General features: G+C 43.9%; 1 long non-coding RNA gene and 1 other non-coding gene across 2 annotated transcripts; both read right to left on the bottom strand.

Annotated features, from left to right (window-relative positions):
* Positions 1-36,207: 36,207 nt before the first annotated feature.
* LOC125910043 (uncharacterized) lies at positions 36,208-61,122 on the bottom strand. Its single transcript, XR_007453831.1, has 2 exons — positions 60,708-61,122; positions 36,208-40,214 (listed from the first exon to the last, which is right to left on the bottom strand). It is a non-coding gene; the product is annotated as an uncharacterized LOC125910043 (long non-coding RNA).
* A 1,898-nt stretch (positions 61,123-63,020) lies between these two features.
* LOC125910465 (U6 spliceosomal RNA) lies at positions 63,021-63,127 on the bottom strand. Its single transcript, XR_007453975.1, has one exon. It is a non-coding gene; the product is annotated as a U6 spliceosomal RNA (small nuclear RNA).
* Positions 63,128-72,089: the final 8,962 nt, after the last annotated feature.

The following is a 72,089-nucleotide window of genomic DNA, read 5'->3' as shown; positions in this document are numbered from 1 at the left end:
AATGGGGATAATATCAGTAAACCTCACAGGGCCATTGTAAATATTATATTAAATGTGGTATATTAAGTAAAATGCTGAGCATCCATACCTGGCAGGTAATTTCTCTTCTTTCTAATTTAAATAACTATAATTTAATTATAATTGTATTTTAAGTTGATAACATTTATGGTGCTATATTATTTAAATATAATGATTTAGGTGTGTGCTTTACTCCCTTCACAGACTGTGAGCCCCTTGAGGGAAGGGGCTATATCTCCTTCATCTCTGAATACAAAAGGCAGAGTAAATAACTAGTAAATGTCTGAGGGGCTTCTGGTAATGGGAGGAAGTAGGGGACTGGGCCCTACCCTGCAGGCACTCCAGTAGGGAAAGCAAACAACATGGGGAAAGGAGCCCAAAGGGCATTAGGGGAGGGAGAGGGCATGTGCCTGGCCTGGCTTGGGAAGTGTTGCCAACAAGGACAGCTATCACTGGGTGAGGGGAAAAGATGGGCGGAGGACCTTCAGGCACCTGCCTTCTGTAAGACTCTCTACACAACAAGGATTGGATAGCCATGCATTTCTGTTTGCTTTAATTAATTTACTCAGTTGATTCTCATTTTTGAAGCCTTGACTCTAGATGGTTCTTTTAGTCAAACCTCCACTTGCTGCTTGGCCCACCCCTAGATCACTGTGACATGTGTGTGGCACTCAGATTGTCACCTCCCTATGATTGTGACAGAGATAGCTAATGGACCACAGCATTTTTCCACACCGAGCCTGGGGTCATCTCACAGTCCTCCCCATGGCAGTCATCCCTGAAGGGAAGGAATTGCTCCCTGAGCTGAAAGCTACTTACCACCATCTTTGGCCTAAACTGGGTATGGCCTGATGCCTCTATACATTTCATAAGCTTGCAATTTTCCCCACAAAATGCTACTAGGCTTCAATTCTTCCCACCTTTCTTTAAGGAAGCCCATTTCTTACTCATTACTGGACAGAGTAGAAAAGCGTTAGGTGTTGTTAGGAGGATGAAAGGCAGACAGACAAAAGGACAGGTCTCCTCCTTTGTCTACTCCTTTTTGGCAGGTGTTTGGAAATATCCTAAGTTTTGACTTTGGATAATGGGTTAAGTGTGATTCTTTCTGTGTTTTTGTTTTAAAAAATTTTGTGTTAAGCAAATATTACTTTCTTAATAGAAAAAAAAAGAATTTTATAATAATGCATTTTAGTTTAAAAGTTTATAAAACCTATTCAGAACTTAAACCACTTTGTATCCTTTTGTACCTTTTGAACAATGGGCCATGTGAATATGCTACCTTGTAAAAAAAATAAAGTCAATAAATTAAATGGTGGTCTTTGTACATGTGACTACCTTCTTTTATGAGCAAATTTCCCGTTTACGAAGTCTTTTGAAATTCAAAGAATATATTTTGTGAAGATAATGACATAGTGGAAAGTCATCTGGCACTGTGAAGGATGCACACCTGGAGGTGATCATTAAAAAAAAAAAATCCAGAACACTTTAAGAGAATTTAGGTAGAGGGGAAAGTACTCTGCAGCAAGTGGAATTTGAACTTAAGCCTTGGTGTGCAAGGCCCCTTTTGAAATTTCATGCCTAATTTTGTATTTGTCATTTTATATTCTTTTTCTTTTCTTTTCTTTTAATGTTTATTTTTGAGAGAGAGAGAGAGAGAGAGAGAGGGAGAGAAGAATGAAGGGGGTATGGGGAGGAACAAAGAGAGAGGGAAACAGAGAATCCAAAGCAGACTTCATGTTGTCAGTGCAAAGCCCAAAGTGGGGTTCGAACTCACGAACTGTCAGATCAGGACCTAAGCTACAACCAAGAGTCGAATGCTTAACCAACTGAGCCACCCAGGTGCCCCTGTATTCTTTTTCTTAAAGTGAGCCTCCCCTTCCTATTCCAACCTATATGGGGCTTTAAGCCCCATAAGACCAGGCTATGCCCATGTACAGGGGGAAGTCCTTTTTGGTCTGCACATGATTCAATATCTATCAACCCTACTCTGTTGGGCAAGTGGGAGGGAGCACCTGCCTTAATCTGTATTCTTTTCTTGGTTCTTCCCCAGGAGCCTTATCTGTTAATAACTGGAATCCACAGGCCACATTTTTACTAGAGGGCACGGTCACCTCTATGGATGGAGTCCAGCAAAAGCTAAGGTCTTCCTCTGCTCTACACTGTAAACAGTGGCCAGGCCTTCCTGGGGTAAGGCAGCCCCAAGATTCTCAGCTTCCTTATGTGAGCCACTGGACAAGTTGAGGTGGATTTTTTTTGGAGGCTGCTGATCTTCACTTCAGAGGGTCTGCAGAACAAGTCCTCACTATGACCTCTGTGGAGCCCAAGCCAGATCCTCCTGTCCTTTGTGAGGGTGAGAAAGGCTGACACTGTCTTCTTTCTTAGGTGCTCAGTAGTCTGTGTGTGATTCTGACCCTGGAGGGCCAGGGAGTGATGTTAGGATCCTTAATACTCCAATGTGCTCATAAAACTATTTGTCCCTATTCCTTCTAAGTTAGAAGAAAAATAAGAATTATAGTAAGTCAATGTTGAATGCTTATCATATCCTGTCACTACCTTTAGATCAAGCAGGTAACTCTGGGTGTGGACAGGGCAGTGAAGCTGAGGCAAATATCTCTGTACAAATGCTGGCAGCTGTGCAAATAAGTGGGCATGAGGTGGAAGGCTTGACCTGGCAGGGGACCCAATGTGTACAGGAAGGAAAGAAACAATACACTGAAAGTAGATTGTAAAGCACACAAACGTTAATGAGATAAACATATTCCCAGATTAGAAGGGTTCTGAAGGGTGTGCACAGGGTAGTTTGAAGTTCTTGGCTTCTCATTCCAGGCTGTCTTTATGACTGAATGCTAAGTGGTCTGGGGTGGGCCTTTGCATATTTGAAAAGTTCCCGGGGCGCCTGGGTGGCTCAGTCGGTTAAGCGTCCGACTTCGGCTCAGGTCATGATCTCACAGTCCATGAGTTCGAGCCCCGTGTCAGGCTCTGTGTTGACAGCTCAGAGCCTGGAGCCTGCTTCTGTGTCTCCCTTTCTCTCTGCCTCTCCCCTGCTCATGATCTGTCTCTCTCTGTCTCAAAAATAAATAAAAACATTAAAAAAAATTAAAAAAAAAAAAAAGAAAAGTTCCCTAGATGATTCTAATGTGCATCCAGGGGTAAGGACCACTCCGCAAATGGTATCATTAGGTATCCTTCGCAAAGAGGGTAAGGTCACAGGGCTGGAAGGGTTAACTCATGTTGGGGATCACACCAGGATTTGTGGGGATCACTCCATTTCAGGTGTTAGATCAAGAGATAAATTATTATTCCCTAGAGGCGTAGCTCTCAAACTTGAGCTTACATCACAGTCTTGGGCCTCTGATTCATTAGGCCTGGGACTCAAAAGGAGACATGTCTGACAAGTTCCCAGGTAATGCTGATGCTATGAGTCTGGGGACCACACTTTGGGAACTACTGTTGTAGAGGATGCAGGTTTTGGCTTTGAGAGGCATTGCTGGGGATGTGGATAGAATGTGAGTCTGGGGGTCCAGTGCACACCATAGCTCATGCATCTGCTGTGTGGCGTAGGGTGAGCCTATGAGCCTTCTGTGTTCATTCATAACCTGGGGGTAAGATGAGATGCTTTGCCTATTTCCAAAGGCTGAGTGGGATAATCAGTAATAACTCTCACTGAGCCCTTATCAGGTACTGATCATTCTCCATGCATTATTTTAATTTATTCTCAACATTTCTATGAAGTAGGTCCTATAATTCTTATTTTATAGGTTCAGAAACTGAAGTTTAGGAAGCTTCATTATCTTGTCAAGGGCACTGCGTCAGAAGCAATTCCAGCTGACCCAAGAGCCCAAGCTCTCGATCGCTGAGTCAACCCTGACCCTTGGTAGGAAGCCCTGTGAACACTGAGATTTGCCAATCTTTAGCTGTGGTTTTTCTAAGTGGGGAGCAGGATTTGATGTAAGGGATACCTAGTGGGAGAATCAGTCTAAATCACAGTGAGCAAACCCCAATTAAATCAAGTCTGGGCAGATAGGGAGGGTTCCAAAAGAAAAAACAACAAAACACATCAATCACTTGGTTGCTATGTTTGAGAACAGGCCACTCAGATAAGACGAAGGCATTAATTAGGAGGAGAAAGGAGCAGAGCAAACAGCCAGCAGGAAGACCAGAGGGCTCTTTAAAAAGCCTGATGGAAGCCCAGGAAAGCTGCCTCCCAGAAAACCTGGCAGCAGATCACAAGCATTGCAGCTGATTCATTAAGTCAAAGCGGCCATCTTGGGAAAAGGGCAGCTCTGAAAAGCAACAACAACAAAAAATCCTCACAACAGGGGACCAGGAAAAGCCACCAAGTGGGACCCAATAGTACAAATTAGAAATTGTGAGCTCAGGAGCAACTCAGCGGAGCTCACAGAGATAAGGAGCCCATAATCAAAGGTTCTGTACCTCAAAATAGGGAGCCCCAGAGGTGAGTACCTTTCCGTCACTGGAAACGAGAGCCCATATTCAGGGGTGGGTGGGATAGATGGTCACTGAAAGCCACCTCGGTTCTCAGTTCCTATGATCCTCTGTGAGTTGGGTTCCTGCTTCATCGGTCTTCCAGATTTCTTTCCCTAGGTAAGCAAGTCTTTGGGGAATAGTACAATGATTGAAAACCATTTTAACAATCAGAAAAAAAAATGATGAAATGTCATGCCAAAGTTTATCAGGGAAAGAAGTTGTTATAACTATTGCTCATATGTAGGGATGTTGTATAACAAATAACTCTTATTTAAAAAATGGGAGGGACGCCTGGGTGGCTCAGTCAGTTAAGCATCCAACTTCAGCTCAGGTCATGATATCGGGGTTTGTGAGTTCAAACCCCACATTGAACTTGGTGCTGACAGCTCAGAGCCTGCTTCTGATCCTCTGTCACTCTCTTTCTCTGCCCCTCCCCTGCTAGTGCACTCTCTCTCTCAAAAATAAATAAAGAAACTTTAAAAAATGGAATTGTTGTGAGGGGTCAGGTAAGTCAGTGGATGTCTGAAAAATGCTTTGAAAAGTGAAATTGTTATTCATTAGAATAAAGGCATCATAAAAATTGGGATAATTTTCTGAATGAAGAGATGTGAAAAGTGATGTTACTTAATAATTGCAATAACATGTAAAAGTTTTATATGATATGGAAAGAAAAGAAAGAATCCAGATGCATCCCAGGAGGTAAAGCGCTCAGCTGATGGTAATGATGACATAGGGGGCCGCATGAATGGGCAAAAAAGTAGATGATCGTAGACAAGGTCATGATACGTTCAGCTACAAGTAACACAACAGCATATAAAGTGGTTGGCTCTGACCTAATGGGTATAAAGAAGAATTTCCACTTTTGGAGCTTGTTTCTCACCTGTAATGCTAGTTTGGTCAAGATAACCAACAAAGTATTTAAAAGAACCCGAGATCCTTAGAACTTAAAGAAGCTGTGGAAATAATGTAGTCTGTTGATTAATTTTGTAGGTGAGAAAACAGGCCCGTAGAGCTAAGTAGCTTGTCCAAGGCCCTCTAACTGATTAGGGAATGCATTGTATACAAGATGGAAAACATTAATCTACCTTTCATGAAACCAAGGTATCTGATAAGGCCATCTTGAAGTGTATGGGGAATTTCTAAAACCTTTTTAGATTGATGAGGTGGAAGATTGACCAAATACTCCTTTAAAATGCCCCACTGCACTGCTGTAAAAGACAAAGCCACTGAGATGGATAGATAGATCCTTCATGACTAGTAAGATTTTCCAAATAATCTTATATAAGTGATTCCTATTAATCACACAGACGGAGCTTCACAGTGAAATCACAAATGAGTTTAGAACAAGCAAAATGATGACAGCCCAAACATCTGTTGGTTTTGGTACTAAGTCTTCCGATTTTAGAACTGGCATTTAATCATCAGAAATGAGGCTTGATAGGACTTCAGAGGATTTTTAGATATCCACCAGAAGATGTAACTCCTCTGCCCCCATGTTAATTAAGAAGTGACAGACATCAGGAGCTATGATGCTCTCTCTACTTTCAGTGGACCTATACTAAGACTGACCACACATTTCAGAGGGAGAGAAGATGACAGAGGACAGGGACTGCTCTTCAGATGTCTTATTTGTGATGACTGTACTCTCATACTCTAATCTCCCTGTCCCTGGACCCCCAGGACTTGTCTGAGCCTTCCTTGTGACAGCTGATTTCCTAGGAGTGAGAATGCCTCATCCAAGTTCTTCACTCCCTCCCTCTGGCTTATTGTATTATTTTTTAACACCCCCCGTCACATATCGCCTCGCTTCTAGTTGGACACTTGGTCTTTGTCTCCTCTGTCCAGTCCTGCACGTCGGTCATTTCCTGTAATCCTTATTTAATTGGTCACTTTAATTTCCCATTTAAAACTGTTTCCATTGTTCAGATGGAGTTTCATCGCATTCTCTCTAAATGTGATTTTTTAAGTCTTAAGTCTTCATTAAACTATGTAAGGGCACAGTCTATGTCAGAGCCAAGTGTAAAAACTGCTGGAATTTGTAAGTACCAATTTTAAGTAAATATCAATCAATCAATATACACATCCTGCTCCAAAAGGCAAAGAGCTGAGGGTAGAGAGACAGTAAGCAACCTCTTCTGATTGGAAGGATGGGAGTGACACCAGCAAATGTAGGGCATATTTGACAGAGAATCTTTTTCTTTCTCTGATCCCTGGAGGGGTAAGATACAGAAACTCCAAATGTCCAGAGAAGTGATAGGGCTGCAATAATGGGCTTTTCTTTATGCCACTGCAAACCAGTAGTAGTCATATTCTTTTTTTTTTTTAATGTTTATTTTTTTTTTGAGAGAGAGAGCAAGCAGGGCAGGAGCAGAGAGAGGGAGACACAGAATCTGAAGCAGGGTCCAGGCTCTGGGCTGTTAGCACAGAGCCGGACACGGGGCTTGAACTTATGGACCCAGAGATTATGACCTGAGCTGAAGTTGAACACTTAACCGACTGAGCCACCCAGGTGCCCCAGTAGTCATATTCTTTTCTTTGGACTTTAAAGATAAAGTAGAAGAAGGACAGTACCTGTTTTGATGAAGTCACTGAAAGTTCTAGAAAAGTTCTAGAAAGTTCTAGAAAAACAAGAAACCTGGGAAGGACTGATCTAATATTTGTAGGTCTTTAAATCTTGCTCGAAATAAAACACTGTACTAGTTGTTGGTTATGCTCGCTTTGGTGGCACATGTACTAGTCCTTGGTTGTTGTGTGTTCTTTTAGTGAAAATCCCTGTTGAACTCCAGTTATGTGGGAAACAGGCTGGTAGCTGGCTGGGCTAACTCTGTGGCTGGGGAGCTGGGCTGTCTCCCTAGAGGCGGCAGTGCCCACCTGCAGTGTCCGTGACATTGACATTACTGGCTTCACCAGCCTACGAAACAGTCACAACAAAGGCCATGGTCCTTACTGATGGAAGGTGGCATGTTTATGGGGGGATGAAAACTGAAGTGGATGGCGAGTGTGTGCTTCTTGCATTATGATCTCTTTAATGCAAACTAGTGCTTTTGGCAATTTTTCCCCCAAAAGTGAAAGCTTTGGATTTCAAATGGGGTTATTTGCCTTTCATCTGTGCTTTCTCTACTGTTCTATTTTCTGACCCATTACTTTCATCTCTGAAACCTGTCATTGTGACTCTTGTATCAATGGAACGATCACTCAAAAAGCTTTTTACTCTTTGGGTCAGATGCGTTTAATATCAGGCAATTTAAATGATTTTATTTGTATTGACCTCATATTTGAGAGTCATGCAAGATATACTGGGATATCAAATGTTCACAGATAATGAGTGCCTTGATGTGATGTTTGTTCCCAGATGAGCAGAGCAGCTGAAGGTCCCTGAGGGAGTGATGGCAAGCTGGAGAAGCCGGTTGGTACCCAGTGCTGGGTCCCTGAGGGAAAGGGCAGGACAGGGGTGAAGAAGATGAATGAGAGTCCATCTCAAGGTGGAGAGGAGGCTCTTTCCTGGGGAGAGGAGGAGAGTGGCTGAGCTGGCTGGTTGCAGGGGCTCTGATGGGGTTAAGGTGGTGGGTGCTGTAGTTTGAAGGTGAGCTGTGGGTAGAAAGTTGGAGTCTGTGTGGGTTGTTGCCTTGTGGATACCCTGCAGCAAGAGAGGGGGGAGGGAAAGAGCAGAATGTATTCCAAAAGTTTGATTTGGTCTGGGGCATAGACTCCTGTAGTGGTAAAAGCATTTTTAGTGACACTCCCATTTGAAGACTTCAATCAGCCGGTTATAATATTTATGGCACTTCCCCTGGAGTGGCTCTCCAGGTTGTAGGAAGGCAGGAGACAAACCTCAGCCTCCCCTCAAAGGTGTTGACCTCCTAGTTTGCACAGACAGCTGCCTTTAAGACAGGACAAGGTGCTAGACCAGTATTAGAGTAACTGCGGGCTGACCAAGAAAGTGGAATGGGCTGTACGGGGATGTCTCCTTGACCCCTTCCACAGACGAAGGGTTAGAAACAGAGCTGGAAGCTCAGAGCTAGGACTTCCCCAAGGTGGTCAGTGCCACAGAGCCAATTCAAACTCACATCTGTGGAATGGAAAGCCAGTCTTTGCACATCATCACTCTGGCTGTGAGTCAGGCCCTTGGGTGTGTGTGACACTGAGTAGGTTGTGCAAACTCTTTGAACCTTAGTTTCCTCATCTGATGAACAAGGGTCCTGGGGTCATTGAGGAGAGGAAAGACAATGGCTCTCGCATGGGGTTAGCATGCAGCTTGGCACCATAAGTGCTCATTACAGGTTGGCTGCACGTAGCACAGTGTCCAGAGAAGAGGGGAGATCAGAAGCCTCCTTGGGGAGGTGAGGCCTGGGTCAGATCTTAGGAAACAGATGGAGCCTGATAGAAGGAAGCTCACAGGAGTGAAGAGGGGGTGTCCATCATTTGAAGCAAGTGTTGTGAAGGAGTAAGAGAAGGAGGGATGGAAAGATGAATAATAAGGCAGACAAAGGTTGGTGTCGGTTGGTTCGTTGGTTGAACTCATCCTCAGGTCAAATAGTGTAATGAGGCTGGGGGTGGGGGTGGGGAATCTGACTGTCCCTCCCCTCCAAAGACACCAGGCCAGGCCATTGCAGTCGCTGAGGCAAAATGGCCTCTAGGCAACCTGAGAGAAAAGGTAAAGAACTTTGGAACAGAGGTCAGGCCGCCTGGATGTTGCCTCTGTGTGCGTGTGTGCGTGTGTGCGTGTGTGTGCGTGTGTGTGCGTGTGTGTGTGTGTGTGTGTGTGTGTGTGATTGTAATAGCAAAGATGTACAGGGGTGTGGTGTGGCTGAGGGGCTGATGTTTCTGGGCTAGTTCCTACCATGCTTTCACTGGGCTAGAAGCTGATAACCAGTTTTCCTTACTCTTCTCTTGTCTCAGACACACAAGACAGACTGGCACAGGGCCTGACCAGACATTAAAAAGACAAGGAGTCTCAGTGGGCTGAGCTTCAATGATCTACAGCTCCCCCCCCCCCGCCCCACCCAACATCCGGCTCTGTTTGTTTTGCTTGTGAGGAGGTGCTACCCCAAGACACTTGGTTCCTCTTCTTTCCTAACCTTGGTCCCCCAAACCTCTGTCTTGAATGACCCAGTGGTGGCACTTGCTCAGGCCCCAGGGCCCAGGGGAAATCGCAGCTTGGGAATCTGTCCTTTGCTCTCTGTCTTCCATGGTTAAAGCAACTTTCTGGGACCAGCTCTTTGGAGCTGTCTTGACAATCAGCTGTGGGGGGTCAGGGTCTTAGGTTCTTCTCTCCAAACTATCTGCTGAAGTGTAGTGAGAGCACAGAGAGTTTTCTGTGGCCCACAGAGTCAGACTGACATGACTATTTATTTATATTTATTTTTAAATGTTTATTTTTTTATTTTGAGAGAGAGAGAGAGGGAAAAGGGGAGAGAGAATCTCAAACAGGCTCTGTGCTGTCATTGCAGAGCCTGATGGGGGTCTTGAACTCACAATTGTGAGATCATGACGTGAGCCCAAATCAAGAGTTCAACGCTTAACTGACTGAGCCACCCAGGCACCCCTGACATGCTTCTTTATTCTTCAGAGTCCACTCAGATATGTGATCACAGTTCTCTCCTTTAAGGAGGGAGGACAGTTACTAGAGATAAGTGTTACAGCGCTGAGCCCTTCCTGAGTTCACACAGTGCACTGAAACTGAAATCGGAACCCAGAATGCAGATTTCAGCAGCACTCTACTCTGAGTGGTTATCAGGACACTGGAGCATGTGACACATGACTTCCTTCCCACCCCAGTGGTCCACAAAAGACACAAATAAGGCAGTCAGGCACGGAGGCCCCTGAAACAGTGTGTCATCTATCACTGGGGGCCTGGCCCCTGGCTTCCACTCTCTACAGCAGTGCTGCTCCAGTGGGTCCGGGCTGGGGGGTGGAGAGAGTTGGGATCTACTTCTTGGATTGTCCTATGACTTCAAAAGCAAGGATGAGTCTGCAGCATTCTGGGGACCACGTAGTGATACAGGAATAATTCCAGAAGTTGTGCAAGTGCTAATGAGGACCAAGAATAATTCCACTGACCTGTCTTGGCAGGCAGAGCCCAGCAGGGGAGCAGAGCTGGGGTGGCCTCGAAGGGGTTCTGCGGCTTGCTCCCTCTGCCTGAGCCGGCAGAGGCCAGGGTTCAGCTCACAGATTCCCTTCAGTACTTCCTGGGAGGGGAGAATGATCTGGAGTCACCTCTGAACCAGGGCTGTGCCCCTCCCACAATGCAGAAGGAAGCCAAGGGCTGCCAGCAGATGAGAAAACCAAAGTGGCAATTACCCCACCCCACCGAGCCTTACTTCTGAGGTGCTGGCTTCAGTTCAGCTAGCCCATCTCCTGCCCTGCCCAGGGAGGGTCTCTTCTCGTGCTTAGAACTAATTTGTCTGCATGGGAACAGAGCAGGGAAGGGGTGTTTGTTTCTTTGGCTTTGGTGGGTGGTCCATTCAGGGAAGAAGTGTGTGTGTGTGTGTGTGTGTGTGTGTGCATGTGTGCACGTGTGCCCACACATTCATGTGTATGAGAGTGTGTGTGTCTAAACCAATGATTACAGACAAGGCAGAAAGGGGACCACTGACACCAACTTTTCAAGGAGCATGTAGAAAGCCTTTATGATAAATACTAAATGTGATCCTGTTTGGTGGGGTAGGCTGGGGTCAGAGCCAGAAGGACCCCTCTCCTGGACCCAGATGTCAACTAATTAATTACTTAAGCCAGTCAAGCAGCCAATCAGTCAATCATGTAAATTCGCTCATCAACATTTATCTAGCACCCACGATATGCCATGCACTATGCACAGGTTGGACTAAAGCCCAGACAAAAAAATAGAACGAATACAGTGTGATATATGCCAGAAGCAGGAAGAGATGATAGAAGCATAGAAGAGAGGGGGCGCTTAACTCTGAGGACAGAGGGATGACCCTCAACGTGCAGCTTGGATGGTGAGGTGTGGAACCTGGATGGGTAGGCGAGGGGACAAGGGAGCAGAACCCACTGCAGTCCTGCGCTGCAGGAAAAACAGTGGGAGGTAGGTGTAGATGGGTGGAAATTTCAAGGAGGAGCTGAAATCTGGAATTTGAAGGGAATTTTAACCAAGGAGGGGAGGAGGCATACCAAGAAAGTCAATGTGGATGGAAGGCAGAGGCCCCAAGCAGAATGGTGTTGTCCTCTCCTTCAGCATACAGCCAGAAGGCAAGTATCACATGGGGACGCAAGACACAGTCTCTGTGCGGAGACTGCCTGAGTTCAGATCCCAGCCCTGCTGCTATGAGGATTAGCAGTTGAGTGTTTATGGGACAACAGGCATAACCCTCAGTAAATGTTAGCTCTTGTTATTACTGTTATTATTCCAGTTCATCTCCAAATATTCTTAATCTTTCCTTTGAAGTGTTTCTTGCATCTTGCCTTGACTCTCTTGCAGCAGTGACCACTCAGACCACTGCCCCTGACCATTGCCCTACTCACCTCACATCTGCATTTCTGCACAGCTATGAAGCTGGCCTTGCTAGCTTGCTTTCTGCCCCTGCAACTAGCCTGTGGATCAGCCCCAAACCGAGCCCCTTTAGTGTCACGGTCTAGTCAGTTTTTTGCTCAAAGGCCTTGATGTGCCCTGTTTGGGGGAAGTACCAGTGAGGCCATTGCCCCCTTATAGATGAGAGCCATGGGCCAAAGAGGCTAAATGAGTAGGCCACACTCCAAAGTTGACTGGTGCAGGATCTTGGATCTTCCAATTCTTGCCTCTGGGTCCTCCCCCTCTAACAGGCTGCCTTGTTGTCCCCAGTTCCCTACTCTGGTGTCCTATGACTTCCCAGTTCTGGAGCTTCTCCACACCCCTTCTGGGATGTGGGAATGTCCCAGAGCTTCTCCACATCCTCCCCATGGCGTGATGGGAAATGGACCTGCACAAATCATGGCAGCAGTCACACTGAGCGTGCAGCCGGCCCAGCCCCCCACTAGTTGAGTGCCCTTGAACAAGTAAGGTAACCATCCAGAGCCCATGTTCCCTAGGCATTGAAAGAGATGTTAGAAGACCTCCCTACAAGGTGGGAACCAGGGTGACATTTAGGATTCTAACCTCAGTGAAGGATTGGTAGGGTGTCTGGCACACAGTATGAGGCTTTGGAATGTTGAAGCTCTTTTTGTCCAGTTGGGTGGGTGGTCTCTGGCCCCAAGTGCCTGCCATGACTCTTAGCACATGCTGCCCCCTATCTGGGCCTTCCTTCCCTTTCCATTTTACATGCCCCTGTCACTCTGATAGCTCAACACCAGCCCCTGCCCCATAAGCTGTTCTCCACTCCCGACATCCCCAAGGCCCCTACCTCACCACTTCACGTACAGAGTTAGAACTCCAGGAAAAGGGCTGAATCACATTTCAAAGCTATGCTTGAAATGTCCTTATAGACGGAAGCCAGACTGGTCAGAGGCCAAGGCTCCAGGAGCTGAGGGTCTTCAGGTATTCTGGCACGGTGCTCATGAGGAGTAGAAAGGACATCCAGAGCATACCCCTACAGGGCCATACTCAGACATCCACTGGCAGGCTTGGAGGCAGGGAGGCCCAGACCTTTGCTGCCCTGCCTTTAAGATGAATCCTGAGAGTGGCTCTCCCTTCTTAGGAAAGTGGAAGGGGCCAGATCTTGTCAAGTGCAGCCAGCTGTACCCACATGTCACTGTTGCTCTGATATCTGAGGAACCCAGGGTCCTTGCCCAGGGCGATCCAGGGCATTCGTGCCAAGGAGGAAGCCATGCTGCGTGCACAGGGCCTGTGAGGCTGTAAGATAACTTTGTCCCTCCCTGAAGAGTAAAGAGAACCAGTATCTATTCTAGTTCAGGAGCCCTTGGGAAGGGGGTGTGTGCTTTCCAGTTCCTTCCTGTGACAGTTGCAAACTCACCCAGAACATGGGGCTGGTTTCGACCTCATCACGGGCCAAGCCCAATTTGGGGGAATGTTTATTTGTTTTCCCATAAATGTATAATAGACTTATGGGACTAGAGGAAATAGAAAACACTTGTTTGCTGGTGGACTCTCATCTTAGTTATTTTTTCCATTTTTAAGAATGGGTGCAACTTCCTTCAGAAACTTCTGCTTTCCTGAAAGCCTGGACCAAGCCTGGGACTTGTTATGTCGTTTTGGCTTTTATTTGATTGATGTATGCATGCATTTATTGTTAACTTGCTAAAAGGATCCCAGAAGGAAAAAAAACCAATAAAGCTAGTTCCCTCAAAGGTTATGAAGAGATGGTTCCACTCAAGCTTAGCAAAAGGGCTAAAATAGAACCTCACTAGCGATTATTTGCCCCTCAGTGAGCACTATCCAAAGCAGGAGCTCTAAGAAGATGCTTTCTGGAGTGCTTTCTGCTTGCTGGGAAAGGTCAAAAGTTGCCTACTAGATATTTGACTAGAGTTTGAAGTGGTCTTCTTGTGCTGAGAGAGGCCAGCCCTGCATCATGTCCACTAGGCCACAGGCTTTCAATGACCAAAAGCTGGTGTTGTCCCAGCAGAACTAGAAGATACGTGATCTCACCTAAAAATATGAAGTGAGTCTTCTCCCTCTGCTTCCTAGAATGTATTGCATCCATAGCCAAAGGGAGATTTATAGCCTTCTTAGCATTCTACGATCTGGTAACTTTTCCTCTTAAATATTGCTTAGAAAAATAAAAAGGCCATGGATGTAAGGACCTCAGTGGTGTTATTAGGGTTGACCTAATGCACAATTAAACCATCTCCTAAAGACCAGAGAGGTAGTTGGCAAGGGCCCCTTTGCAGAAGGTGCTGTAATCCCCAATGTCCCCATTCTATTGTGGAACTGAGATGGGTGGTATTCGGTGTCTAATTCCTGGGGCATAAGGATGACCCGGATTCTGCCGGAAAGAGCTTGGGGACAGAGAGTCCTTTGGTTTCTGAGCTTTCCTCATGGGGAAAGAACCAAGAGTATCATTTGGGTCTGGTGGAAAGCTGGTCTAAAAGCTGAAAGTATCCAAGACACAGGGTTGGAAGATGGGAAAGCCTCAAAAGAGACTGCTCCTCAAAAGGTGTTACCCTAGGATGTGGAGGAAAGAGCCAGGGATGAGGATAATCTTTCCACTCTAAAAGGCAACAACAACATGCACAACAACACAAAGAACAAACCCAGTTGTTCGTGTTGTTTGGTTTCATTGGTCTGGGTTATGCTTTCATTGCATGAGGTAGAGGGATGCGGTGGGGAGGCTCAGCTAGTCTTCTTACCAGCTATTCTTGCCAACCTTGCTTGGGGAGATCCATGTTCTGGCTTCAAAAATCAGCTTGTGAGCCTAACATTTAGTAATCTTTTCCTGATGACCCCATTTAAAATTTTATTCTTCTTTGAAGAAGCATGACACAAAATATATGGACACAAATTTTTCTCTGGAATTTTCCCTGTCTCTGTAGGAGTAAAAAACTAAAATAGCTACTTTTTTTTTTTTTAAAGCTCTCCAGCTACTGGGGACAACAAGGACTTTTGCCATTTAATTTTTGTTATTATCCAGCTCATGAAAATGTATTTCTTAATCCTCTAGCTACAGATGCTCCTGATCAGTAAAAGCATAAACTGATATGTCCCCTGTACTCCAGGAGCATATAATTTAAGACTAACAACATGGCATACACAACACAGAGGGACGTGCAGAAAATACCCAAGGAGCCAGCGTTGGTGGCAGGGATCAGGACAGGGATTTCGTCCAGGAGGAAGAGGCCAAGTAGCTGTGTAAGTGGCAGAGGCTGCTGGGCACATAGGTGCAAGGTGAAAATCCTTACCTTATATCCACTTAGGTCAAATTTATATGGAGCAAATGACCAGGCCAGTATTTTTAGCCCTTTTGCTCACCAAATGGGATTACCCGATTCGTTTGAGAAGTAAAGATATTAACCATAAAGGTGATTAATCACAAAATAACATGGTCTTCCTCGTTGAAAGACTTTATGGAGAAGACAGCTTTGAGGGTCTCATCTCAGCATGAGTGGGGAGGAAGAGGGTCTGATGCACTGAGGAAGCTATTCTGGGTGTGTGGTCTACAAAGGGGAAAGAAAAGCACAGCTGCTGTGGCCCTGCCCTGGAGAGGCAAGTGGCATCTAAAAAGCTGGGTGCTGTGTAGGTAATCGTGCTTTCCATGGGTAAGCTCGAGGGAGAATTAGAATCTTTCATGCTCTGAAGTGCAGAGCTGCTCAGCCCACATTACCTGGCCATGAGCCTCGAGGCTCAGTGACAATACCTGGATGCTGAGGACAAAGGGGCCAGGCCCTAGGTGTCATCCCTGCCAGAGACCACTTTCCACCTTGCCCTGCACCCTTGGGTATGCCCCTTTACCTTCTTAGTTTCTATTTCTTTATTGTCAGAAGAAATGAGTTGGACTAGATGTTCTTCTCTAGAAGCCCTTCCAATTTTCCAATTCTATGAATCAGGTGCACTTTAAAAAAACATACTTCTTCAGTTGGGAAAACAGCAATGTTGAAGCCCTGGAAAGGTAGAGAATCTCTTGTTTTTCCCAATTTGTTCTGCCTTTGTGATTGTGGAGAGGGAAACCTTTGAAAACTGGTGCTTAGGGGAGGAAAGAGAGACAGAGACACCTACCTGAGGCTAAGGGGTGGGGCAGATCCCTGGCATGGGGAGGGCTCCTTCAGGCCCATGGGGCGTCGATGGTGATTACTCACATGCTTCTGCAATTCTCCCAGGAGAGGGGGTCACCCCCTAGTCTCCACTACCTCCTTCCTCAGCACCTCCCTTTGGGGGCCTCTGGGCTGTATCAGGCCAGATGTGCCCTGTCCCTGGCTACAGCTTCAGGCATGGTCTGACACTCCAGAGCTGCCTCCTTTTTGCCCTTCATACAGGAAAAACTTATTTTTTCGTGATTATCAAGTAATACACACCACTTCAGCATAACAGGAAGGGACAGGAAAGTATTAAGAAGCACAAAAACAAAATCAGTTAGAATCCTATCACCCAGAGCTATTCGCATTTAAGTACATTTTCTTCTAATGTATTTTTTTTTTCCCCTCCTTAACATGAATGTACACATTTGTAACTGGACTTTTTGGGCTCAGCCTCATAGCAAGTTTCTTCTTCCTCCCCTCCTCCTCCTCCTCCTCCTCCTCCTCCTCCTCCTTCTTCTTTTAATGTTTATTTATTTATCTTGAGAGAGAGAGAGAGAGAGCATGCACACAAGTGGGAGAGGGGCAGAGAGAGAGAGAGGGAGAGAGAGAGAGAGGGAGAGAGAGAGAGGGAGAGAGAGAGAATTCCAAGCAGGCTCTGCTCTGTCAGTTCAGAGCCCAATGCAGGGCTTGATCCCATGAACCATGAGATCATGACCTGAGCTGAGATCAAGAGACGTTTAAACGACTGAGCCACCCAGGCATCCCCACATATATACTTTTAAAATATATTTTATTTATATCAAGGAGGTGTATTATATACTTTACAAATAATTATAAAATAGTCAATACTCTTTCTCACAAACTCTGCATAGCCAAATGATTCTCACAGAATGCTCTCAGTGATTTTTGCTGAACTTTTTATCATGAGCTGACCCATGGCTGATATTTTCATTGACATTAATGAGTAAGACAAAAATCAAACAATAAAGACATGTACTGGAATTTCAGTCATTCAACAGTGACATGAGCTCCTTCTGTGCTGTGTCAGACAACTGTTTTTGAATTCTGAAAGAATATTTCCCCTTTTTTTGTCTTATTTACAATCGGAGCAACTAGAGACACAACACACTTTTAGGTTTAATCCTCATTATTAACATTTTCTTGATGGCTTTCTTAAGTCTAGACCAGGGGCTAGCAATTGATGGCCTGCCACATCTGGCCCACTACCTATTTTTGTAAATAAAGTTTTATTGGAACACGGCCATATCCATTCATCTTTCTATTGCTTGTGGCTGCTTTTGTGCTATACTGACAAAGTTGTGTAGTTTCAACAAAGACCGCATGACCAACAAAGGGAAAAATACGTACTACCAGTGTGATGTTGCTAACGGGGAGTTGGAAAGGCATGTGCTTCGGCACATCATTATGTAGTATTTCCATCATAAATGGTAATAAAAGTCAATACCCTTAAGAACAGAGATAATAGCAATATGTAGCAAGATAAATAGGAACAGAGGAGTCTTGAGTATTTACTACTGTTGTTTTTAAACATGATTTATTTAATTGTAAGTTTTTATAGTTTGATTTTGAAATAATGGCTATGCTTAACAGTCAGCGCACAAAATTCTTGAAAATGTAAAAACTGGCTCTGACAAGGGTGAGGGCTTTGATCTTCAGTGGGGGGGGGGGTAATATGATTCCAGCCCATCTGGGTGGCACCTCACCGCACCATAGCCCTGGGGAAACTTCTGCCCAGGACAAGAGCTTGCGGGAGTCTCATGCTCACCATTAGTCTTTACTTAAAGTTGAAGAAAGGAGCCTCTTGGCGTATAGGAGGGGCTCCAACCCCATCTGTTGATTAGAAAATTGCCCTGTACTCTGGCCACTATAAGGAGTATAAACCATGAACCTCTAGCCTCCATGTGTGGAAATGAGTCATTCCAGACAGGGCCATCCAGAAGGCACAGATGGTGCCATGACCCTGTATGACCTGGGTGGGCATTCTATGGCAATAGAGCACAGGGTCTGGCCAGTCAGCCCTGTCAGCTTATGCCCAGGTTTCTGCTTTGGAAGTACCAAGTTATAAGCCTCCCCCTCCCCACCCCTACCCCAGGAAGAGAGAGAAGAAGCAGCAGGCTGACTGAAGCCAACTCAAGGTTCCCTGGAGTCTTGTGGCTTTGGTCGGGGAAAACAACAATCGGGACCCATGATCTGAACCACTTGGTGTTTTCTCTAAGGAAATCCCATGCCTCAAAACCCTCTACTCTCAGGTGCTTGGTGGCCTTGGAAACAAGCTATTTTTCAGGCTCCTTGCTTTAAGTTTGCTAGAGTTGGAAGGGAAGTGATGCTGAGGCACCTGCATGAAATAGCAGGGAGAGGACAGGGGCCCAGGAGCTACAGTGCTGGGCTCCTATCCCACCATTGACACTTAGGCTATGTGACCTTGGGCCTGTCACTTAACCCCTCTGAGCCTGTTTCCTTGTAGGCTAAATGTCTCACAGGATTATTGTGAGGCCAGCTGAGATAATGTATGTGAAAAGACGTTGCAAATAGCAAGTGTAAGAGGACAGAGAACAGGACTGGCGGCAGAACCTCCCAGGTGTTTAGTAACCCATAGTCTCTAAAGAGACTTGTCAGTACATGGGGCCAGATTCCTGAGGAAGCAGGCCCGGTTACCGTTACCCACCCTCCTCTGGCTACAAGGAGGGACATAAGTGGGAGAAGGGAGGTAGGAGAAAGTGGGAAGACAACTTCCCATTGTGCCCTCCCGTTGCGACTCTTCATCTTGAGGTCAAGTTGGGGGCATCTGTCAGAATTGTTTATGGAGGCTGCAGGGTGAGGCTTTCTGCAGGAGGCAGCACTCATCTTACTTCTCCAGGCTGGATGCTTGCTCAGATGTTCAGACTCTTGGCCCCATCTGTGGTGGGGATATGCTGACAGAGTCTGGTGGAGAGTTTGACCTGTGTCTATAGGAGTTTGTGGGGCTCTGTGTTAATGTGGAGGCTGTGCCTGTGTCTGCCGTTGGTAGACGGGAGGCTCAGACAAGGTGGGTGAAGGGATTCCCTCACCTTAGTTTCCCTCAGCCCCAAGACAGAGGGTGGGAAGAGGAAGACCTCAGTGGTTTCTGAGGCTCTGTAAAGGGGTACAGATTGGGAGGGCATGGACCACAGGAAAAGCCAAAGGGGGCCACAACTGTCCTTCTCTGTAACAGATGGGCTGGGTTCACACTGACAGGACCCTCAGAAAGCCACGCACCTGTCCTCACAGGACCATCCTGGAGCTAAGGCCACCAGCAGCAGATGGGCCCAGAGTAAGCCAAAGTGAGACTAGATAACCAACAAACAGAATCTGTGTCCCCCACCTGTGCCCTGCTCCTAGCTCCCCCAGAGAGCAATTCCAGAACCAGTCCTCCTCTCCTCTCCTATCCCACAGTGATGCAGTGGGAAGAGGAGTCAAAGGATAGAAACCTCTCCTCCCCACTTCAAGTCACACCTTCTCCCCGAATCTAGCTCATGAGGAGAAAAGGAAGAATGTCAAATGGATGTGAGACTGAGGCCTTGGAATTAAGTAATAATAAATTGGACTAATTTTCATAATAGAACTGACCAGAAGTTAAATTCATATCATTATTATTAAGTTCTAAATCTGCCCAAGATGTTATTAAGGGATGGAAAAGTTTGACTTGATAGTACACGGTTGAAGTCAGGGCTAGGAGAGATTTAAAACAATTTCATGTTTATACCCCTCGAAATTCAGACCTGTAATGTAAATCTCAGTTTTTATAGGAGGCGGTCCCTTCGAACTTAAATCGAATCAAATGTATGTATGGAGCAGTGGTTCTCAAACTTGAGAAAAATATTTATTGATTGCTTTTATGTATTTTATGCATCTACTGTCCTTGGAGGGAACAATCCTATGTGTTAAGAAAACAATTGACAATGCATTGCCCTACAAACCAACTGAGCCTGCCAGGTCATCAGGATTTTTCCCACACTCTTGAGGCCAGCTCTGCCCCCATGAATTCACTTCTGCGACAAACCTTTCAGCAGGGGCCCAATGTGCATAGTCAAAGTTTGTAAGCAGGGACAGGGAAATTCTTCCCGCCCCCCTCACCCTCATACATCACCTCCAATCCTCTCTGGTTTGGTTGCAGTCTCCCCTTCAGAGAAAGTGCCCTTTCTCTGTGGATTGTGCTCGGTCAAATTTGGGCAGAGCTGATTCTACCCAAGGAGTATGTACGGTTCCCAAAGCAGGCCAGCTGGAGATCCCATCCTTCTGGCCATATTTATCTATTTAGGGGTGAGCACCCAGCCAAGCAGAGTTCTTTCTGGAATGTTTGCCAGAGGTCTATGGTAAGATATAATCTCTCTGGAATTGTAAGCTCTAAGGAGCAAAGAGATGTGGGACTCCCAAGTGTCAACATAGAGGGAGGGAGATAAAGGAAGAAAGAGAAAGACAGAGAGTGGGGGAAGAAGAGGAGGAGGAAGAGAGAATTGAGAGACATGGTGACTTTATTAGAGGCACAAATCCAGCTGTACCTGAAGCCTGTGTTTTGGACATCCCTGTTATGTGAGTAAGTAAATCCTCCTTTTTTCTTAAGTTAATTTGAGTTAGATTTCTGTCCTTGTGATCCAAAGTCCCAACTAATACAATCATGGGATATTCTTGCGTACTTTTTTCACATCTTCAAATAGGTTGATCTTCTTCCACCCCCACCATACCACCTGCCTTACTACCAGCCTCCCAATCCTGTGAGAGTCAGGACCTTTGATTGCTCTGGGAATGCCTGTCTCCAGGTAATGAGTCCCAAGTGATGACCCTCCCAGCCCACTGGACTCTGATGGGGATGGCTTGGGTCTGTCTAGCTTCAGTGCACATTGATTCATCCTGGTACATTTCCTGGGGCAACTGCAGCCCTACGACTTACAATGTGCGATCTCTGGTGCACAGAAAAGGCTATCATCTGCCTCCAACAGCCTTCTAATATTCAACATGGAATTCTCTGAGTGTTTAGACTATGTGCCTTTATTGCCTGGGGTCTACTTTCACCTGTAAATCCTGACTATTGCAGGAAAAATCTCTTAGGGACCATTTTGTGGGATCCAGCACCAAGGGCTCTGTTATTAACACCAGGGATCTCCTCATAAATGTCACGCAATAAAGTTATGAAAACTTCCCAGTAGGCAGACCATGACCTTCCTAGTAATCTAGGTACAGCACACCACCAATGGGTAGCCTGGGTGGTCCCAGACTCATTAGCACTTCAATGCCTTTCCAGAATAGATTCAAATTGACAGCTTATTAATGGAAATTGACCTTTAACTGAAGACTTCATAGAAAAGGATTTAAATCACACATTGCCCAGCAAAACGATAAAAATTCCTCTTTAGATGTTGCTATTCTTTACCCAGAGTGCCAAACACTGCCAACAGCCTCCTCTCTCCCACTCACGGCCTGAAATACTTCTCCCTCTTGTTCTAAGGCAGTTCTGCAGTGGGGATCCAGGACCAGTCTCAGTGTTAGCATCACCTGGGACCTCATTAGAAATGCAAATTCCCGGGCTCTGCCCTAGGCCTACTGAATCAGGAGGTCTGGAACGAGGCCCAGACATCTGTTTGAACAAACTCTCCTGGCAACTCGGATGCAGGCTCCAGTTTGAGAATTACTGTCAAAACCATGACTTATGTGAGTTCGTGAGTCCGTTCCTGCCTCAGTTCCACAGCCCATCCAGCAACACAGAAGGCCACAAGTGTTCAAGAGGGGCTTACCTACTGCTCCTCAAGCAGGCTCGTTGGTCTCTGGCACCTGATCATGTATTTGTGGTGTCAACCCACAAGACAGTAGTCGTTTTGCTATGAAGGTGCTAAGTGTCTTGTATTGTCACACTGGCACCAAACACCAGCTCCTCTGGTGTCTGTTCTGGAGCCTCAGATACATCAGAGTATCCAAGGGGTGGGGGCAGGGTGGGGCTTACACCACCAGACAAAACAGAAGGAAGTGGGATGAAAAAGTCTCCAAGGGAAGAAACAAATGTACTTTAAAACCTATCCTTCCCAGCAACCATCATGGATTATAAAGCCACATTTATCTTTTAGAGTAAATAGCAATCAGTCCCGAGGAGCGAGGAGACATACAAATAATGGCCAACATGTGTTGGTATTGACAGTGACCCATAAATCTCAATCTCTTTGGGAGAAGATGTTGGGCGGCATCTTAATTCTATGCCGTCGAATGAGAAGGAGCAAGATTTACCTCCGCCGTGGATCTGAATGGAGCATCCCTGGAAATTCAACCCAATGAACACGCAGTTAAGCACAAATTGATGGCCTCCAACATGCTTCATAACACTCCATTACCCAGATGGGGAGCGTGACAGCCGAAACGTGGAGCAGCTGGGCTGGGCTGAGCAGCCATCTAGGAAGGACAAAGGGCCCTGGGGCTGCCTCTGCCCGCCACAGCCTCCCCAGCGTGCCTGACCGCTGCCACCTCCATGGTGCATGCAGCGCCCCCTCCCGTGTGCTCCGGAGCCTCTCAGGCTCTTTCTCAAGGGTTCTTTTGCCTTTCCAGCAATTTTATCACCACACGTGGCCAGTGAGGACCCTGGTTTTTGTTCTCAAGGGAAGTTGTTGCTCTAACTTGCCCGTTTGTGGCGTGTCTGAGAAGGATAACTGGCTTCTACTCCCTGCTCTGCCATTTACAAGAGGCATTTTAGTTCCCATTCATTTACTACTTGCCGGATGCTCTGGAAAGTGTTTTTGTGCACATCAGTTTACTTAATCCCTACTAAGTGTGTGACTCTGGGCCAGTCACGTGACTTCTGTAAGTCTCCTTTTCCTTCTCTTTAAAATGGGGACGATAATAGCACTCACCTCAGGGGGTTGCTAGGGGATAAAGTGGACTATCCTGGGGAAGCCTTGGTGTTCGGGGCAGTTGCCCACCCTTGCTGAGTTAGATGCTCTGCACTGCATGCCGGGGGCCTGAGGGAGGCCATTCTGCTCCATATCTTAGGTCTAATTTGGGTCTCCTCTTTGAGGGAGGGAGTGTATCCTATTGCCTTTGCCTCCCCAGCCCTGGGCACAGGGTCCGGGGCAAGGTATGCACTTGATAACATGTGTGAGATTAGGAAGAAGAAGAGGAAGAAGACTGCAGGGTTAGCTCCAGAAACTCCTGGTCTTGAGCTAACAGGTTGGGGCTGAGGGAACCTCAAGTGGGAACATAACAAAAAGTGAAGCCAGATGACTTTTGTCAGAGAGGAAAGAACCTACAGAGCACCCAACTCTGAGTCCAGGTGAGGGCAGTGATTTATCCAAAGTCACACAGCCATTTGGTGACAAAGCTCATGCCATAATTCATGGCTAAAGTTTTGCCAGTGGGGGTGTCCGATCCACCACGTTAGGACAATGTATTACCTAGAAGAGGTAGAAGACTCGAGAGCAAACTGCTGGGTTCTAATCCCTGCCCCCCGCTGGTCGTTATTCAGGACCCCCTGTCCCATACTGCCCCCCTTCTCCCTCTCAGGGCTACTGCCAGTCTGCTGTAGCAGGGCTCTCCCTGCCCGCCTACCATCAAGTCTGAGGACTCGATGAGAAGTTCAAGACCAGCTGTCAGAAGGTTGAGTGGGGGAAAGACACAGGCCTTGGAGTCAAGTAGAGCTCAGTTCAAATCTCCTTGCATCCTTTTCCTCGCTTGGACAAAGCAATTAGGCTGTATGTCCTCCGGGTTCTTCACGTGTGAAAGGAGAATAACAACACACAATTTATAGGTTATAGATTGTTGTAAGAATTAAGCCAACTGAAGCAAAATGCTAGACACAGTAATTAGGCATATCCAGCTGATCTGAGGTGAAGAATTATGTCTTATTTGTCTTTATATTTCTTCTCATTTCCCTGTGCCTCCAGTGCAAGCACGCTGCCTTATATTGAGTCGTAGGTGCTAAATACTAAATCACTGAGTAAATGAGGAGCTATTTTATGTTCTTTAAAACTTTCCTTCTCAAAGTGTGGTTTGGGGACCAGCTGCACTGGCATGACCTGGACGCTTATTAGAAATGCAAAATCTTGGAGCCTATCCCAGATGTACTGAAACACAACATTCATTTTAGTAAGCTCCCCAGATGATTCGTATGCACATTAAAGTTTGAGAAGCTTTGCTTTAGAGAGCAACATCTGAAGCTGGGGGAAGCTTAAACTCCCATTAAGGTAGCCAACATTGTGGGAAATTTACAGGCAAGAAGACGACACACACGTGATGTGCATGCCCTCTCCCCATTCTCACTAGCCTAAAAGCAGTTTCCTGGTTCTGTGGAAACCCAAAGGACTTAGAATAATCACTTCTATAAGATCCATAATGGGAGCAGAGCCAGCTTCCATGTGTCCCTATGTGTGTACTTTTCAGAGTAGGCTATGGTCTGGGGATCATTCCTTCCCTGCCAATCGATAGCTCTGTCATAGATGTTGACTGCAGCTTCTAATCAAGAGCCCCGAATGACTTCAGAGTCCCTGTGTTTTTAGCTGGGGAAGTAGGGCAGGATCTGAGGTGGTTTTCCTGTACCTCTGGGATGTTTTCCATTATCTCCAGCAGGGATGTGGAACTTGCTGAATGAAATGACTTAAAACTCATTGATTTAAAAAAGATGGGGGTGCCTGGGCCGCTCAGTCGATTGAGCATCCGATTTCAGCTCAGGTCATGATCTCATGGTTCATGGGTTCGCATCCCACTTTGGGCTCTGCCCTGACAGTTCAGAGCCTGGAGCCTACTTCAGATTCTATGTCTCCTTCTCCCTCTGCCCCTCGCCCACTCACACTCTGCCTCTCTCTCTCTCTCTCTCAAAGATGAATAAACATTAAAAAAAATCTTTTTAAAATGTATGTTACTTAGCCCCTTGATGGGGAGGCACATACTCAATGGTCATTTGCCATGAGCCTACTCCATGCCAAGCCTGTGTGGGTCCTGGGGATACAGTGGTGACTAAGACTTGACTCTGCCTTGAGGGGCTCATAGTGTGGTGGAAAGAGAGATATGTTGGCAGATAATGAAAGAGCGGTGAGCCAAGTGCCATGGAAGAGTTGGCATATATATATATATATATATATATATATATATGAATGAGAGAGAGAGGGATAAAATACATGTATTCACACACACATGCACATATATGTATATATATATAGATAGATAGAGAGTGTATATATATGTATGTATATATATATATATATGAGAGAGAGAGAGGGATAAGATACATATATTCATACACACACACACATATATATATATAGAGAGAGAATTAAATGGTTTTGCAATCCATACACACATATAAATATATACATATATAGAGAGATAAAGCAAATATACTAAAATGTTAACAATTATTGAACCTATCTGGAGGGAATACAGTAACTCATTGTACTATCTTTTCAACTTTTTCTGTACTTGAATGCTTTTTTAATAAAAAGTGGGAGAGAGGGGCGCCTGGGTAGCTCAGTAGGTTAAGCGTCTGACTTTGGCTCAGGTCATGATCTCATGGTTCATAAGTTTGAGCCCCACATCGGGCTCTGTGCTGATAGCTTGGAGCCTGGAGCCATCTTTAGATTTTGTGTACCCCTCTCTCTCTGTTCTCTCCTGCTCGTGCTCTGTCTCTCTCTGTCTCTCAAAAATAAACGTTAAAAAAAACTTTTTTTAAAAAGTGGGAAAAATGTTGGGGGTAGTGCATGAATCAGGTGAGTATTATAATGGTCAGATGACTTAGTAAATGGTAGATGCTTACAAATATTTGTTTATGGCTCACAATACATAGTTGTGAAGTGCTTTCCCCATGTGACCCCATTCCATCCTCCCAACAACCCTATGGGGTCTGTAACAATCACCCCTGCTCACTAGCAGAGGCCTAGAGACCACGGTGATTTGCCCAAGGCCACCTGCTGGTAAGTGACGTAGTTGGGACCGAGACCCAGGCTCTTAGACTCCAAATCCAGTTCTCTTTTGTTACCCAGAGTCTCCCTCAGGAGTGGATGGTTTGTTTTCTGCCTCTACCAGGGGCCAGTGCCCAGATAGGAAGACGAGGCTCAGTGTTTATCTTCCCGGTCCTGCCTCGTCCTTGGGTGGTCGACCATCCACTTTTCCTTTGGGTCTGCAGGGGGTGAAGACCAAGGGAGGCAGGCACCCAGGACAAAATGGCAGCTGACCTTAGGTCCTTTCTCCTTGGCTGAGGCCAGGACCAGTCTAGGAAACAGCCTGGCTGAAGACAGCTTGAGTGGGAAAACGGCCTCTCAAAGCCAGAGAGAGCCATTGTACGGGCTCACATTGAGCACACTCCAGCAAAGATGATGGGTCTTTCAGGCACCACGCCAGAGGGTAAGTTTTATCACTTACCCGCAATATGAGCCAGATAAATGGCTCCTTCTTGGTTTCCTGCCAGTTATTGCTCGTGCTGCCAGAAAGTCTTAATCATGCTGTTGAAAGAGGCTGCGCCCCCTCCCCCCGCCAGCTGCCAGCTGGCTCCTGGGCCTCTCAGCTGGGCCACGGCTTCCTGCACCCCCACAGCAAAGGCTCCCCTGTTTTGGCCTGATTCAGAGCATGCAGACTTACTACTCACTTTTCAATCTCATGTATATTTATAAACCTCTTTTTATAACCCTGAAGCCCCCGGGGGTTGCTGAAGCTCAAATAGAACAGTGACATGTCTACAGTGTCCCCAGTGCCTGGCTCGGGGCCCAGGTCAGAGCAGGGTCTTGAAAGTGCTGGCTGGATGTTCTGGGCTCAATTGTGTCCCCCACCCTTCCCCAAATTCATATGTCAAAGTCCTAACCCTCTGCGTGTGTCCCAATGTGACCGTCTTTGGAGACAAGGTCTTTAAAGAGGTAATTAAGGTTCATTGAGGTCACCAGCATGGGCCCTAATTCCACATGATTTATAAAAAAGAAGATTAGGACAGACATGCACAGAGGGAGACTACGTGAAGATAAAGAAGGGACAGGCAAGTACCAACCAAGGAGAGAAGCCTCAGAAGGAGCCAACTCTGCTAACACCTTGATCTCAGACTTCTAACCTCCAGAACTGTGAGAAAAGAAATTTCTGTGGTTTGAGCCCTTTGTCGTGGCAGCTACAGCACTAGTGGACTGGACAAATGTTGACTTTGTGGGAGTCCTAGCACAGGCCAGGCACAGAGCCGGCATGTGGCTAAATCTGGGAATAAATCCATGCCCCAGACATCATCCTTTGAGTATGGACTTCTCTGCTTGAATGGGTCATTCGGGGTATTTTCTGGGGCAAGCGGACAGGCTGACCCCCCACCCCCCCTCATGAGTCTTTCCTCCAGATCTTTCCTATTCAACATCACCCATCCTTATCGTGAATCTCAGGGACAGGAGCCTCTCTGTGTGGCATGAGGGGGGAGGCCAGGGCATGAACAGTTACACGCCAAGAGGACCTGGTCATGGAATAATGGCAAGGCCCATGTTATAGGCAGCAGGGAGCATCTTGTGAACAGAGATTTCTCAGATGTTCTTGTGGTATCACCAAGCCTCAGAGAGGTCTTGGAGAGTCCAGCTCAGTTTGTGAAAGCAGTTCTGTACATAGAGGATTCTTGGGTGAGTAAAAACATGTTAGCTTTTTAAAAGTACCCTTGGTTACCTTAAATTGGCCCAGAATTTTCAGTCTTGGAATCATGGGGCCTCTCCTTTCTTCGGGCTGCCTGGGTTTGTGGTTGCACCTGGTTTGTGAGCTTGACTTTGGGGAACCAGGAGCTGTGAAAGAAAAGCTGAGATAAGAGGGACCAGGACTTTGTCCAGACACAGTTTCCTCCTGGGCCTCTGAGGAGGGGGCTGTCACTCATAGTGTGGGGAGGGTAAGCTTTTGGTCAGAAGTGGTCAGGCCCAGAGAGGCTTGGCATGTGTCCCAGGCTCTCATGGCACTCACATCTATAGTAGGGTAATTCTGAAGGCCAAGATACCCATTTGGGCTCTGTGGGGGACGCTGGGACTACCAGAAATGTGCATCAGTGAGACTCCCAGGGGCCTTGGGAGGCTTCTCCTGCCCCTTGCCCTTCAGGCAAGCCCACATGCATGTCTGACCCTGTAGGAAACACATTGGGAAAGAAATGGTCTGACGGTCATTTACTGTTTGGATTGTTCTTACAGAATTGTGCCTTTGTCCTCCCGGTGTTTGGGAATCTTTGATTCGCTCCAGGCAATTGAGTCACACTAGGGTTAAGGCAGGGGGCAATGTCTCATGTTTAAAGTGGACAGAACTTGGCTTTCATAGTTTTCTCTCCCATTAACCTTTAAATGGCTGACATCAGATGAGGCAGACATCGAAGGTCTCAGGGCACTGCAGCTACCTCTCGATGAGTCCTGGTGACACCCAGGGTGTCAGTGCTGGAAGGGACCCTGCATGACACTCACGGGAAGTCAGAGGCACAGATGGTGGACGCAGCCACCCAAAGGGTCTGTGCAGCTGGTGCAGTGGAACATTCCTCGGTTTCTTGGGGCATGAGAACATGAGAACAAAACACAACAGCACCAAAAACCAGCCCTGTGGGCAGCCAGATCCTGAAGTTCCCAACTGAACATAGAATAGATACAAAGTGCTGCCCAAAGGCCCACAGAATAGATACAAAGTGCTGCCAGGACTTTCTATGTCTGTGTTTGCGGCAAGACAGAGAGGAGGCCACATTGAAACTGAAAACGTGACTACACGTTCCCCTCTTTGGACTAACAACACTGAATGTTGCTCTTGTAGCATTTCGATCACTAGCCCCACCTTCACCTTCCTGCCTAGATCATTCTTGACTGAATTGTGCAATAGTGAGTTCACAATAACTAATTGATTATTAAATTATGAAGATGCGTGGTCATTGAGTTGCCCACTATCCCTTTGACAGACTTCAATCCAGAATTCCCCCTGCATCCCCACTTCTTGGTTTCAGCCAGCAAATCCCAACCTTCTAAGAAGCCCCCCTCGACATCTCACATTGGGATACCCCAGGGTTTCTCTGGGTGTGTTCTTGCTGCAGTAAGGTAAATAAGCCTTTCATTTGACTTCAAGTGTGCTCCTGATGGTCTCTGGTTGGTGAACTTTTACATCTCTAAATTGGGCATACTGATACCTGCCCAGGAAACATTCTTTATAGAGATGTTGTAAGAAGCAAGCAGTATCATGTGGGTGGGGAATGAGTTTTTCAAGTTGAAACTGCTATGGGTCTATAAGCTAGTACAACGTGGAATTTCCGAATGACTCTCTTTCCGGACTTAGAATACAGTACTTTTTACACGGAAGATTCCTATCCAAGCTTCTATTATGTGTTCCGTCTCATTTCATTGGTGTAAATTCCTCCCACTTAGGAATGGCACTTAACACAAAAACTTCAAAGACACTTGCCTGAGGCTGGGGCCTGCCTGGGAGGAAGATCTGAGTGTTTGTGGGTGCCTGTCAGGTGATGTAGCAGAGCTGGTGGCTTCTGAGCCCACCCCTGTCTTTTCCTCAGGATACCATTGCTTCCACCACAGAGAGGCCACGGTCTCAGGCTGAGGGATAAAACCATCCACTCACAAAAAAAAAAAAAAAAAAAAAAAAAAAAAAAAAAAAGCAGCCTGCAGCCTTATTTCTCTTTTTTCAAACACCAGCTTCATTGGTGGCCCTAGTGCTCCAGGGTAAGGACCAAACTCCTTAGCATGGTCTTGGACGTCCTCACCTCTGGCCATTTCTTTTACGTGCCCCCTTCCTGCCCCCCTCCTACCCCAGCCACAGCCAAGGACCTCAAGGATTCCCAATTTCATTATCATTTTTCAAGTCTCCAAGATTGCTTTATGCTTTTTCTTCTGCTTACAACATCCTTCCACATCTTTTCCTTCAAAACTCAACCCAAATACCCCTTCCTCTATGTTCCCAGCCAACCTCTCCTGCCTCATGGCCTTGTGGTGTTTTATACATAATGTTATTTGTGTACTTATCACATTGTACTGAAATTGTGTTTCTCCCAATCTTTACACACACACACACACACACACACACAGGGAGCCAGAGACCCCGTCAGTTGGAAACCTCCTTGATGAAATGAAACATGCTTTTTCATTTTTGTAACTTCAGGGATGCAGTTTTGTACTGACAGTGGGGCCTGGCACACAGTAGGTGGTTAGTAAGTGTTATAACGTGCTGCTGTTGATCTTGTTATTGTTTCAGTATAAAGCAATTATGTTGTTTTCACTATTTTGGATTCTCTGAGGACAAGGAAGCTGGAACATTTGTCACCAGAAAGTTTTTCGCAATCAGAAAGGCCAGCCCTAGTCAACTGAGAATCCACAGCTCTGCCCAGCTTTGGGAAATGCCCGGCTCATCTGAAAAGAATGTTCTTGATCCTATTTTCAGGCCTGCCAAGGAGGGGTTCACTGTGTATGGTTAATTAGCTATTGCAACTAGTATTTTCCCACTAATTACAAGTAAGTATCAGCTGGGGATTTTTCTTCAAGAATCACTTTCTTTTTGACATGCCCATATTTTATTTCAGAGGAATAAATTGGATGAATATCATGAGGCTTCGCTATCGCTACCCCTGAGGGGTATTATTTGGGCTATCGCTACCCCTGAGGGAGGTCAAAGTCCAGGATCAATCAATGTTGATCCCACCCCCTTCCCTACCAGCAAACTTGGAAAAGAAGCCAGGTTTGCCCCAGAGGCCTGCATTATTTCTGTAGGAAGAGCCCTGAGTCTGAAAGTCAGGACACTTGGGTTCAAGTCTTGTTTTGCCATTGACTAGCTTTTTTTGTTTTACTAGTGGTTCCCCAGACATTGTCTCAGACCAGCAAAAGCACTTGGAAACATGTTAGAAATGCAAATTCTTGGGTCTGCCCCAGTCCCCACCGAATTAGAAACTGCAGATGGGGGTCCAGAAATCTTATTTTAATAAGATTTACTTGTTTAATAAATTTAAATTTATTTAAATAAAGAGATTAAAATAAATAAATAAATAAATAAATTTAATAAGATTCTAAACCACTAAACCAATCTGGTCAAATCCATTTTATCATTTTGCTATAAATTTATTTTTAAAATTATTCCAGTCATTAAAGTAAATGTACTACATATATATACACACACTATAACATTGTAAAAAATTTGGAAGAAACAAAAATTTAGGTATAAATTCAACTGAAGTATAAACATTCTTGTACATTTTCTAGTAGCATTCTTTTCCTCACACACACATATTTTTAGTGTTGTAATCACAGGACACACACAACTAGGTATACTGAATTTTCCCTGCTTAATACGAATACTGTAAATACTATTCAGTGTTGCCACTTCTGTATCTTCATCGGAACCATTTTTATTTTTTTTAGAGAGCAAGAGAGAGTGTGAACATTGGAAAGAGGCAGAAGGGGAGAGAGAGAAAGACGGAGAGAAAGAAAGAGAAAGAGAGAATCCCAAGCAGGCTCCAACATGGAGCCTGACACGGGCTCTATCCCATGACCCTGAGATCATGACCTGAGTTGAAATCAAGTGTTGGACATTCAACCGACAGAGCCACCCAGGTGTCCCTTCATCAGAAATATTCTTTTTTTTTTTTTTTAACATTTATTTATTTTTGAGACAGAGTATGAACAGGGGAGGGGCAGAGAGAGAGGGAGACACAGAATCCGAAACAGGCTCCAGGCTCTGAGCTGTCAGCACAGAGCCCGACGCAGGGCTCGAACTCACGGACCGCGAGATCATGACCTGAGCCGAAGTCGGACGCTCAACCGACCGAGCCACCCAGGCGCCCCTCATCAGAAATATTCTTAATGGCCACACAACTCTTCATGAAATAGTGCCACAGGTAGTTCACCAGAGCCCTGGTGAACTTGTGGATGTGGAGGTGAAAATGCTCTGGACAGACGAGGAGGCCTCCCCTTTGAGGCACTTGATTTTCTCCTCACTCCTCCCCACCCCTTCCCCTAAAGCACCATTGTGGGAAGATCAAAACTACCAATGTTTCTGGAAATAGAGTCCTAAACAGAGAGAAAGGGAGGTTAGCCAACAGCCCTGAGTTTTCCAGAGTCATCCAGAAACTCGGATTCTCCCAAACCTGAAATCCCCTCCTGAAACCCTGAAACAGTTAGGTCTTCACTGTGCTACTTTGTGGCTGCGTCTATGAATTGCACCTGCTCTTCACAAGCGTGGCTGGCACCCCCAATCTTTCAGTGTGGAGGAGCCACTGGAGTTTGTCTCCTTGCCCTAGGTTGGTGCCTGAGTGTGAGCTCCCCTCCCTGTAGCACTGGTTGGGCTCCCTCCCATTATTCTGGTTTCCACACTGAGGCTGAAGTCCAGCCACGACCCCTAGCCTGCTTGTCAGGGATCCAGGTGTCCTGCCTGGCCCTGGCCAGCCCCTTTCCCTAGGGGGCTGGACCTCAATCCCCAGCTGAAAGGGTCCCTCTCTAAAATGGACACCATCCTGGGAAACCTAGCATAACTACCCTCCTTCCTGGCTGTGCAAATGGCTGTGCCCTCTGCCCAGCATGGATCCTGTGGAGGTGAGGGACACCCCAGGCTGAGGTCAGCGTGGCCCCGTTCCCATGGGCAGTGTAACCGGGACTGCTCAGTCTTGTGTGTAGACCAGCCCCCGCCCTCCTGTCCCCTCCCTGATGACCTGCCTGTGAGGACCCAGCACTGTGGCAGCTGGTGGGGGGAAACAAAGCGGGAGGAGGTTGCCGCAGGGATCTCTGTACTGGCCAGTTGGCTTTGGCTGGATTACTCATTTGGTTATTCAAGTGCTAGAGTCTGTTCCCAGGCCCACTTCCTTCAATAATCAGTTTCTTTTTGAAAATGTACCATTCACCCGACCCAGAATTAAAGAATAAGGACTCAGGTCCTGGGTCCCCTGTGAAAGGCAAGCAGCATGGAAGACAGGCTGCTGTCCTTTTACCTCATGCTTGTCCTCTCTGGATGTGTTACCCTCAGGAGGGCTCGAGGGGCTGGGCCAGGACATCTGGCAGTGGATAGGATCTGCCCTTTAGCAGAGAGAAGATAGAGTCTCACTAGCATGCTAGTGGCTGGCCTGTGGATTCCTGTTCCCTGGACACTCCCAATGAACGAGCTCCATCTCTGGATATCACCTGCAACATTACTCACAATGACCTTCCCTGCAATTGTTGAGGCCTGTCAGGGATTTGTACATCCCACTGGGGGGGAATAATTCTGGGCCTGAGCCTATGATAGTGGAGGTGGCAGGTCTGAAGGCATCATACAAGGTGTGGCTTTTCCCAGTGGCCCTCTTGGGACAACAAATCCAAGACCAATCTAACTGCAGATAATCAGGATTAAAAAACAATGTTTATTTATTTATTTATTCTGAGAGAGAGAGCCTGCAGAGGGCAGAGAGAGAGAGAGAGAGAATCCCAAGCAGGCCCCGAACCACCAGCCGCAGAGTCCGATGTAGGGTTTGATTTCATAAACCATGAGGTCATGACTTCAGCCAAAATCAAGAGTTGGATGCTCAACCGAATGAGCCACCCAGGCACCCCCAGGATTTTTTTAAATTTTTTTCTTTTACTTATAAATAATTTAAAAACACTTACTCAATAGCCTTAAATTCTTTATATATATATCTTTAAATGTACTTCAAATCACTGGCAATATGCATGTATATAGTTTTTTCAGTTGTGATTAATATGTACATTATTCAATCCTGTTTTTTCCTCCACTTTATTGCCTACAGAATTTCCTCGTACTTATTTTTTTATTTTTACTTTTTTAAGTTTGTTTATTTATTTTGAGAGAGGCAGAGAGAGCATGAGTCGGGGAGAGGCGGAGAGAGAGGGAGACAGAGAGAATCCCAAGCAGACTCTGCACTGTTAGCACTGAGACCAATGCGGGGCTCGAACTCACGAAACTGTGAGATCATGGCCTGAGCTGAAACCAACAATCGAATGCTTAACAGACTGAGCCACCCAGGCGCCCCCTCCTTGTACTTGTTTTTAAAAGCCTCAAGACCAGTTGTTGTTTAACTTTTTGGAGGTCACAGTTCCCTTTGATAATCTGTCAGTTATGACCTCTCTCCCCAACTCAAAGGGCACATAGACATGGCCTTGGGTGCCATCTGAGGAGACCTCCAGACTCTCAGAAACATCATGCCAGCTTAAGATCCCTTATGTTGTACTATGAGCACCCAAGGGCTAGCATTAAGCCTTATATTTGTGCATTCCATCTTTATTATCCCCCAAAGTTCCTGGAACTTTTAGTACTTTAGTAGGTATTTGAGACAATGCTTGTTTAAAGATGGATTTGGTGCTAGCTGGATGGTATATTGTTAGACATTCTGGTTGTTTCCAGTTGTCGGCAGTTGTGACCCAATGCTGCGGTCAACTCCTACCTACAGTTTGCTTTTTTTTTTCTTCATCCCACAAGGCCTGTTTTGGGGAGGTGTTTGGGCTTGAAAAACACATGGACTTTATTGGCTCTGTACCTTTGCTTATGCACAAGGAAAGCCTCCTTTTCTTTGGTCTAGATTCCCCCCTGCAAGACCCTGCTCAAGTGCTGCGGGTCTCCCCAGAGCTTTCCCTTGCCCTACACGTGGAAGTGTGTGTCTTCTGTATCTCTACCTGCCCCTTGTCGTCATCAGTTTGGGCTTCTCTAACAAACTGCCATAGACTGGGTGGCTTGTAACCAACAGAAACTTGTATCCCACAGTTCTGGAGGCTGCAAGTATGAGATCTGGGTGCCAGCACGGTCAGGTTCTGGCGAGAGTCTGCTTCGTTTCCTCATATGTTGGAAAAAGAGCAAGCTCTCTGGAATCCCTTTTATAAGGGTGCTAATCCCATTCAGAGGCCTCCACCCTTATGAACAGAGGCCACACATAATACCATCACATTGGGGTTAGGATTTCAACACAAATATGGGGGGAATACAAGCATTCAATCTATTGTACTCCTCTCTGCTGGTACTCAGCACATTCCATGTTCTTGTGAGAAAATGTTATATACACATCTTATCTCCTTTATTAGACTCAGATACTTCATGTATCTGATACCCAGAACAGATCATTTTAATATGCCTCTGCTTTGTAAGACAAAATTATTTTCAGGAATATTTCAAAAATCAGGAATTGCTATTTTCTTGATTTGTTCTTTGTTTTAGAGCAATGAACAATTTAGGAGGAAGAGTATATTGCCACTTTAAAGATAATCAAATGCATTAAAAGTATTCCCTGTAAGAACTAAAATTTTTACTTACCAAACAAAATATGGTTGACTTTTGAACAACAGAGGTTTGAACTATGTGGGTGCAAATGTACATAGATTTTTTCCCCCATAAATACATGACAGTATTGTAAATTTATTTTCTCTTCCTTATTTTCTTAGTAACGTTTTTTCTTTTCACTAGCTTACTTTATTGTAAGAATATGGTATGTAATATATATATGACATGCAAAATATGTGTTAATTGACTGTTTATGTTATTGGTAAGGCTTCTGGTCAACAGTAGGCTGTTAGTAGTTAAGTTTTGGGGGAGTCGAAAATTATATGTGGATTTTCTTAAAAAAATTTTTTTTTAAATGTTTATTTCTGAGAGAGAGAGAGAGTGCTCTAGCAGGGGAGGGGCAGAGAGAGAGAGGGAGACACAGAATCCAAAGCAGGCTCCAGGCTCTGAGCTGTCAGCACAGAGCCTGATGTGGGGCTTGAGCCCACAAACCTAGAGATCATGACCTGAGCCAAAGTTGTATGCTTGACTGACTGAGCCACCCAGGTACCCCATTGTATGTGGGTTTTCGACTGCACAGGGTGTTGGTGCCCCTAACTCATATGGTGTTCAAGGGCCAACTGTATTACACCTCACAGTTCACTATAATATGTGTCTTACTGTTTTATTTTGATTTTTTAAATGTTTATTTTATTTTTTTTTTGAGAGAGAGAGAGAGAGAGATTGGGAGGTAGAGGAGCTTAGGGGCAGAGAGAGAGGGGGATGGAGAATCTGAAGCAGACTTTGTGCTGTCAGTGTAGAGCCCGAGGCTGAGTGTGAACCCGCGAACTACAAGATCATGACCAGAGCTGAAGTCAGATGCTTAACCCAGAGCTACGCAGGTGCCCCTGTTTTACTGTTTTAAATTGTAAACACAGAAACACTAAATGGTCACCTAGGGTAAGAGAATTGAAGTTTTGAGGTTTTGTTTCTTGGCTTTTACAATCACTCTGCTATCATCTTTTATTCTGAATTTGCTGTGTAGATGTAGGAATATGCAGTAAGTCCCAGAGGGGCTGGAGGCATGAGATGATCAAAGCAAGTTGGGGGGATTTGAAACTGTGATACACTTCCTCCTGCAGTGAGCGCGTCACTGAATGCGTGAAGGTCAGGCGCCAACCGTGTAACTGGGAGCGCTCAAAATGAACGTCGATGGAGAACTTAATATTAACTAAAGGATAAGTAATACAAAAGTGTGATCCTTTGAAGGTAACATATATATAAAACTCAACAGTAACCATAGAAGTTATTTGCAACTTTGACCAAAAAACTATTTTGGGGGGTAGGAGGTTTATTTTTTACCACTGACATTATTTAGAATTCTGGTAATGAAAGACGGACCAACTTTCAGCAGGTTCTGCTATTGTAATGACCGTCCCTATGAAGGATGACCTTCTGAGTGTGGACTTCCAGGGCACGTGGCTCCCACCTCCCACCCCCAGCCTACCCCTGATTTGACAGCTTGAGGTGGGAGTTCGGGACAGTGGCTGGCGGGGCACGGTGGGACGCAGTGTCCACGGCAGGAACGCAGTGGTTCTGTGTGTGGGCTGAGGCCAGGGGGATGGCTGATAGGTGAGGCTAATTGTCTTCACGTACTCCAAACAAAACAATACACCACAATGCACTGAATACAAAAACCGGTAATAGAATCCAGTCCTCTCCTCTGAAGCCAGACATTAAAGAAATATGCAACATTTCTTGTAAATCAATGTCACTCCCTTTTTCTCGTCATTGTTTGCAAACTACAAGGTATTTCTCATAATATGATATGTATTGATACGGGATTGGCTCGCCGTTATTTTTAACGGCATTAACATTTTAAGAAATGTCTCTGTTTTGGTCTCCAATATGGCAAATACTGATAGCTGTATTCCATATAAAAAAAAAGCTCTCTGGACCCCTAAGGCATTTTTCAGGATGTCATGATGCCCTGAGACCAGGAAGTTTGAGAACTGCGGCATTCATGCACTGCCTTGTATATGGCAGATGCTTGTGCCACAGGGTTAAGCGAATGAGCCACTGAACAGATGGGCTTCAGCTGCTTCTGGTATTTGGAAGTTGTGGCTGAGACTGGAGGGAGGAGCAGGCCCCTGGAGGCAGTGGTGGTGGACACCTGGAAGGTGGGGGCTGCTGGGGTCAAGAGGCAGGATCCTCCGTTTGAGAGCACTATTAGCTCTCATGGCAACATCAGTGTGGTGGGTCTGGGGGTCAGGCAGTGAGGACTGGGGATGACAGTGATGGTAGGTCCGTGTCCCGGGGGCGTCAGGAGGCTACCCATACCTGGTTCCCCTTGGTGCTGACAGATTGGAACAGCTGTCCCAATCTGTCTTTCTGGGTGGGAACTGAGCAGTTTTGGTTTTGAGGGGGGGCCTCTGGCTGTCAAATCATTGAGAATGAGGACAACAGAAAGAAAGGCCTGTAGGCTCAGTCAGATTGAGCTCTAGGTGCTTCTCCCTGCTCTGCTCTGAACAGCCATGGGACCCCTGCAAGCCGCCTATGTGCTGGCTCACTCTACCACATGGTGAGGATGCGGTAGCATCTGGCACATACTGGATACACAGTACCTTGGTGGGTCCATTAGTAATGTCATTAATAAAAACAAAAAGAGGCAGGCTGGGAGGGGTGGGGCTAAGGAGGAAGGGTCCTCGGGGGAGTACTTCCTGGCCCATGACTAGTGACAGTGGGAGCTTGGTATAGACCAGGGTTTCTCAACTCTCAACCACTCTGGACACTTTGCCCTGGATAACTTGTTGTGGGAGCTGTCATGTGCATGGTAGAATGTTTATTTAGCAGCATCCCTGGCCTTTGCCCACTACATGCCAATAGCCCTCTCTCTTCAACTCTGACAACCAAAGATGTCTTTGGACATTGTGGAGGATAATTTTGTCTCTGGTTGAGAGCCACCAGTCTAGGTACTTGTCTGACAAGGCCTCCACTGTGGGTGCTTGCTTCCAGCCAATGCCTTGGAGGTGACCCACCAGCTTCATCCACACAAGATCTGTCTGTCTCACTCCTTTCAGGAAGAATTCTTCCCAGAGATTCTACTCCCAAAGGAACAGGAGGCCTCCTGACTCTGCTCCCTTTCCCGGAAGAACCCTGCTGCTAATCATGGCTGTTTCCCTCAGCTTTTGGACAAACCAGGCCCCGGGAAAGCAGCAGCTGAGCGACGCAAGAGCTGGTGAAGGGAATCTGGATGCCCAGCAGCCTGGGGGAGGCCGTCCTGCCCTTCAGCCTCCTCCTTGGCAGTCATGCCTTCCAACCTCCAAGTCTCCACTAGAATATAGTCTGGGCCAATAACAACGCAATGGAAGAACAAAGGGAGGTATGTTTACCCAAAGGAATGCTGCTGCCACCAGAATGAACGAGTCACCGCCACATACACGTGCCCCGGATGAATCTCATCAGGATAGTGTTGAGTGAAAAAGCCAGAGGCAAAAGTGCACATGCTCTATGGTTCCATTAATGAAAAGTTCCCCCAGAGGCAAAATACTCTATGTTAAAGCTCAAGGGGTACACAAGGGAGGCTTCTGGGATGCAGGTTCCGACTAAGAAAATTCATTGAGCAGTTATGATACAGTCACTTTTCTAGATCTACGGAAAATAAACAAACAAAAACAACATTCTGGGCCAAAGGTCAGGACAGGCCCTTTAGCAAAATCCCTGTCAACCCAGGGAATGAAAATCATCAGCAATTTTGCCTGGCTGGCTCTAAATCATTATTGTCATGTTTGGACATGGCTTTACACATGAGATGATGAATACAAAATAATCAGCATAGTGCTTGGCACAGAAAATGCTCAGGAAATGGTAATAATACTACCAATTAGTATTGATGTAGGATACAAAATAATAATAAAATAATTAACGGCCTTTTTTCTTATAGGGGAAACAAAAGATTCTGGAAATTTCAGGTATATTCCTGGTTACTAAATTCCTGATTCTCAAGGTTTTTGGAGCTCCTTCCAAAGATAGTCTTTGAGGAAAGAAAAATCTAAGTCTCTTCCTCAGAGTGAGTAGCTCCTGACCAGTAATCAGCACACACACAAAAATCCCAAATACCTAATTTGGCCAAACTGTTCAGTGTCCTTCATATCCATCATTTATTGATCCAATATACTGTTTAGCCAGGAACCTGGAATCCACCTACCTGGTCAAGCAATTGGATCTACCTTTGGCCATCAATCAAGTTTATGAATTTATAAATGAAACAAGTGTGACTGCTGTTGGATTTCTCTGTCTCAGAGTAAAACTGTGGCAGAAAAACATGAAGTCTAGAAAATATGCAACGCTATCTCTTCTTTAGACCTGACCGGAAACAGGACTCTACAAATTCCTCTCTTCTCAGACAGCCAGCAATCAGGCAACCTCAGCAAAACGGAGCATTTCATTGCAAGCTGCACTCCCCAACCACAAATTAGATGCCAAATTAACTCTCGGGAACATCCCAAACTCTTTCAGATCATTCTCCCAAGACCCAAGTCTTGGCATGACGGGTTCTGAATCAGACATGAGGGAGAGAATTCAGTGCAAGCCGCAAGTGCTTTTAGAGTTCTATTCCCAGAGAGATCTCCTAAAATTTCAGTCCTGCACGAACGGCAACATGTCCCTGTGACCCGTGATGCCACTAATAGAATCAAGTTCTGTCCCACACCGTCAAGAACACTCAGTGAATTTGTCTCACAAATGTTCTTTGTGACAGACATTTAAGAAAGAAAAATCCATGCCCATTTCCACAGAAAAGGCAGGCTCTTACCTAGTCCCAGGCTTTGTCCATGGGCACTTGATTGGATAAAGACGCACAAAACCAAGAAAATAGAGACACACAGGGGACTTTCCATTTCTCCTGTTTCATCCGGGGTCCAAGGTCTTCTTGCTAATTCCTGAAGTTAAAAAGACGAGATCGCCTATTGATACTTTGTCAGGGAAGCCTGCTGATTAATAATTAACATTTAACCGTGTTACCCAGTGTCCACCTCGCTTGCTACCCCCTTGCAAGCCCAGATCTAACTATATCTAATAGAAAAAAAGTTGATTTACAAAAGCTTTTTACAAATTCTGATACATTTGGAGAATCAAATATCTTGTCTTGTATTCTTACCTTCTTGGGCCAAGGTCATAGTTCCAAATTAATCAATTTAGGTTAATGTGTTGTGTTTGGAAATTCTGTCAAAGGTCAGGGGTCGGTGGCTCCCACACAGTTGCCTAGCTCTCCCTCTGATAGAGGGGATGCTGGTTCATGGCAATGGTATTTCAAATTGCAGACTAAGCACAAAGAAAAAGAGAAGGGCTCTGCCAGGTGGAGAGCAGCTGGAGGGCCCATTTTCTGTTGAATTTAGCAAAATGGCTGGTGCCTCAAGTCAAAGAGTTGGTGGGGTAAACGTTTCTATAGCTGAAGGGGGCAGGAAAGCTCTAACCTCAGTGTAAGAAGAGGATGACACAGAAGCAAAGATGTGGGACTGAATGCCTTTGAGGGGGCCCCATTGGGAGGTGACCCCAGAAGAAACTCTCCTCTGTGCTAACTAATGTTCCCTTGTGTAGAGGACTGAGAAGTCAGGCAGGGGAAATGTTACTGTGTATGACTCTTATGATATTCCTTGGGTCTCTAGTTTTATTTCAACTTTATTTATTCCAACTTTTCTCCCCCTGCATACCTACTATGTTCCAGGCACTGTTTTAGGCTCTTGGGACATACAAGTAAACAAAACAGACCAAGATTCCAGTCTTTGTGAAGCTTATATACCACTGGGGGGAGGAGGAATCAGATGATAGAAAATAAACATAGTAAACAAGAGATTTATGTAGATTGTAGAGTGTAATAAGCTATGGAAAAAGGGAAAGTATAGCAGAATTCAGGAGGTGGGGGGAGGTAGTGATTTTAAATGGTCAGGATGAGCCTTGTTGGGAAGTTGAACTTTAAACGAGGGTTTCAGTGAGTTGCCTCTGTGGACATATTGGGAAAGAGAGCTTCAGACAGCCAGAGCACCCAATGCAAAGGCCCTGAGGTAGGAGCATGCCTGGTCTGTTCCAGGAACAACAAAGAAGCCAATGATCAAGGAGATACCCTTATAAAGACTTTGACTTTCATGATCTGAGACATAGGAAACCATCCTGAGGAGAAGAGTCACATGATTTGCATTATATCTTTAAAAGATCATTCTGGTTTGCAAGGCCAGGGACAGATTATAAATGAGCAAGGGTGCACGTTGGGGAGATGTGTGAGGAGGCTATTGCAGTGATCCAGTGAGAAGTGATGGTGGCTTGGTTCAGCATGGTAAGAGCGGAATTGAGGAGTGGTTGGATGGTGTTGGGTATATTTGGAAGGTGGGTGCAACAGAGTTTCCTGACTACTGGAATGTGGGCTGTAAGGCAAAGAGAGGTGCTGAGGATGACTTCAAGGACTTTGGCTTGAGCAAGTGGACAATGGGGTTGATATCAGCTGAGGTGGGGAAGGCTGTGAATGGAACAGGCTTGGTGGGGGAAGATTAGGCAATCAGCTTTGACCCTGTGGAGTCTGAGATGCCTCTCAGACATTCAACTGGAAATGTTGAGTAGGCAGTTAGGTAAGTTGGGCGTCAGCTCTGCAAATTAACTCATCAAGATACCAGTGTATCCAAGTGGCTTCGAAATATCCAAGACGCTTCCCTCCCAAATGTCTGCAGAGTAAACTCTCTTACCACTTTCTACGTGGGAAGAGGCTTTCAAAGTTCTGGCCCTTGTAAGTCCCTGCTTCACCAAAATCTCCCTACGATCATCGCATGCCAACTCATTTTGCGAGGCTCTCTTCGGTTGGGATAGGAGGAAAGATGCCTGTTCCCTTTCAGGGGTGCTATACAGACAGCACCTGTCTGCCCAAGCTCTGCCTTCCTAACCCATCACCCTTGTGTGGTGGTTTTAATGCACAAGCTCTTCTGTGTTTCCTTGAAGCTTGCCGGGGAGACTCCTGGCAGGGAAGAGAGGAGGACTTCACAGAGAATCAGATTTCCAGAGCCTGAGGATGCTGGGTCTACTATCTATTAGCCGAGCAAAATGTTACTTAACCTTAATGAGTTCCATCTCCTCACCTGTAAAATGGGATAGCATAAGCCAGAGAAAATACTTTGAAATACTAACTTAATATGATTTTTCTCCCAACATCTCCCCCTTGTTCTCGCTTCCACTTAAGAAGGGCAAACCAGAGAGAATTCTACAAATCCTCTGTCATCCCCAAACTTAGGACCTAGGACAAATGAATTGTAACCAAGAAAGACAAGCAAAGGGCTAAACATGTTTTGTTTTGTTTTCACGTTTATTTATTTATTTTGAGAAAGAGAGCATGCACATGAGCGGAGGAGGGACAGAGAGAGAGGGAGGGAGAGAGAGAAAATCCCAAACAGGCCCCACACCCAGTGTGGAGCCCAACATGGGGCTCCATCTCACTATGGTGAGATCATGACCTGAGCCCAAATCAAGAGTCGGTCGCTTAACTGACTGAGCCACCCAGGCACCCCAAGGCTAAACATATTTTAAAGGAAGCAGGAGCACCCCACCTTCCCATCATCAGAAAGACAGTCTCTTGGGCTTCTCAGGTCAGTGGAGATGAAAAGATTGTAGGTCTGAGGGCACAGGAGACCGTCCCTGGCTTCCCAGAAACCCTGCTGGAAGTTGGTAAGAACCCAAGGGGGATATGGCTATGTGGTGCTGGCAGATGGGCAAAAGGATGCCCCTGTGCCTGGCGGGAAGTAGGAGAGCAGTGAGCCTCCAGCACTAACAGGTCATGGAAGATGGGGAGGACAGGCCCCTCCATGGCCACCTGGGGGGGGGGGGTGGGTGACAGAGAACCAGGCGGCACACCCACCCCCAGGCCTAGGTATTGCTGTGTCTGATCCAGAACTATGGCACACTGGGGGTGGGGGTGGGGTGGAAAGAAGAAATCCGGGAGGGCTTGAAAAACAGGAGTTTGGAGTCAGTAATTCAGATGGCTTACAGAAAGTAAAGACATTTCGTGTATATTAGAATTTGCGGCCTGAGAATCATCTCTGTACAAAAGCAGATACATCATGAGTATTAGAGATGTGCATGTGAAGTGCAGAGCCCAGTGCCTGGTTCATAGTAGAGGTTCAGTAAATGCAGTCACTTATTCTGGAGACAGCATACTCAGTGGTCAAGAGCCCGGGCTTTGGAATCAGGTCTAGGTTCAAATCCTTGGCCTACCACTTCCTAACTGGGTAACCTGGGGCAAGACCTGAGTATTCTGAGCTTTAGTTTTTTTCTTCCATCTGTACAAGGACTACTGATATCTACCTGATCAGGTTAAAGGGCATAATGGAAAGAGATAAAGCAATCCTGGCAAGCAGGAAATAATAAATGGCAGTTATTATTATTGTTTGATTGTTTTAATTTACATAGGGAAACAAGAGGGTCTCCAGGAGGTAGATAACAGTAGGACCATAGTGATAAAATGAAAAGGGTGGCCAAAGAGAGGGTCTGGGCCAGTAATTTCAAAATCTGAGCACTGGAATCAGAGTCAGCCTGAGATCTCAGGGAGTGGACAGGTTTGGGGACAGCCCGAGAACAATCCAATTAAAGCTTCTAGGACTGAGGCCTGGAGAGCTTTCATTCGAAAAACAAGTTCTCCATGAAGTTTGAACCATTGCCTCTAACTGGCTTCTGTGAGGTCTATCAGGGCACAGGAAGAACAGAATAGGCCCTAAAGATGTTTTTATATTTTCTGCTAGAGGCTGGATGCCTCTCTAAAATTCATATGTTAAAGCATAGCCCCCAAAGTGATGGTATTAGAGATGTGGTCTTTGGGAGGTGATAAGGTCCTGAGGGCAGAGCCCTCATGAGTGGGGGGAGTGTCCTTGTAAAAAAGACTGCACACAGATTCCTTGCTTCTTTAAAAAAAATTTTTTTAATGTTTATTTATTTTGGGGAGAGAGAGAAAGAGTGTGAGCCAGGGAGGGGCAGAAAGAGAGGGAGACACAGAATCTAAAGCAGGCTCCAGGCTCCAAGCTGTTAGCACAGAGCTGGATGAGGGGCTTGGACTCACAAACCATGAGATTGTGACCTGAGCCGAAGTCAGACGCTTAACCAACTGAGCCACCAGGCACCCCAATTCTTTGCTCCTTTGCTCCTGTGAGGTTATAGTGAGAACATGGCCATCTGTGAGGATCTCACCAGACCCCACATCTGCTGGTCCCTTGATCTTGGACTTTCTAGCCTCCAGAAGAGTGAGAAATAAATTTCTTTTGTTTATAAATTTCTGTTGTTCACCCGGTCTATGATAACCTATTACAGCAGCATGGATGGAGTAAAATACTACCTTGGAAAATTGTGTGTGTGTGTGTGTGTGTGTGTGTGTGTGTGTGTGTATTTTTTTTATGTCTGGGAAACGTTTTATCTCTCCTTCTATTTTGAACGACAGCCTTGCTGGATAAAGAATTCTTGGCTGCATATTTTTCTGATTCAGCACATTGAATATATCCTGCCACTCCTTTCTGGCCTGCCAAGTTTCTGTGGATAGGTCTGCTGCAAACCTATCTTCCCTTGTAGGTTAAGGATTTTTTTTCCCTTGCTGCTTTCATGATTCTCTCCTTGCCTGAGTATTTTGTGAATTTGACTATGATATGCCTTGTTGACGGTCGGTTTTTGTTGAATCTAATGGGAGTCCTCTGCGTTTCCTGGATTTTGATGTCTGTGTCTTTCCCCAGGTTAGGAAACTTTTCTGCTATGATTTGCTCACATAACCCTTCTACTTCTTTTTCTCTCCCTTCCTCTTCTGGGACCTCTATGATTCTGATGTTCCTTTTTAATGAGTCACTGATTTCTCTTATTCTTAAATTGTGCTCTTTTGCCTTAATCTCCCTCTTTTTTTCTGCTTCATTATTCTCCATAAGTTTGTCCTCTATATCGCTGATTCTCTGTTCTGCCTCATCCATCCTTGCCGCCCTAGCCTCCACTCGAGGTTGCAGCTCAGTTATAGCATTTTTTATTTCATCCTGACTAGCTTTTACTTCTTTTATCTCTGGAGGAAGGGATTCTAATCTATTTTCGACTCCAGCTAGTATTCTTATTATCGTGATTCTAAATTCTGGTTCAGACATCTTGCTTGTATCTGTGTTGGTTAAGTCCCTGGCTGTCGTTTGTTTCTGCTCTTTCTTTTGGGGTGAATTCTTTCATTTTGTCATTTTGAAGGGAGAAGAGGAATTAATGAGGTTAAAAAATTAAAATTAAAAAAATTAAAATTAAAAAAATTTAAATTAAAAAATTAAAAACAAACACACACACAAAAGTTAGAATAAATAATGCTAGATCCTAGGTGTGTTTTAGTCTGGGTGTTGAAAGGGGCTTGATAGATTAGAGAAAAAAGGGGAAAGAAAAAAAAGGAAATCACTTGAAAATTTGAAAAAATGAATACCCTGAAGTAGACTAAAATGAAATGATGGAAGTAAAATAGAATTTGAAAAAATTTACACAAAGGTAGAAAATATAGTAGAAAAAAATTAAAGAAAAATATTTTGCATAAAAATTGAAAGTAAAAATGAATTTTTTCTCTTTCTGTATTCAAGAAAGAGAAAAGAAACAAAGAAGAGAAAAAAGAAAAAAGAAAGAAAATTGAATAGATGGACCAGCGAACAGACTGAAATACGAGTGAAATGACTTCATTTTCCCCTAGAAGTCAAATTAGGAAGCGCTTTATAGTCCATAAACTAAGCAGGCGGAGAGACTTGTGTTCCCGAAGAGCGAGGTTGGCCCAGCTGGGCGGGGCTTAGTGTAATGGCTCCATTCTCCACTAGATGGCGCTGCTTAGCTTACTGGGATGGATTGTTATGGCGCTTGTAGGTGCGTATGCGCATGCGCGGGAGCGGCAAAAATGGCGTCACCCGACTACCCAACGTCTAGTGTCAGAGCTGTTCTCCCCGATCAGCAATCGCGCACCCGTCCTTGTCTTCGGCTTCCATCCACTCCCCGCTTTTACACAGTCCGTGACCAAGCCCCAGGCAGCACCTCCCACCTGAGTTTGGTCTCAGATGCGGCTGTTTTTCCTGACCCCTTGCTTGTGAGGGACTGTGGCTTTGACCTGTTCCGCCCGTCTGCAGGAGGGTCTCGCCGAGCAATGGCGGGGTGCCAGCAACGCTTGCTGGACCCTGCTGCTGCCGATGCCCAGAGAGTGAGGCCAGGTGCCAGCCCGCCCCAGAAAAAGTTCGCGAGATAGTGTAGCAGCAGCGCCTCAGGGACTATGGAAAATCACAACCCACATCTGGCACCAGGCTTCACCCTTAACGACCTTGTTCCAGTACCAGCGAATGTGGTGGTTCTCCCAGGTCCAATGGGGCCTTGCCTTTGGGGGACCCACACAGCTTCTACCAGGTGTTCTCCCAGGAGGGGAACCGCCTCTCTCCGTGTGGCCTGAAGACCTCCGGACCTCACTCTGCTCCCGGGGATTCGCCCTTCCCACCAGAGCACCACCAGGTATTGAGCTGCGGAGTTTCAGACTCCGCGCTTCCCCTGTTGATAGTCTTAATGGAATTTAAACCCTCTCGTTTCTCCCTTTTTAGTTCAGTCCCTGCGGCTGTTTCCACTTTTCCACTTTCTCTTCAGCTGCTTTTTGGGGAAGGGAGTGCTTTTCCCGTATTCTCCCCACTCCCCACCCCGTCTCTGTCCTCTCTCCACATGCAAAAGTGGCTCCCCTGCCACCTGCAGCTTCTGTCTCCCCCACTTCACCTCTCCGCACCTCGCACCTGCTGAATTCTGTGGTTCAGGTTGTGCAGATTGTTGTGTTAATCCTCAGATCAGTTTTCTAGGTGGGCAAGATGGTTTAGTGTTGGTCCGGCTGTATTTCATGGACGGGAGACACACAAAAAACTTCCATGCTGTTCCGCCATCTTGGCTCCAAGAGCTATATATAATATTTGATATACCTTCATACTATGTAATTAGTATATGGCACTATGTAATATATTGGTGCTATATAATTTGTAAGCATATACATACCCATATATTTTGAGGGGGGGAGTGCTCAAGGTTTTTTTAAAACTGATAAAGGTGCTCCATTGAAAAGAGGTGAAGACTCTGAGGTAGAGGGATAGACAGGCTCCCAGGCCTTAATGACCTGACTGTAACGTGGTTGACTCCATTAATACAGTGGCAGAGTCACTAGATCCATTAGTGGGGTCTTTAGTCATTTGCACGTTCAAGAAAGTCCAGTGGTTTTAGGGGGACTTTTCATTTCCCATGAACTGAGAAGGGGGTAGGCCTGATCCCATGGAGGCTGGAGTCTCCAGCAGAGTTATCAGCACTGTCTATAATCCTCCGTCTAAAATAATAATGGCTTTATAATTAGATTCTTAAAAATTGCCCAATTCTTGCTCTCTTTTAATTTGAAAAGCTTCTTGAAGAAATAGACATTTCAAGAGACTGGCATTTGATGACCTGACTGTAACCTTTTCTTTTAGTGTAATGGTGATAAGAAAGTTAATCAGAAGAAAAGAAATAAATAATTTACAGAGATAAAGAGAGCAAGTCCCTGGTGGGGAGAAGCCAGGGGATTGTGGTGAAGTTCACTTATGAAAGAAACAGAGTTTTATATTCAGAATCAGGTTTTCTTGCTTTCATCTTCAGAAACTGGGGATAGGGAGGAAGGGCAGCCTCAGGTTGGAATTCTCAGAAAAGAGTAATTGAAACAATAACTTTTAGAATGGTACTATTATTTCCCTTGGTTTATGGTTGAGATTTAAGAGATTAAGAACTGGGACAAAACCATATCTTACCAGTAAAAGGCAGAGAGAGGGGAAATGAGGGCCATCTGAGTCCAGGATCAGTTTTCTTTTTTTTTTTTTTTTTCAACGTTTTTTTTTTAATTTATTTTTGGGACAGAGAGACAGAGCATGAACGGGGGAGGGGCAGAGAGAGAGGGAGACACAGAATCGGAAACAGGCTCCAGGCTCCGAGCCATCAGCCCAGAGCCTGACGCGGGGCTCGAACTCACGGACCGCGAGATCGTGACCTGGCTGAAGTCGGACGCTTAACCGACTGCGCCACCCAGGCGCCCCCAGGATCAGTTTTCTTAACAGCCACTAGTCCTTAAGCCCTGTGTGTCTGGCTTTCCTCACAACTGCATGGGGCTTTCTTCCCTATGTCTGAACCGTACTCTGCTCCCAAGATGAAATTTATGACACTTTTAGGGTCATGTCATTGGAAAAGGACACCTCTCACTCCTTCTTGGGGACAGGCTGCCATCGGGAAAGTGACCCAGCTTTTATTGGGCCACCGATCAGTCTGTAGACATTTTTGTACCATGTGGGACTATGATGAAAACAAGAAGGCTTGGAACACATCCTCCTTTGGAATGGGGTTGGCCTGGAGTTTAACCTTTCCATATCTTTTTTAAAAGTTTTTCTAAGATCAGGAGACAAATGAAAGGTGAAAACAAGTTTGCAGGTAAGCTTTTAGACTATTCAAAAGAACAAAGTGTTTTAAGAAGTTCAAGCAGATATTTATTCATCAAGATCATCATCCCTTTATTGATGAAATTTTGCAGATAAACTTTGCATTGGCTCTGCCTCAGACTAGGTTTGTAACCCTGGGCAAATTATGTAATTTCTCTCAGGCTCACTTTTCTCCTCTGTCAAATGGAATCATGAGATCAAACATTATCACGTGGAAGGCACCTCTGACAGGTGTTGGCAGAGTCAAAGCTCATTTGACTTTTGTAACAAATGAGGTAGGAGTTATTTCCCCCATTTTACAGGTGAGAAAACGGAGGTTTTCAGATTCCTTGTCCAAGGTCACGTGTCTAATTGATGCACATCGGATGTGAGGACTTTTAGGTCCCTGTAACCTCTATTGCTCTCTCAGTTCCAAAGTGAAGATCAAGGTAGCTGGTCAGCAAAGAATTGAGCTCTTTCTGCACTTATTTTTGTTTCCTGCTCTGTGCTGGTCCATTTACTCTCCCTGTCCGAACTACAGTTGTGGTTTGTGGAACAGTTAAACAAACAAACAAACAAACAAACAAACCAAAACCCCAAAACCAGAATAGTCTTTTTGTTTTGTTTTGTTTTTGGTCAGCAGATACTCTGGAATCAGTAATGCCTCTTACGACTTTAGTAGTTTCGGTAGAATGGAAAATCTTTTTATTTCTCTGATTGCTTGGAAGCAAAAGGAAATAAAGATTTAAGTTGGTTTAGAACAACCAGATAGGCATGGAACTTTGCTGGCTCCTTAAAATTGGCCAAGGGTTTTCTCCTCTGTGGGAAAGAGGGAGGGTATAGACTAGACTCTGCCTGCCTCCTCTAGCTGCTTGGCTTGTTGGTTGGGCTTGGTGATGAGTGATGATGTTCGGTTCCTCAGGGAGACCAACGAAGTCACAAACTGAGTAACTGATTGAAGCAGACCAAAGACACAGGTTGGGAAGGTGGGGTGTCAGCATGCTGGGTCCCCGTGCTTCTGAATATGGGATACCCAGTGGCACTGACACCATCCCGGGCATCAGGCAGGGCTGAAGTATCTCAGATTGAGATGCCCAAACCTCTCTGCAGCAGCGGGTCTATATACTGTGTCACACACTCATCTCACAAAAGCTTTATTAGCAAATGAAGTCTTTGGCTGCAAAAAATGACGAGCAGTTCCCAGTGATCTGCTTCAAGGGCTACCAATGACTCACCATTTTTCCACCACATATGGTGTCTTGATGATGCAGTTAGTCATTGACTGGTAGACAGGCCTCGAAGTCAGGGGTTAACAGCTCAGGGACCAATTCCCAAAGGTGCCAGGCTGGCCATGTAACTCATTGAAACCTCAGAAATAATCCTATGACACAGGTGTGATTATTCCTCTTTGTCCAGCGAAGAAAACTGAGGGTTAAGGAAGTTACTGAGTTGCCCAAATCCACATTCTAGTAAGTGGTGGAATGGGATTTCAATTACAATTGTCTAACTCCAAAACCCGACCAAAGGCAGGTTTGCCAAGGGTGACATCCTAGTGTATCTAAGGTAAAAAAAAATTGGGATTGTGCTGTGTGCTCTTGAACGGCCGATAAAGACATAGATTGTGTGTTTATTAGATTATTATTTTCAAAACAAGTGTTCTCAAACGCTTTCTCAGCTATTTCATGGAGAGAGCCCTGAAATAGCCCATGAGACTAGCTCAGGATAAAAGCAATGGATGGTGTGATGGAATTATATAATTTATATACAGAAGAATGTTCCCCAATCAACAGTAAAAAAAAAAAGTCCAGGGAAAACGAGGGGACTGGGGTTCTTGCCCATGAAGCTTTGCCATGGACAGAACAGTGTTTGATGGAAATTGTTAGGGCAAGTCTATGCTACGAACGACCTTATTTATACAGCATTGCCGGTTACCCAGGTGCTCTTGAAACCATTTGGGTTAGATCATGCCTAGGGTCCTCCAGAAAGGCATGGGATGCTTTGACAAGCTTTGATAATTCTGTTAAGACGGATTTTTTTTTTAAAAGATAAAATCATGGCTCTCATTCAGATATTAAAAATGAACATATGGTAAATATTTTATTTAACTTGTTAATGAGGAAGCTGGTAAGGGTGTTTCTATAACTAGTTCAAAGAAGAAGCCAACCCCCCCTCCCCCAAATATATATGGATACAAGAATGTTGAAATGTGCTAATGGACGCACATTTAGCTTCTCCCATTGCAGGAGGAAAGTCAATCGGACATCCACACAGGACAGGGCAGGATTTGCATTTTGCATTGCTATTAGTTATCTGTGATGTACAGCGTTGTAAAATGCCTCAAGGGCAATGAAGACTCAAATCAGATAACTCAGGAAGGCTGTGCAGTGGTTAGACAATGCATCGTTTTCCATTGAAGCACAAAATTTACCCTGTAACTCCTATTGTTGAGAAATGATAAAGGGAAGTATTTAGCTACAGAATTCTAAAGATAGCAGGATAAGTTTCCTTCCAGAGGAAAGGCTGTCTCTGTATCTTTGTCTCTTGAGAGGAGGCTTTGTGAAAACAGACAGCTGGGTCTCTATGCTGCCCTCTCCCTTCATGGCTCGATTAGTGGGAAAATTATTTAAAATCTCAGTTCCCTACTCTAACTCAGGGGTAGTACTATTATTTACCTCAAGGGTTTGGGGGAGGAATAAATGAGAACCATAAACTGTGCTTAGCACAGTGCCCAGCACAACACGTGTCTGCTATTATTATTTTTATTGATTACAATTTTTCACTGTGCTTTTTATTTTTCCTACACTTACATGTTCCTTCCCTTTCTCTCCACCCCCCTCCATCTATAATAAAGAATAGGAGAACTAGTTACAGTGTTTTTGAAAAAAAGTATAGATGCATCTGTTTCCTGTTCTTGATTTTGAAATTAACTGTGTAAATTGTGATGTGATGTATTCCCTTCTATTTAAAAAATAAAGCCTCCTCTGTCCAATATTTGCTTTTTTGTTGTTGTTTTTTGAGTAATTCCCATTGCCCATCTTGAACCAGCTACCCTGAATTTAAATTTGAAAACGTGGTTTCTTTTCTCAAGTTAGTGGCCAGAGAAAACAGTCTCTAGACTGGGAAGGGCCCTCCTTACAGGGGATAGTACCCCAAGGCCTGGAGAGGTGGTTTTCTTGAGTCAGGTCTAGGAGCTTGGTGGTGAATCTATCCCTGGTTGGACTCCTCAGACCCTAGGAGACATGTCCATGGGCTGGAGAATCTGGGCACCCCTGGGGGCAGCGCATAGTAAGCACCAGAGAAGATTGTCTATATGGTCCTGCCCAGGCCAGTTGGTGCAAATCTGCCTTTGAGAAGTTTGTTTTTTCCCTTTGAGTCTGGCGGAGGGGGCATCTCTTCAACTCCAAAGAGGAATTTCTGAATGTCTCAGGGTTCCATCAGCCCCATTTCTTATACCTTGAGAAACCATCAGATCATTCAGGTGAACCCCACAGGTGTGACACCTGCCCTCCCTCCCCTTAGCAGCCTGCATTCTGCAGGAGAGTAGCAAGTATTTATTCTGAGTGAGCCAGGTTGGGGAAGGAGTTTTACCTCTAGGCAAAGTTCAGGGATAGGAGGAGGAAAATATTGCTGTGTCTAGGCTTCCTTTAAATTTACGGGCCTGGAGTGCTACCCTGGAGAGAGCCATTTTTTACTCCACAATTTTACTCCTAATCTGATGGTTCCGAGAACTCCTGGGATAGCGAATTGTCCTGATGCCTTAGGAAACAGCGGAGATTAGATCTCAGAGGTCAGCTGGTGTGTAATTGGGATCTTGGAGCTGGGCCGACAACACAGTCAGATTTACACAAGGCTCCTTGCCTCTGGGGACTCTTTCTTTTTGCTGTCATATCATCTCTGCAGCAAACCTGCTTGTCTTAGGTCTTGATAGAAAAGTAACTCACCTTGTCCATTTTTTCACAGACAGTGTATAAACAAAAAAGGAAATGGTAGGCTGTTAATTGAGTAGCAGGACTCAGTCTTGGCCAAACTTGGTGCCATGGAGAGAGACATGGACCAATGGCAAAATATCAGGACTTGAGCCCAGCTCTGTCTTGGGTCAGTCATGACCTCTGAACAGTGGAGATAATGAAACTGGTGACCTCATGAAGTCATGATTATGAAAGATGGTAAACGTCCAAACATCCTTAAGCTGTAAAAGGACTCACATGAAGTGGAGACCCCAGACTGGGACACCAAGTAAATAAGTATGTTTGTGGAACCAAGGTATGATGTGAGACGTGGGGTTCAAGCAGGTCTGCTTCCTGACCTCCAGGTAGGATGCACCTTGTTGCCACATAGTCCTGGGGGGCCATGAGCAGAGGGAAAATTCTGGCTGCTAGCATGGTAGGGCTCTAGAGGGAGTGTTCAAGGGGTTTATGGAGGTGGGGTTCAAGGGCAGCTGAAATCTTGTGGCCTACAGGTGAGCTGAGGGCTAGTGCAATTAGGAAATTACTGATGACCTCACTGGTACTCCCTAGTGGATAAAGCCTGGAATGTTAGGTTATTAACCTAAGTGATTAATACTATGATGAAAATTGCTTTAGGCATCTCTCTGACTCTCTTTGCTGGCCCCTCTTGTCTTTATTGCCTCTTTGACTGAATTCAGAGTCCTTGAACTGCCCTCAAGATCCATCCATTTCTCTTCACCCATCCCCAGGAAAATCTCTGCACTGGTCTGTTGTCCCCCTGGAGAACTTTGAAGACAGAGGTCTTAGTGCATGTATGGATGAGCTCCTCCAAACTGTGCATGCACATGGATGGAAGAGAGAAGGTGCCAAAGGGCTGAGTCCTGGAAGTTCCAACATTTAGTAGTCAAGTAGATGAAGAGGGACCTTCCTGCTTTTGCCAAAGTATTTCTTAAGAATAAATTCTGAGTGGTAACATTTCTGCCTAAAGTGTAGGAATGATATAGTTGTAAATGAATTTATGAGTCAATTTCTGGGCAGCTTCACCAGCACTAGATATTAGCATTCAACTTTTTTTTTTTTGGTTCTTTTAGAATATGTAAACTGTCATCTTTAGACTGCTTTCATTTACATTTCTTTGATTTCTAGAGAGAATTAACATTTTCCCCCTCTGTTTCTCTACTAATTGTATTTCCCTTATGGGAATGGTCCTGTCTTTTACCTATTTGTCTTTTGCAAATTGACATTGATTTTACAATTTGAATTAGCTAATTGTGATAGATCTTAATTCTTTGTAATGTTTGATAGAAATATTTTCCCTCTTCAAAAATCTTTAGTAATGCTAATTTTTATAGTGCAATCATTAAAATTGTTTCAAAGCTGAGAAAGTTAAAATTCCCCCAGAGAGGTGATAAACACGTTTTTTTCAAAACTTTTTGCAAATTCTTCCATAGTTAGGTTTTATATTGGAATCTTTAGCCTACCAAAGCTTATTTTGGTGAATGTTTTATTTTAAATAACTTTTTCTATTGTAAAATCATTAAATATTTGTTATTGAAAAGAAAATGAAGAGCAAAAAGAAAAACATAATGAAATTTCACCATCCAGAGATAACCACTGTTGACATTGTGATTTGGATACCTCCAAATTTATCTGTTTTTAAAAATACAATTGCAAACAAACATACTGTACAAATGCTTTTATAACCTGTCGTAACATATTAATGACATATTTCAGCAGCATTAGATATTCTTTTAAAATATTATTTGGAGGTGCCTGGGTGGCTCAGTGGGTTAAGCATCAACTCTTGGTTTTGGCTCAGGTCATGATTTCATGATTAATGGGGTCAAGCCCCACATCGGGCTCTGTGCTGACAGTGTGGAGCCTGCTTGCAGTTCTCTCTCTCCCTCTGTCTCTGTCCCTTCCTTGCTTGTGCTATCTCAGTCTCTTTCAAAATAAATAAGTAAACATTGAAAAATAATAAAATAAAATATTATTTGAAACAGTTACATGTGTATCATAATGACCTCAATTTTCTATTTTTTTTTTTTTAAGACATCACTATGATGAACAATGCTGCAATAAAGATACCTAAGCATAAATCTTGGCCCACATTTCTGATCACTTCCTATGCTCTTAAGTTTCTTAAAGTAGAATTTCTGAGGCAAAGGTTATAAATGTGTGTGTGTGTGTGTGTGTATTTAAGTTTTTAATTTTTTGCTTTTTTCACATATACTGCCAAATTTAAGTTTCCATCAGCAGAGTGAATGGATGTGGTCTCCCCTCCTACCCACCTTTCCCCCTTGTTAACATTAGCTATTCACATTTTTGCAATTTCATGTTCCATTGATAAGCCAAAATGGTATGTGTATATTTAAATTTTGTTAATTAGTGAGTTAAAGTTGGATTTCCCACCACTCCCATTTTTATTGGATATTTTCTTTGTGAATTACCTATTACTAGCTTATATACTTTTGTATTTTTTATGTGTTTTTAAAACTGGGCAGCTCATTTAACAATGATTTCAAACACAGTATAATGAATATTTGTGAATTCCACCCTGCTACCCAGATCCATCAAAACCAAACATATATGCTTCTTATTTTTGTTATGAGATTGAATACCTGTGTACCTCCTCCCAAACCCAATCTCATTTTCCCCTGCTCAGAGGCAACCACATCTGAAGTCTGGTGCTGATGGTTCTCCTTTATGTATATGTTTGCAACATATGTATGTAGCTGTTCAAATATATAGCATTATTTTGTGTGTTTACAAATTTTTACACTCTACTTATTTATCTGCACTTGGCTTTTAATCCAGCATTATATTTTTGAGATTGACCTCTATTGATAAAACTGCTATAAGTGGTCTCATTGTATATCACAATTTGTTGGTTCTGTTGATGGATATTTGTCTGGTTTACTTTTTTGTTTGTGTGTTTTTTGCTGTTACAAACAATGCTGCAATGGACTTGCATTGTCCACAAGTGCAACGTTTCTACAGTTTACTCCTAGAAGTGAAATCTCTGGGTTTGTAAGATATGGCTCTCTTCAGTGTTGTTAGATGTTGACCATTTATTCCCAAAAATGGTTATGCCAATAAGCACATAATCATCAAAATGTGAATGTTTATCTAATTTTTCCTTGTCATCATCAGCACTTGATAGTGCCAGACTCTTTAATTTTCACCAGTTTGGTGGATGTAAGATGGTATCTCATTTTTCATCTTTCTTTTAAAGAAAATTTTTTTAAATGATTATTTTTGACAGAAAGAGAGAGAGACAGAGCACGAGAGGGGGAAGGGCAGAGAGAGAGGGAGACACAGAATATGAAGCAAGCAAGCTCCAGGCCTTGAGCTGTCAGCACAGAGCCCAATGCAGGTCTCAGACCCACAAACCATGGGATCATGACCTGAGCCAAAGTCAAGAGTCAGACGCTTAACTGACCGAGCCACCCAGACACCCTTCATTTTTCATCTTTCTGATTACCGGTAAAACAAGCTTGAGAATCTTTTTACTTGTATCATTTGTCTTTTAGATTTCTTGTGCTATAGATTGCTTTTTCAGACCTTTTGCCCATCTTTCTATTAGTTCATTAGTGTTTTTCTTACTGATGTTAATTCTTTGTGGTTATATGTGTTGCAAACATCTCCTCCCAATCTGCATTATGTCTTTTCACATTGCCTGGGGTGTTATTTTGTTGAACAGTTTTAAATTTTCATGTAGTCAGATCCATCAGTCTTCTCCTTCAGGAATATTCTGTAGAGGAGGCAAATTTATCTTTACTCTCTGAGGGTTTTTTGGTTGGGCCTGAGGATTAAACCCACTGAAGACAGACTAACAGAAGAATAGTATACAGATTTGTATGATTTTACAGGACACAGAAACCCTCAAAAGGAAATGAAGACCCAAAGACATGGCAAAACCCACGTGCTTTTATATGGGGTTAAACAAAAGCAGGCAATGTGGACGAGTAACTGAATTATGTAGGGAAGCTAACAGAAGATAAGAAGCCTTTTAACAAGGTTTGTTGGTACAGATTTCTTTTAGCTTTTATTCTCTACTGAAGAACGGTTCTTGCCCCCTGGTACTGGGAGGGCATCTTTCACATGGGAATCCTTATCTCCTGGTTTAGGAAAAAGGGGAGATTAGAATGTCCTTTATGAATCAGCCGTTTTTCGAGTGTCTTTAGCTCAAAATAATCCTTATGCCAAAGTGGAATATTTGAGGACCCTCCCATCCGTAGCATCTCCATTTCTTCATTTTTTTCCTTTTAAGTTTCAGCAACAACAAAAAAGCGATCCCTTTACCAAAGGTATCTGTGATTTGTTGTGATCTCTTGGCATTCCTAGAATTTACCTTTATTGATTATCACACTCTTCTTGTCACAGCTGCACTCTCTAAGCTCAGTGAAAAGTGATTTTTCTGCCAATGCTTGTTGAGTCTGATGTGGATGAGGTGATTCATAAGTTAGCAAATGTATGCTTTGCACAAGGCATTCTTGCCTCAGTGGACTTTGCTAATTGACTGCATTAAGTTCTTCATTCATATACCTGTATATTTATTTGTTCACTTAGCCAACAACTATTTTTGGAAAATCTACTGTATGCCTGAACTTGGTTGTAGTCTGTTCAGACCAGTTTTACTAAGATTGGCACTTGTGTACGTTTGCCATCCTAAGACTGCATTTGTGTGTGTGTGCACACGTGTGGTATTTTTCATGGATTTGTGGGTGAGGATGATACTTATCTCTTAGGATGCATTGAGTACTGGGCTTTGTTTCTCCATGATTTGGAACTGATTACATAATGTGGCAAAATCTGTTTCTTGAATACACAGAAATACTGTTCACTGAAGTTGTTTAGGTTACATTTCTAATGAGTTTCTTGAGTTCTTCCTCCTTCACCATTATTTTCAGGTTTTCTACATCTTCTTTTGCTGATTTTATATTTTGTATTGTCCATTTGGCTGCACATTTTGAATTATCATAAACTGTGCATTGCAATCATTTATAGTTTAAAATCCCTTATATCAATTGCTTATATTTAATTTTGTTGATTCATACCTTTCTTTTATTTATTATATTTCCAAGCATTTTGATTTATCTTATAATCTTTTCAAGAGAGTGAACAGTTAAATTTATTTATTATTTCCACTGATTTTTTTTTCAGCTTATTTATTTTTGTTCTACATCTTTATTAATTTCTTCCTATTTTTCCTTATGTTGACTCTCTTCTTTTTATAAGATTTGAAATCACATGCTTTGTCGACTTATTTCATATTTCTAAAATGCATCTCTGTCTTTCCCTCTGGGCCCTGATTGTTTGTACTCCCCTGACTTTTGACAGGTGGTATTTTCGATTTTATAATATTCCTGAAGTTAATATCATGCTCTTAATTTCCTACTTCACCCTGTTGCTGAGGAGAATTTTTGCTGCTGTTGTTAGAAGTTGTTATTAATTTGTTTTTTGTTGTTGTAAATTTTTATTTTTATATTATTTTAAATTTACAGAAATGTTAAAAGACTAGTATGAAGAATCCCGGTTCATCTTTTACCCAGATTCACCATTTGTTTATATTTTGTTTGTTTACATTTTCCCAGATTGCTTTATTACTCATTTTCTTTCTCTATATGAATTTTCCCCCAGAACCATTTGAGAATAAGTTGAAGATGTACATACATACAGACTGAAATATTTCAGTATATATTTCCCAAGACAGACATTTTCTCTTATAAAAATTAGGAAATTTAACAGTTAAGAAAATTGTGAAGTTTCATATTGATAACAATATAGTTATCTGATTCTATAGCCCATATTCAAATTATTAGTTATCCCAATATTGTTTTTATGTATGTGATACTATATATACTATATAAGTAATACTATATACAATCCTATATATTATATACTATATATAACACTCTATATGCTATAGAGGTATAGAGTATTATACATAGCATATATTTATATGCATAAATATATATGTATATATTTATATATAATTTATTTATCTAAATATAAATGTGTATACTATATATAAACTTAGTATAATACATAGTACTTTAGTATAGATAATACTATATACTTTAGTACTATATGTAATGGCATAGTATGTATATATATAGAATACATATTTATATTTAGATAAATACATTTATGTAATTTAAATTTAAATTTATAATTTATATTTAAATTTAAAATTAATTTAAATTGGTGTGTATTTTATTATATATTGTAAATACACTGTATACATATGTGTGTGTATCTATCTACACAGAGAGAAAGAGAGCATTTCAGAATTTACAGTAATTATGATGACTAACAACAACTGAAATGGCCACATGTTTACAGAAACCCCCACCTATAGGGCACTCAATATATTAATATTTATTTTCTTATTATACTATGTTTTAAAGAAGTATATATTTATTTTCATATTTATTATTTTTTTATTGTGCACTAACTATATATTTACAGTAAAAAAATAAAGCAAAATAACAAAAATCAGAAATCGCAGGTCATAGAGATGAGCACTATTGGTAATTAGATGTATATTTTCTAGACTTTGGCTTTTAATGAGCAAAAATTTTGAGCTTTTTTTCTAGTTAAATAAAATATGAGTACATTAAAAATATGGCATCATACTTGTATGACATATGGTTTTACCTTCCTTTAAGCCTTAGTATTATATTATTGTATGTACTTTATAGATAAAATTCACAGCATCTTTGCAAAGTAGAGCCACATTTTTAGGTTCAGAGAGGTTCAATAAATTGCCTAAGTCACACAACAGTAAGGTATGGAGTTAAGGTCTAAACCCTTGGATGCTCTACTTCCGAGGCTATAGATTAGATCATTATTTTGTCCAAGTCTCCTTTTTTTTTTTTTTTTTTTTTTTTTACTTATTAGCATTTAGCTTTATTACACTGTGGTGAGAAAGTATGTAACTTTCCTCTGGATTCATTTTTGGGATCTTATCTAAGAGTTAGCATATATATACCAATGCCCTATACCTTGAGAAAAATGTAGAGTTTATGTTGTTACTAAGTTCAATATATGTCTATTGGTTCCAACATACCAAGTGTATAGCATTCTTAGCCTCTATATTTATACAGATAGTCTTCAAATTTATATATATTTATATATAGTCTTCAAATTTATATCTATTTTTGTCACAGCTCCAATGACTTCTAAATTTTTGTCTATTGAAATTTTTCTATTTAATTTTTGAGACTGTCTAATTTTTGTCTTAGCCTGATCATGAATTCATACCTCCCATGACAGTAGTTTGCTTTTGATTTATTCCATTTGTTTTTGCATTTCTAACTTTGGTAAGCCATGTCTTCACTGTTGTTTTTATATTTTTCCTTATAATCTGGAGCCTCTTTGCACCCTCCCTCCACCTTTTTTGGTTTCAAAATCTCTTTTATATGATACCACCTTGACCAGCTGTTTCCCTTTTGTTGCATGAGGTTCCTCAATAAAACTTTTTTATTTTTTGGTTTTCTGCATTGGTTCATTACAGAAACCTGTCATTAAGCAACGAACATATTGTTGGGTCTTATATTTTCATCCAGTATAGGAATTTGTCTTTTGAGACATTAACGGCCTATGTATATGGCCTCCTTGGGGATGCAGTTAGTATAGTGATACGAGATGGGCTCTTGGTTACAAGCTGAGGACTTTCTGCAAGTTACTTAAAAACTCTGTGAGGAAGCTACCAGTTTTCTTTCCTTATCTGTAAAATCGTGTTAATTAAGAGTATAAACCTTATCAAGTTGTTGCAAAGATTAAATGAGATCAGAATAGAAACATATTAAACTAGTATTTGTAAAATGTAACTGTCGTTATTTGCTATTATAGATACCATGCCCGGAAATTTCATTCAAAGCAAGTTCCTTGGCAATAGTGTATAAAACAAATTTCTAAAACAACAATCTGTGCTCAACATGAGGGAAATCAGTTTCATACTTTTCTCTAGCTCTGTCTCAAATTTCTCTCTGAGATAACAGGAATAACTTACAGTAAAATTGCTGAGAAGCAGTGGTCAGGTTTCAGTTCAACTTGTCCGTCTCTACTTCTGGCTGCGCTGTGGAGTTTCACAGCTTGACTTACATTTAGCCCTGTCAGGAATCACTGTCTTGCTTTCCATTTAATTCATTAAGTATTTAGGTTGTACAAAGACGTCGTTTGCTTCCATGATAGGGATTGGAGCTGCAGACGTAGTTGGCCTCTGCTCTTCTCATCAAGCATGGAAAAACTGAAACTAAGAAAAGCAAACCAAGCCATGATGGTTTTCTACTTCCTGGATCATGGAACTTTTCATCCAATGAAAGACATCTGGTGGGCAACCAGACAAGAGGACTGACTCTCAGCCTGGGGTTCTCCTTCCAGCCGTCCTTCAGCTCCTGTACAGCTGGAACCTCTGCATAGGTTAAAGCTGCTAGGAACTGAAAATGAATTCTCTCTTCTGCTCTGAAAGACCAAAGAGGAAAGCTAAAAAAAAGTCTGAGGTTTCCACTAATGTCTATTTTTAACTTAAGAGGATGGTCTCTGTGTTTTGGGACCCAGATAACCTTCAATCAGACAATGCATAATTACCAAACTGAGAAACAAATATCCTGTAATATTATAATCTGATAAGCTATAGAATGACGTGATTTATTTTTGTCGTATGAGCTTCAAATCTCCGATGGCTTCTGTTTGATCAGTAAAAGGGAAACAGACATGAGTTCATTTCCCACCTGATGCATAGAGCTGTTTTCTTAAACTTCTGTGATAATAATAATCATGTTTTTTTTTTAAAGTTTTATTTACTTTTGAGAGAGAGAGAGAGAGGGGCAAAGTATGGGGGGGGGAGGGGCAGAGAGAGAGAGAGAGAGAGAGGGAGACAGAATCCAAAGAAGGCTTCAGGCTCTGAGCTGTCAGCACAGAGCCCGATGCGGGGCTCGAGCTCATGAACCATGAGATCATGACCTGGGTTGAAGTCGGATGCTTAACCAACTGAGCCACCCAGGTGCCCCATAATAATAATCATCTTGTCTCTTTGTTAAATGTATGTTTCCAAGTCCTCCAGAGATTCTGATTCAGTGCCACTGGGATGTGGCCTAAGATTTGTGCTCTTGACACAAGAAAAGCTTGAAAAGAAAATATAGGCGTGAACTGAAGGAATAGTCTGCTTTTAGAATCAGACAGCTCTGGGCTGAAATCCTGGTTCTTTCACCTACTAGTTATGTGGTCTTGCACAAATTAGTTAACCTTACTTAACCTCTTCTGAAAAAGAGTGGAAATAAAAACATCTCCCTCAAAGTGTGTTGAGAGGATTAAGAGAACCAGAGCTGTGGATCACACCTCCTTTTGTGGGTGCTGCTCAATCATTTCTACCTGAGTTCATTTGAATGTTATCTGCGAACTTACTTAGCATGTAGGCAAAATGGTTTTCAATTCTTTGTTTGCTTCTGCTGTTGTGGGTGTTTTGTTTTGCTTTACTTATCTTTTCCATTTATTCAGCAGGTATTTGTAAAGCTTTTAATGTGTGCAAAAACTTGGATTTCTCGAACCCCCTAAGCACCTCCCTGATGGTGTGATGTGTCCACACGACCCACCCCAGGCTTTTAAAGGGACTGACCAAAATCTTGTGTAAGTGACTTGATGTAGCAGGTCCCTAGTTGTTTAGGGGGCTCCCTGAGATCAGAAGTGTCATGTCCTTATCCCTCCTTTGTGCCAGAAATTCCGGTGGGGCGCCTGGGTGGTTAGGTCAATTAAGCGGCCAGCTTCAGCTCGGGTCATGATCTCGTGGTTCATGGGTTCAAGCCCTGCGTTGGGCTCTGTGCTGACAGCTCAGAGCCTGGAGCCTGCTTCTGATCCTGTGTCCCCTCTCTCTGCTCCTCCCCCATTCACACTCTGTCTCGCTCCCAAAAATAAATAAAACATTTTTAAAAATTTAAAAAAAGAGATTCTAGTTTTCTTGAGTCCAATCATCCATATACCCGTGTGTGTGTGTGTATATCTTCTCTGCATTGAGGCAATTTTTTCTCCTTAGCTTTACTGAGATATTAGTGACATATAACATATGTAAGTTTAAGGCATACAATGTGATGATTAGATACATGTATATATTGCAAAATGATTACCACCGTAAAGTTAGTTAACATCTTCATTCCTTTGCATATTATGATTTTGTGTGTGTGTGTGTGTGTGTGTGTTAAGAACTACTCTGCTAATAACTTTCAAATATATAACAGAGTATTGTTAATTATAGTCACCAGCCTGTGCATTAGACCCCCAGATCTCATTTCTCTTATAGCTGGGAATTTGTACCCTTTGACCAGTATCTAGAAATACAGAACACTTCATGAATTTGTGTGTCATCCTTGAGCAGAGACCATGCCGATCTTCTCTGTATTGTTCTAGTTTTAACATATGCGCTGCCAAAGCAAACACCAAGTGTACATTTTCTTTTCTTCAACAGAAAACATTCATTTAAGTAATCCCATTTGAGGGGCACCTGGGTGCTTCTGACTTTGGCTCGGATCATGGTCTCCTGGTTTGTGAGTTTGAGCTGCGCGTCAGACTTTGTGCTGACAGCTTGGAGCCTGGAGCCTGCTTCGGATTCTGTGTCTCCCTTTCTCTCTGCTCCTCCCCCACTTGCGCTCTCTCTCCGTTTCTCAAAAATGAATAAAAAATTAAATGATCCCATTTGATTTTACACAGAATATGGTCTAGATGTTTTGTACTATGCAACGTCCCCTTCCTGGCCAGAAAAGCCTTTGCACTTTTTCCTTCCATCCTAATAGCAAGAATTCATTGGATTTCTGAGGGATATACTTATACTTTCTTTATAGTTAGCCTTGCTTCAAATGAATTTAAGACACTTTTTAAGGATGCAACAATATAAGACTTCTTAAAAAGAAAATTCAGATATGGCAGATAAGGATGGGAAAAATAAGGTGAATTCATGAATGATGTGTCATTTTAAATACACATTGTGCTGTTCATTTCATGTCCTGGTCATGGGCCAGATATTTGCTCTGAACTTTCAAGCAGTCATTGCAAACTCTATACAATTGAGAGATGACCGTGATGATTCTCAAGCCAATTATTAGGATGATCATCTATATGAGCCCTGAATATTGTTTTAACTTTTCCACTATCCCAAGACTTTAGGTCCAAATAAACATCAGGGTCATCAAGAATCTACAGAAGGGTCATGAAGTGCCTTGGAAAACTGTGCTCTCCAACATTCCAGCCAAATGAAAAATGGATCAAGGAATAAGGAGGCCTCTTGATGCAGAGGAGGTGATAGCTGGGTGGAAGAGCTGGGCCAAAGAACAGCCAATCCCTTGGTCCAGAAGTCATCACCATGGCAACAGTAGTTCCCGCAGCTCTGCTCCTACCAGCACTGATACCCTTAAGGGGCACCAGGAAAGAGAGGAGCCTGTCATACTTCTGGGTGAGGCTTTTGGTGAAGGAAATTTATGTATTTTTTATTCATAATCACTGGGAGAAAATAAACAGCCTCTTTGACATTAACCTTGCAAACCCAACTGTACGAAGTAAAGGCAGATGTCTGGCCGCACAGCCTGGCTGAGGCCAGGTGTGCGTCTCTTGTGTAGGAAACCTGTAGCCTGCCTCAGATTTGCCTTTTATTCTCTTTACTTTCTAGTAACTGTGCTGCTCAGGACTTTCAACAAGAAAAGCCCAGAGGAGGATAGTTGCTTTTGAAGCCAGCACTCTTGTCTGCCTCATTCATTTCAAACAGAGGTACTTCTCAAAGGGATGAAGGCCTGTGTACAAATAACAATGCCCACTGCATTCTCTTGCCATCAGCTGTGATGTGGTGGCTTTTGATTCTGCACAGAGGCTGCCTTGTTTCAGAAACTGATTGATGGTTCTCCTGAATGAAGGAGGCAACAAGAACAAACAAACGGGGCTCATGGTAAGGCAAGGTACTTCAAGAGAATGGGCTTGAAAGCACTTAAAATAAAAGGTAAACACAGCCTCCATGAAAGTAAAGAATTCTGAAAGGAATTGAGCTGTTCCTGTTGATAATTTGTAGTTCTTAAGGATCTTCACGTGTTTTGTGCAAACACGCATAAGCTCTTTGGAGACATCTGACTTGGGATTTTAGACTTTTTGGTGAAGGAGAAAGAAAAAAAAAGATGAAATCCAAACAGATGTCATAAAGCAGGGAAAACTAATTGAAATAAAAAACATGGGTGGTCTGAGTCAAGTTTAAGGCAGTGAAACAGAAAACAATGCATTGAAAGAGCTGGTAATGAGGCATCTCTGAAGAGGAAAGGTTGGGTGATTTCTCTTTGGAAAGACTTGGAAAAGCCAGCAGGGCTCATTAGAAACACCGTGGGCACTGCTAGGTCTGCTCTGTGTAAGCTCTGAGAGATGGGCCTCCTCTTCCTGTAAACCCTTTTCCTTCCCTTTTGCCTGATAGATGCAAACCAGTGAAAAATCAACATGAGAAATCTAGCCACATTAAATGCTTTTATAAGAAAACCCTTTAAAATTCCCTGTTGGCCAGCATTCTTCATGAGTCTGTGTGGGGGGGCACATTTCAGGCTAAGGACGAGGTACAGGATGAGGAGGGGAGTGAGGGAGGGAGGAAAGTTAAGGGAAGCAGGAATACATGTCCTGGTCAGTGGACATGTTCTCATTTATATACCATGTTCTCATTCAAAAAAATGTCTACCAGCTAGGTGGGATTCCACTGCGTAACTAAGTTAGGGTTAATATCACAGTTTCACAGAAAAAAAGTTGATCACAGACACCCTTGGTTGTCTACCCAACAGCCATTCTTTCCTTTAATTTTTTGCTTGCAGAGTCCCTGTTTTGATTGGAAGTCCTCCTTCTCTTGTTGTGAATCAGGGAAGGGTGACCCTACCTTGAACTATAAGAATAAATCCTGATTTTTTTTTTTAATGGCAACTGAGGTAGACGGAATTTTAAGATGGCTCCCACGATCTTCATCCTCTGGTGTTAATTCCTGTGATTATGGCAAAATGCAGATTATCTGTGTGGGCATACTCTAATTTAAGTTATTTATTTATTTATTTATTTATTTATTTAAAGTTTATTTATTAGAGACAGAGTGCACTAGCAGGGGAGGGGCAGAGAGGGAAGGAGAGAGAGAATCCCAAGTAAGCAGACTCTGTGCTGTCAGTGCAGAGCCCGAAGCAGGACTTGAAGTCACAAAACCGTGACATCATGACCTGGGCTGAAACCAAGAGTAGGATGCTTAACCGATTGATCCACCCAGCATCCCTCTAATTTAATTCTTTTAAAAGCAGGGAGTTTTCTTCAGTTGGTGGCAGAAGGGAAAGTCAGAGAGATAAAAGTATGAGAAGGAGTCAGTGCACCATTGCTGGCATTGAAGATGGAGGGGGCCTCGCTCTAGGGTGGAGAATGGCCTTTGGACTTGAAAGTGATCCTGGCGGACGGTCAGCAAGGCCATGGAGACCTCAGTCTTACTGCTGCAAAAACCTGAAATCTACCAAAAATCTGAATGATCTTGGAAGTGAATTTTTCCCCAGAGTCCCAGATGAGAGCTCGGGCCGCTAACACCTTGATTTTAGCCTTGCAAGTGTCTAAGCAGAGAACCCACTCAAGCCTTCCCTGATTTCTGGCTTATAGAACTCTGAGAAAATAAATGGGTATTGTCTTAAGCTGCCAGGAGTTAAGCTGCATTAAGCTATAACACAGCCATAGAAAACTAATAAAGCAACCTATAGGTAGTGTCAAGAAATCCATATTTCGACTCAGGAAGAATTAGTTTTCAGCGCTGGCCCTAATTAGGAATCAGAAAGTTACCTGCAGCAGAGATGGCTATCCAATAGCCATTTCCTACTTTCCTCCTTGTGCACCTGCCCCCCCACCCCCACCCTTAAGGTTACAGATACCAGATTCTTGCCTTCCCAGCTACCCTTGCTGCTGGGTGGTCATATGACCTGGATCTTCCTTTGGATAAACTCCTGCAAGGACATGAAACTAGAGTTGAAGCAGCCATCTTATAGACACGAGGTGACAAGCCTAAAAATGGTAGGGTGGAAAGGAGGCACAGGTAGGAAAGGGTCCATAGGCATCCAGGGGCATGAAGGATGAGTATTCCCTGAGATTCTTTCCCAGTGCGTAAAAGTTTATATGGCCATGTATCTATGCTATATATTAAGCACTAGTCCTATGACCTTGGACCATTCATCTAAACTTGGTGAGCCTCAGGGGTGCCTGGGTGGCTCAGTCGGTTAAGTGTCCAACTTTTGTTCGGGTCATGACCTCACTGTTCGTGGGCTCAAGCACCCCCACCCCCCTCGTTGTCGGACTCTGTGCTGAAGGCTCAGAGCCTGGAGCCTACTTTGTATTCTGTGTCTCCCTCTTTCTCTCTTCGCCTCCCTGCTCACTCTCTCTCTCTCAAAAATTAATAAACTTAAAAAAAATTTAAACTTGGTGAACCTCAGTTTACTCATCTGCTAAATGGGGATAACACCCATGTCACTTAGTTTTATGCGGGTCAGACTTGATTGTATATGTGAACATTAAAGGGCAGCTCTGAAAAACTGTCAGAGCCTAGCTTGGTGCCTGGCATATAGTAGGTATGCTCAATAAATATTTGTTGGGTCGATGTGCTGTGCATGGGTTATTCTCATTGCACTGTGAGCTTGGAGGTTGGGCTCCATAGAACACCTAAAAAAGAAGGATTTTATTAAATGCTTCCTTCTTGGCAGTGATGTACTAGGCTTTGCAGCTGAGAAAGAATTCAACTTTTGTTTTCCATGTATTAGTGGAAACACTAAATATGCCATGATGAGGCATTTGTTTTGATGAGGGATACAGTCAATTATTATTCTCCCATCCTGACTTTCTCTATGAGTTAGGGTGTGAAGATATCTGTTGGCTTTGACCTAAGACTGTTGTGTGAGGTGCTTTGGCTCCAATCAACAGGGTTGTGTCCAAGGCAGGCCGGCCCCCTGTGAACTCCCAGGCTGCTGAATCAGTCAGCCAGCAGGTGACAGGTGGTGCCTTTAAGACATTGTGGAGCAAAAAGAGACAGCCATACCTGGCCCTTTAAAAGCTTCCTTATTTCAGACAAACCGAGATACTATTTGCTTTCTCAGGTTGGCCCCCTATAAGGTTGTCCACCTTCTTAACTCCTCATCCATGGTTCTTAGCTCATATATTCACTGCTGGGTCCACCAACCACTCAGCTGGCCTCTCCTTGCTGTAGTCCTGGGACTGTTGCTTGCTGCTGACTCTCTGAGGCTAAGCCATCCTGGGTTTTGGTCTTGCCACAGTGGCTGTGAAACATGCCGTAACACCACCAAGAACCAACAGATTGGCATCTAAGAAAGATTTGTTTCAGGTTTCTCCCCATATTGGAGTGAGACAGAGGAGAAGATCCGGTGCTCAGGGGCTAAAATGCATCAGGCTAGCGAGACTGGAGACACTACAGTCTGGGCAACTTGGAGAGTCACAGAGAAGCTGAACATAACTTTGAAGTGCTGAGACATAGACGGTATAACACTGATGAAATAGGATGAGGGCGCATGGGGGTCAATGATGAGAGAGCAAAGCCGAGATCAGAAGAGGCAAAGAACATCTTGATACTAAGAAGGCAAAACCATAGGCTGGGAACGGTGGGGTTGTGTATAAAGCATGCACACCAGAGTCAGAAGCTGGGGGTGTGAGGCCTGCTCTATCTCTTACTTTTACTCTTTCTGTGAGACCCCGGCACTTGTGGCCTCATGGGGTTATTGTGCATTTTCGAGGATCTGAAATGAGCATGACAATAGCATAGACAATACGATAAAAATGTGATGGATGTTGAATTCCCCTTGGCATTTGGGTTTATTCCTGTATGTTTGATACAAAGCATGGGTGAGGACTTTTCTAGGCTCTCACAGCCACTCTCCTCCCCTGCGGGAATGATGGAGGCTATGGGGATGGCCTCGAGGAGGACATTCCTTAGATGGCAGCAGGGAGGGTGACAGTCCCTTAGAGTGGGTCACAAGAGCATTTTCCACCCCACCTGATGGCTCAGAAGTTGTCGTGGAAAGTGCTCAGCTTCTGAAGAGCTGGATTACAGACACCGGCCGCCTTATTTACAGTCACAGGTCAGTTGGAACAAAAAATGAGCCAGTGAGGAAAATTGGTTTTGAAAATAGGTCAGCATCTCATACATTCCTAGAGCTGGGAAGAAACCTAGAAGGTGCCTAACGAATAGCTGCCCACGGTCTGCCAGAGCCCTGCCAGGAAAGGGGCTCCCTGCCTCAGGGTGCCGCACCCCTGCCGGGTCCCTCTGCTTTCTCCCGTGTCCTGGTGTCCTCCAACATGAGGTCTCATCCTCTGCCTTGACTTGCCCTCCCTGTCCCACTGCCCTCTGAGACCCTCAGCACACATTTGTGCCCTCTGCCATGTAGCAGTCGGTCAGATGCTTGGCCCTGGCTCCGTCTCTCTCACAACATTTCTGGGTCGTCTTCACTTGTTTCTGCTTGGTCGCTCTCAGGCATATTCAAGCTTTTCTAATTTAATTTTTAATGACACCTTTTTACTTGGAGGTAATTGTAGATTTGTATGTAATGGTAAGAAACAATACAGAGATTCTGGGAGCCTTTTACACGGTGTCTCCAAGTGCCCAGCAACTAGTAAGTGTTTGCTGAATAAATAACTGAGCTGACTGCTTGATCTGGGTGGTGCCGTGGTGGGCACTGTGGGGGGATGAGGGGAAGACATGGGGGGATAGGAACTGTGACAAGGAATCCCGCTGTCTCCATGCAGCTTCCAGGGACAAATGTGGGCATGGCCCGATTCACCTGGGTTTCTTTCTGGGCCTTCTTCTCTGTGGTTCTTAGGCCCTCTGTGTGGCAGCCCCAGTGGGACTATGGGGGGGACAGAGGAAGATTTCCTCCACGAGCCTGTTCTAGAGGAGAGCCAAAGACACTGTCCCCACCCCTACTCTCAGTAACCATCAGAGTTGGACTAGGACTGTCAAAGGGTTCAAATCCACCTCTAGTCACGGTTCCATTTCCCCCTCATTGGTGTAAATATGCTTTTTAATTGCAGTGGAAAATAACAACATGGAAAACCTGAGAACCAGACAATTCTCAGAACTGGGCAGGAGTCAGCAATGTCTCAGCGATGGGAGCAAAATATTCGAATACTGTGGACAGCAGACGTGTGGGCACACGCCCCACTTCCTGCCTCCCCCAGCTCCACCTCCCCCTGGTCCCTGCCTCAGCAAACCCAGAAGGGTTTTTCCCATGGCCGCTGTGCACAGGGCTGTCCCACACAAGCCCAGATGGCTGCCTCTATGATGGCTCTGTGATGCCTCATTACCCGTATTATGTACTAGTATGTGCATCACATGTTAAATCAACAGTATCGGGTGTGCTCGGGTAATGGATTGGCTGGTTACTCTCTTTCCGAGCAGTTACTCAGGCTTGCCATCTGGCGAATCTAATAACCAGGTGGTGAACCTAAATAACCTCACTTTGATGGGGGTAGAAGGGACCCCAGTTGGCTCTGTTCCTGCCATCTGCAGCCGCCTTCTTTAGGAGAGACGTGTCCAGAGATCCAGAGTCATGCTATTTCTTAATCGAGTAGCTTTTAGTTATCAGAAACACTCCCACTTCATTTATGCAGAACTCTGGTCTCCAGCATCTTTGCCAATTTTGAATCATGCAGGAGCCAGGAGGCGAGCCAGCAAAGGCTGTGTGCAGCCAAATGGCATAGCCTTCCTCACACCAAAGTTCTTGGGCCTCTCTTCTAAAAAAAAAGCTTCTTTTTTTTTTTTTTGAAGTTTCACACAGAAAATATTTACTTCTCCTTGACACTCAGTGATAACCATAGAGTTCATCAGATTTCCAAAGATTCGGTATATGGGAGACTGCGGAGTAGTGGGGAAAAGAGGGTGTGAAACAGACAGACACATGGACAAATAATGTGGAATGCCTGAAGACACTGAAACTATTCAAAGCAGATCCAAGAACTAAAGCCACAGCAAACTGGGGTGGTTCAGAGAGGGACAAGGTGTGCCACACCCTTGAATATGGCCTGAGGTCACCACTGTGTAATGATGGGTATAATATAATAAGCCCGTGTCATCAGCATCATTAGTTGTGATCAGTAGGCACCATTTCAGGGGCAGAGATCTATGTCATATGTTATGGTGATGTCCTCTCTAAAGGGTTAAAACAAAAAGTTAGATATGTAGGAAATTAAATACTCAGGTCTTTGAGAAAAATCATGTCTGTGGAAGCAAAGTGAATCAAATTATTCCATAAGATTTTAAAAAGACTTATGTTTTCATTATCAGAAAAGAGGGAGGTTTACCGAAGAAAATTTAGAAAAATATATATGGAAAAGAATAAAACAAAGCATATAGTGCCTGACTCCAAGGTATAATCGGTGTAAGTATCTGGTTTGCTTTCTTATTCTGTCTTCACATAGATTTGTGTATTCATATCCATTCATCTATCTGCCTGCCTACTTACCTATAAGTAGTTGGAGGTGATACATAAGAAACTGAATCATACCACTTTGTGACTTGCATTTACCCCCACTTAGTACACTGATAAGGTGCTTTTCATGTTAATAAGCATTCGCCTTCAGCATCGTTTTATCAGCTGCATTGTATTGCATGAAATGATAGCCATCCAAGCAGTTAGCGTAATTTAGTGATTCCTTGTAAAAGCATATATTGCACAGCAATATCTGAGAACTAAAAAAAAAAAAAAAAATTATGAGCAAGTAGCACATGGAGACTTTCTCTATATAATCACTGCCAGACAATTTCACTGCTGTGGCAGCAAAATTGAAAGCTTCAAAGCCAGGCCTTTTCATCTTCGTGAGCCATACTGGCTTCTTGCCTCTTGTTGGGTACTTAGAGCCTGGTATCTGTAAAGATGCTTTTGGCTGTAACTAACAGAAAACTCAAAGTAGCATAAGTAATTAAAAATATTTTACATTATACGAATCCTGGAGATATGGCTGATCCAGGGCTTGTTAATGCAGTGACTCAAAGGCATCAGCAAAGATTTGTATTTTTCTCATCTTTTTTCCTCTCCACAAAGGGTCCCCAAATTTTGGCAGCTATTCCAGTTACTATATGAGGACACGATAAAATCCTGAGGCAGAAAAAAAAATGATATTCTCTTCTTTGTGTCTCTTTTTAAAAAAATTATTATTAAAAAAACACTTTTTTACGTTTGTTGATTTTTGAGAACGTGAGCAGGGGAAGGGGCAAAGGGAGAGGGGAACAGAGGATCCGAAGCGGGTTCTGTACTGACAGCAGACAGCCCGATGCGGGGCTCGAACTCACCGTCTGTGAGATTATGACCTGAGCTGAAGTCGGACACTCAACTGACTGAGCCACCCAGGTGCCCCCAAAAATTATTTTTAA

The sequence above is a fragment of the Panthera uncia genome (assembly GCF_023721935.1).
Source record: "Panthera uncia isolate 11264 chromosome B3 unlocalized genomic scaffold, Puncia_PCG_1.0 HiC_scaffold_1, whole genome shotgun sequence".
NCBI classification, from domain to species: Eukaryota; Metazoa; Chordata; class Mammalia; order Carnivora; family Felidae; genus Panthera; species Panthera uncia.
Note: the sequence above shows the minus strand (reverse complement) of the source record. Positions and strands in the feature narration are given on the sequence as shown.